This window comes from Arachis stenosperma, chromosome 8, assembly GCF_014773155.1.
Source record: "Arachis stenosperma cultivar V10309 chromosome 8, arast.V10309.gnm1.PFL2, whole genome shotgun sequence".
NCBI classification, from domain to species: domain Eukaryota; kingdom Viridiplantae; phylum Streptophyta; class Magnoliopsida; order Fabales; family Fabaceae; genus Arachis; species Arachis stenosperma.
The window spans coordinates 5,142,561-5,214,649 of record NC_080384.1 but is presented as its reverse complement, the minus strand read 5'-3'; the positions used below and the strand labels follow the sequence as shown (position 1 = coordinate 5,214,649).

The window sequence follows — 72,089 nt, the reverse complement described above, 5'->3', positions numbered from 1 at the left end:
ATTAAGGACATTTATTGTTTTTCACTTTAAGCTTGTAATGTGCTAAATTAAGAACAAAGTGGGTTAAGCGTAGGCTCAAATTGGCTAACAATGGAAGATAAAAGGTAAGGCTATTTCGGTAAGTGAGCTAATGAAATGATGGCCTCAATCATATAAATGCATGAATACACAAAATAATGGACATAAAGAATCAAACAAATCAAAGATCACATCATAGAAAGAGAATAATACACACAAGAATGGAAAATAAGTGGTTATAAGATGTAACCATACAATTAGGCTCAACTCTCACAAGCTTGTGTTCTTAGCTCAAATTCCATGTTCCAAAATAAATTCTTTCAAGCAAGTTCAACAAAAATTTTTCAAATTGGTAGGTTGCCCTAAAACAGTTTCTTGGAAAAGAAATTATCACCATAACCAAGTGGTCCTAATAAGAAAGAGTTGTAAAATATGTACAAATTCTAACTAACATGCAACCTATCATGCAATGCAACAACTAACTAACATTGGTGTTGAAAAGGAAATTGTTACCCATGGAGATCGGTCGAACGACCTCCCCACACTTGAAGATTGCATCGTCCTCGGTGCATGCAAAGAAGAGTAGGGTGGACGGGTTGTTATAATTGATGAGCTCCTCAAATGGTTGTGCAGATGACTTGTTTGTTGCACCATTTAACAGCTTTTCCTTTCTCCCTTCTTGGTGGCCAACCTAAAAGGAAAGAAAAAGAAAGAAAGTTAAGCATATAACAAAGATATCAAAGCAAATAGAACATAGGCAGGGGCTAATGCCAAATAAAGGTATGGTTCTCTACTACATGGTAGCTACAACATGTAGAGGAGAAAACAATAAGAGAAAATGGCATAGCAATGATACTTGATGCAAGAGTAAGGTCAAAGCATGAAGAGCATGATGAGCATCAAGTTCGAACAAGAGAGAGTGGGCCATGAAAGACAATATAAGGTCATATCAATGCACAAAGAACACAAGTGCATAAAAGATTGAGCATTGATTTAAAGAGAAACATCACCCAACAATATAAAACAAGTCAAGAGGCACCAAAGTAATGCAAGGAATCCTCAACAATTGAATAGGAAGATGTAACACCATTATTAAAATGACTTAAAAAAATGAAAACATGCTACAAAAACTAAATGAAAATGGGAAGAGTAGAAGTATGCGAATGTGATAAGCAAAAGAAAATGGAAGGGGAGAAAAAAAAACTCTCTCTTTTTTTTTACCGACGCGTACGCGTCATGCACGTTTACGCGTCAATGGGCAAATTGGTTGAAGGACGCGTACGCGCTAGATGCGCGCACGCGTGCGTCGAGTTAGGCGAGAGGCATAATGTTGGCCCAAAAGTGGCACAACTCTCGGGTAAAAGTACCGGGGGCAAAGATTGTGCAATCGACGCGCGCGCGCACAGTGTGCGTGTGCGTGCATTGCGAATTTAAGATCATGTGCGCGTACGTGCCAGGTGTGTGCACGCGTGCATAGACTTGTGCCTTAGGCCCAATGTTCGCACAGTGTAGGCCTAACTCTCGGGTTTTTGGCTGGGGTCAAATTTTTGCATCCACGCGTACGCGTACAGTGCACATACGCGTACAGTGCGCGTCCGCGTGGATGGTCGAAAAATGCTCAGGTGCGCGTACGCGTTATGTGCGTGTGATGAGCGGATAATTTGTACCCTTTTTGGCATTGTTTTTAGTATGTTTTTAGTAGTTTTAGTTGAGTTCTTAGTATATTTTTATTAGTTTTTAGTTAAAATTCACTTTTCTGGACTTTACTATGAGTTTGTGTGTTTTTCTATGATTTCAGGTATTTTCTGGCTGAAATTGAGGGTCCTGAGCAAAAATCTGATTCAGAGACTGAAAAGGACTGCAGATGCTGTTGGATTCTGACCTCCCTGCACTCAAAGTGGATTTTCTGGAGCTACAGAAGCCCAATTGGCACGCTCTCAACGGCGTTGGAAAGTAGACATCCTGGGCTTTCCAGAAATATATGATAGTTCATACTTTGCCCAAGATTTGATGGCCCAAACCGGCGTGGCAAATCAGCCTCAGAATTTCCAGCGTTTAACGCTGGAACTGGCATAAAACTTGGAGTTAAACGCCAAAACTGGCATAAAAGCTGGCGTTTAACTCCAGAAAAGGTCTCTACACTTGAAAGCTTCAATGCTCAGCCCAAGCACACACCAAGTGGGCCCAGAAGTGGATTTTTCTGTCATTTACTCATTTCTGTAAACCTTAGGATACTAGTTTACTATTAATAGGATCTTTTGACATTGTATCTGGACCTCATGACACTCTACACGTTTCTTTGTGTACTTTCCACAGTATGAGTCTCTAAACCCCATGGTTGGGGGTGAGGAGCTCTGCTGTGTCTTGATGGATTAATGCAATTACTACTGTTTCTTATTCAATCATGCTTGCTTCCATTCTAAGATATCACTTGTTCTTAACCCGGATGAATGTGATGATCCGTGACACTCATCATATTCTCAACTATGAACGTGTGCCTGACAACCACCTCCGTTCTACCTTAGATTGAGTAGATATCTCTTGGATTCCTTAACCAGAATCTTCGTGGTATAAGCTAGAACTGATGGCGGCATTCAAGAGAATCCGGAAGGTCTAAACCTTGTCTGTGGTATTCTGAGTAGGATTCAATGATTGAATGACTGTGACGTGCTTCAAACTCCTAGCAGGCGGGGCGTTAGTGACAGACGCAAAAGAATCACTGGATTCTATTCCGGCCTGACCGAGAACCGACAGCTGATTAGCCTATGCTGTGACAGAGCATAGGAACGTTTTCACTGAGAGGATGGGAGGTAGCCACTGACAACGGTGAAACCCTATATACAGCTTGCCATGGAAGGAGCCTTGCGTGTTTGATGAAGAAGACAGTAGGAAAGCAGAGATTCAGAAGATGGAGCATCTCCAAAACCCCAACCTATTCTCCATTACTGCATAACAAGTACTTATTTCATGTTCTGTTGCTTTTCACAATCAATCCTGATAATCTCTGATATCCTGACTAAGATTTACAAGATAACCATAGCTTGCTTCAAGCCGACAATCTCCGTGGGATCGACCCTTGCTCACGCAAGGTATTACTTGGATGACCCAGTGCACTTGCTGGTTAGTTGTGCGGAGTTACAAAAGTGTGATTGCAATTTCGTGCACCAAGTTTTTGGCGCCGTTGCCGGGGATTATTCGAGTTTGGACAACTGACGGCTTATCTTGTTGCTTAGATTAGGACTGTTTTATTTTTATTGGTTTAGAGTCTTTTAGTTGAGTCTAGTTTCATATTTTAAGTTTGGTGTCAATTGCATGCTTTTGTTTTTCTTTTAATTTTCAATTTTGCATGTCCTTAATCCCTTTTTGATCCGTAAAAGTTCTAAGTTTGGTGTCCTCTTTGTGTTTTTCCCTTAAAATTTTCGAAAAATCAGTGTTTGATTTTCTAAAAATTTTAAGTTTGGTGTCTTTTTGTGTTTTTCTCTTTCCTCTTTTCAAAAATCAAATCTTTTTCATAAAAATTTTTTTCAATCATATCTTTTTAATTGCTATTTTCAAAATCTTTTTAATTACTTAATTGATTCAGTTCTCAATTTGCTTTGATCTTATTTTCTTTTTTATTTTCGAATTTTTATTTTAATTCTCTTTTGTTTTATTTTATTTTTTTTCGTTTAACTCAAAAAAAAAAAAACAAAATTTATCTGTTTGCAATCATTATCATTTTCCTTTTGTCCATTATGGACATAAGTGGGATTGATCAGTCCAAAAGGACTCTGGGGTCATATGCTAACCCCATTACAGCTACATATGGGAGTAGCATCTGTACACCTCCCATCAAAGCAAGCAGCTTTGAGCTAAATCCTCAACTCATTATCATAGTGCAGCAAAATTGCCAGTATTCCGGTCTTCCACAGGAAGAACCTACTGAGTTTCTGGCACAGTTCTTACAAATTGCTGACACAGTACATGATAAAGAGGTGGATCAGGATGTCTACAGACTATTACTATTTCCATTTGCTGTAAAAGATCAAGCTAAAAGGTGGTTAAATAACCAACCTACAGCAACCATAAAGACATGGAAACAGTTGTCAGACAAATTCCTGAATCATTTTTACCCTCCAAAGAGGATGACACAGCTAAGGCTGGACATTCAAGGCTTTAAACAAGAGGATAATGAATCCCTTTACAATGCCTGGGAGAGGTATAGAGGTATACTAAGGAAATGTCCCTCTGAAATGTTTTCAGAGTGGGTACAGTTAGACATTTTCTACTATGGGCTTACAGAAAAAGCTCAGATGTCTTTAGACCACTCAGCTGGTGGATCTATACACATGAGGAAGACAATTGAAGAAGCTCAAGAGCTTATAGACACTGTTGCTAGAAACCAGTATTTGTACTCTAGCAATGAGTGCTCTCCAAAAGAGGAAGTCATGGCAGTAGTCACTGACCCTAATCCTCAAGAACAGATAATTGAGCTTAATCAACAATTACTCTTGATGACAGAACAGTTAGCAGAATTTAAAGAGATGCTCCATGAAACTAAAGTTGCTAACAAGAGCATAGAACTACAGTTCAACACTGAATACCTCTGCTCAAAAGAGCAGAAAGCCAAACAAGGAACAATTGACAGAGGATAACCAAACCACTGTTCAAAATCCCTCTGAGGACGATAAGAGCCCAGAGAGGAACGTTATTGGCGTTCAAACGCCAGAAAGGGAAGGAAAGCTGGCGTTAAATGCCCATTCCTTGCCCAGTTCTGGCGTTCAAACGCCAGAAAAGGGGGAAAAGTTGGCGTTTAACGCCCATTTTCCACCCAATCCTGGCGTTCAGACACCAAGGGAGGATCAGACACTGAGAGTGCTGACAGTAATCCCTCTAAAAAGGCTTCTTCAACCACTTCTGTAAGGAATAAACCTGCAGCATCTAAGGTTGAAGAATATCAAGCCAAGATGCCTTATCCTCAGAAACTCCGCAAAGCGGAACAGGATAAGCAATTTGCCCACTTTGCAGACTATCTAAGGACTCTTGAAATAAAGATTCCGTTTGCAGAGGCACTTGAGCAAATACCTTCTTATGCTAAGTTCATGAAGGAAATCTTAAGTCATAAGAAGGATTGGAGAGAAACTGAAAAAGTGTTTCTCACTGAAGAATGCAGTGCAGTCATTCTGAAAAGCTTACCAGAAAAGCTTCAAGATCCTGGAAGCTTTCTGATACCATGCACATTAGAAGGCGCTTGCACCAAGACATCCCTATATGATCTTGGAGCAAGCATCAATCTAATACCTGCATCCACTATCAGAAAGCTTGGGTTGACTGGAGAAGTCAAACCAACCAGGATATGCCTCCAACTTGCTGATGGCTCCATTAAACATCCATCAGGCATAATAGAGGATATGATTGTCAAGGTTGGGCCATTTGTCTTTCCAACTGACTTTGTGGTGCTGGAAATGGAGGAGCACAAGAGTGCAACTCTCATTCTAGGAAGACCATTCCTAGCAACTGGACGGACTCTCATTGATGTACAAAAAGGGGAAGTGACCCTAAGAGTCAATGAAGATGAGTTCAAGTTGAATGCTGTAAAAGCTATGCAGCACCCAGACACACCAAATGACTGCATGGGCGCTGACATTATTGACTCTCTGGTAGAAGAGATCAATATGGCTGAAAGCCTAGAATCAGAGCTTGAAGACATCTTCAAGGATGCTCAGCCTGATCAAGAAGAACCAGAGGAAGCAAAGGAATTTTCGAAAATTCCTCAGGATGAGGATAAACCTCCCAAACCTGAACTCAAACCACTACCACCATCCCTGAAATATGCATTTCTGGGAGGGGGTGAAACTTTTCCAGTGATTATAAGCTCTGCTTTAAATCCACAGGAAGAGGAAGCACTGATTCAAGTGCTGAGGACACACAAGACAGCTCTTGGGTGGTCCATAAGTGATCTTAAGGGCATTAGCCCAGCTAGATGCATGCACAAGATCCTGTTGGAGGATAATGCCAAACCAGTGGTCCAACCACAGAGGAGGCTAAATCCAGCCATGAAGGAGGTGGTGCAGAAAGAGGTCACTAAATTACTGGAGGCTGGGATTATTTATCCTATTTCTGATAGCTCCTGGGTGAGCCCTGTCCAAGTTGTCCCCAAAAAAGGAGGCATGACAGTGGTTCATAATGAAAAAAATGAACTGGTTCCTACAAGAACAGTCACAGGGTGGCGTATGTGTATTGACTACAGAAGGCTCAATACAGCCACCAGAAAGGATCATTTTCCTTTACCATTCATAGACCAAATGCTAGAAAGACTAGCTGGTCATGATTATTACTGCTTTTTGGATGGCTATTCAGGTTACAACCAAATTGCAGTAGATCCTCAGGACCAAGAGAAAAGAGCATTTACTTTCCCTTCTGGCGTGTTTGCCTACAGAAGGATGCCTTTTGGTCTGTGTAATGCACCTGCAACCTTTCAGAGGTGCATGCTCTCTATCTTCTCAGATATGGTAGAGAAATTTCTGGAAGTCTTCATGGATGACTTCTCAGTATATGGAGACTCATTCAGCTCCTGTCTTAATCACCTAGCATTTGTCCTGAAAAGGTGCCAAGAGACTAACCTGGTTTTAAACTGGGAGAAATGTCACTTTATGGTGACTGAAGGAATTGTCCTTGGGCACAAAATTTCAAGCAGGGGAATAGAGGTGGATAAGGCAAAGGTAGAGGTCATTGAAAAATTACCACCACCTGCCAATGTTAAGGCAATCAGAAGCTTTCTGGGGCATGCAGGATTCTACAGAAGGTTTATAAAGGATTTTTCAAAAATTGCAAAACCTTTAAGTAACCTGCTAGCTGCTGACACACCATTTGTGTTTGACACACAGTGTCTGCAGGCATTTGAGACCCTGAAAGCTAAGCTGGTCACAGCACCAGTCATCTCTGCACCAGATTGGACATTGCCATTTGAATTAATGTGTGATGCCAGTGATCATGCCATTGGTGCAGTGTTGGGACAGAGGCATAACAAACTTCTGCATGTCATTTATTATGCTAGCCGTGTTCTAAATGATGCACAGAAGAATTACACAACCACAGAAAAAGAATTACTTGCAGTGGTCTATGCCATTGACAAGTTTAGATCTTATCTAGTAGGATCCAAAGTGATTGTGTACACTGACCATGCTGCTCTTAAATACTTACTCACAAAGCAAGATTCAAAACCCAGGCTAATAAGATGGGTGTTGCTTCTGCAAGAGTTTGATATAGAAATAAGAGACAGAAAAGGGACAGAGAACCAAGTAGCTGATCATCTGTCTCGAATAGAACTAGTAGCTGGGGCGTCCCTCCCTTCTACTGAGATCTCTGAGACTTTCCCAGATGAGCAACTCTTTGCCATTCAGGAAGCTCCTTGGTTTGCAGATATTGCAAATTATAAAGCTGTGAGGTTCATACCCCAGGAGTACAGCAAAGTGCAAAGAAAGAAATTAATTTCGGATGCCAAGTACTACCTCTGGGATGAACCATATCTCTTTAAGAGATGTGCAGACGGAGTAATCCGCAGATGTGTACCCAGAGAAGAAGCACAAAAGATCCTACGGCATTGCCATGGATCACAGTATGGAGGGCATTTTGGAAGTGAGCGAACAGCCGCTAAAGTCCTCCAATGTGGCTTCTACTGGCCTACTCTCTATAAAGATTCCCGAGAGTTTGTGCGTAACTGTGACAGTTGCCAAAGAGCTGGTAACCTGCCTCACGGATATGCCATGCCTCAACAAGGGATATTAGAGATAGAATTGTTTGATGTATGGGGAATTGACTTCATGGGTCCATTCCCACCATCATACTCAAACACTTACATTCTGGTGGCAGTGGACTACGTATCTAAGTGGGTAGAAGCAATTGCTACACCCACTAATGATACCAAGACCGTGCTAAAATTCCTCCAGAAACACATCTTCAGCAGGTTTGGTGTTCCCAGAGTACTAATCAATGATGGGGGCACTCATTTCTGCAATAGACAGCTATACTCTGCTATGGTTAGATATGGAATCAGCCATAAAGTGGCAACTCCGTATCATCCACAGACAAATGGGCAAGCTGAAGTCTCTAACAGAGAGCTAAAAAGAATCCTAGAACGGACTGTGATAGCCCGGAGAAAGGATTGGGCAAAGAGCTTGGATGATGCTCTGTGGGCATACAGAACAGCATTCAAGACTCCTATAGGAACCTCTCCATACCAACTGGTGTATGGGAAGGCTTGTTATCTGCCCGTGGAACTGGAACATAAAGCCTACTGGGCAACCAGATTCCTAAACATGGATGCACAGTTAGCTGGTGAAAAGAGACTGCTGCAGCTAAATGAGCTAGAGGAGTTCAGACTCAATGCCTTTGAAAATGCAAAAATTTATAAGGAAAAGGCAAAGAAATGGCATGACAAGAAGTTGTCAACCAGAGTCTTTGAGCCAGGACAAAAAGTTCTGCTCTTCAACTCTAGGCTCAAATTGTTTCCGGGAAAACTCAAATCCCGGTGGAGGGGTCCGTATGTGATTACAGGAGTTTCACCATATGGATATGTTGAGCTTCAGGATATTGATTCTGACAAAAAGTTCATTGTTAATGGACAGAGAATCAAGCATTATCTTGAAGGCAATTTTGAGCAGGAATGCTCAAAACTGAGACTTGAATGATTCTCAGTGAAGGTCCAGCTAAAGACAGTAAAGAAGCACTTGCTGGGAGGCAACCCAGTCATTAGTAGGTTATATGATTTGTTCTTACAGTGGCAAGTATCAAAAATGAAGGAATTCACAGAGTTACAGAAGGATTCAGCTCAAAAAGCAGAGAAAATGAGCTTACTGGCGAAAAAACGCCAGTAAGGGGCATTTTGGGCGTTAAACGCCAGGAATGGTGCCATTTTGGGCGTTAAACACCAGAATGGGCACCATTCTGGGCGTTTAACGCCAGGTGTGCAGCATCCTGGGCGTTTTGGAAAAACGCCCAGTGATAAAGGAATTCTGGCGTTTAACGCCAGCCAGGGCACCTGGTTGGGCGTTAAACGCCCAAAAGGGGCATCAAATGGGCGTTAAACGCCAGAATGGGTGCCATTCTGGGCGTTTAACGCCAGAAAGGTGGGGGAACCACAATTTTGTTTTCAAATCAAATTTTTTCAAACTTTCCTTTTCTTACCCATACTTTTCTACAAAATCACACTTCAACCATTCATCATTCACTTTCAAATCTTCAAAAATCAAAACCATTCTTCAAATCTATTTCAAATCAATTCCAAATATTGTTCAAAAACTCACCTTTCTCTCAAATTCTTTCCATATCTTCTCAAATCTCCTTTCAAATTTTTCTTTTCTTTTCGAAATCTCCCCTCCCCACCTTATAAATACTCGTTTGTCCCCCCTCATTCCACCACACCATTCGAATTTCCTCTTCCTCTCTCTCTCTCTTCTCTTCTTTCTTTTGCTTGAGGACAAGCAAACCTCTAAGTTTGGTGTGCTTTTCCGTGATCACTAAGCCAAGATTCATCAAAATCATGGCTCCTAAAGGAAAACAAACCAATTTAAGAGGAAAGAAAGAGAATACTCCAAAGAATCTTTGGAATCAAGAGAAGTTCTTAACCAAAGAACATGAAGACCATTATCACAAGATAATGGGTCTGAGGTCAGTGATCCCGGAAGTTAAATTTGATTTGAAAGAAGATGAATACCCGGGGATCCAAGAGCAAATTCGAAACAGAGGATGGAAAGTTCTAACCAATCCTGAGATAAAGGTTGGAAGGAACATGGTTCAGGAATTCTACTCAAATCTGTGGCTAACAGATAAGCAGAGAATGACTGGAACTGCTTACCATACCTACAGAACCATGGTCAGAGGGAAAGTTATGTACTTTCATCTGGACAAAATAAGAGAAATCTTCAAATTACCTCAACTGCAAGATGATCCTGACTCCTTTAATAGGAGGATGGTGAGAGCAGATAAAGGGTTGGATCAAGTTCTAGAGGACATATGCCTCCCTGGAACTAAGTGGATAACCAATTCTAAGGGTGTCCCAAACCAACTCAAGAGGGGAGACCTCAAACCAATTGCAAGAGGTTGGCTAGACTTTATTGGGCGCTCCATACTACCCACTAGCAACCGTTCTGAGGTCACCATCAAGAGAGCAGTGATGATTCATTGCATTATGCTTGGAAGAGAAGTGGAGGTTCATCATGTGATTGCTTGTGAAATCTACACAATTGCAAATAAGAATTCTACTAAAGCCAAATTGGCTTACCCAAGCTTGATCTCCTTGCTCTGTAAAGAGGCTGGGGTGAAGATGGGAGTAGATGAATTCATACCCATTGAACATCCAATCACCAAGAAGTCAATGGAAGGACAAATGCAAGACAACTCTATCAAAAGGAGGGCGCAGGAGTTCCTCCCTGAATTCCCTGAAATTGGCTACTGGGCCAGCCTAGAAGCATCTATCACCAAGTTGCAAGAAACTATGGAGCAACTGAAGGAAGAACAGCAGAATCAGAACTGCATGCTCTGCAAATTGCTGAAGGAACAAGAGAAGCAGGGGCGTGAACTCCAAGAGATGAAACGCCAAAAGCTCTCCTCTCAAGTTGAGGGAGCATCCACTTCTCAAAATCAAGGTTGTTGAGTCCTAACTCTGTGAAAACCTCTATCATTAGGAGCCTATTTTCTGCGTTTTTTCTATTTTTCTATTTTTATTTTCTAGTCTCATCTTATATCTATCTTTGAGTCTTGTTCTTAGTTCATAATTAAAAAAATTAAAATTTTATGCCTTAAAGCTATGAATGTCCTATGAATCCATCACCTCTCTTAAATGAAAAATGCTTTAATCACAAAAGAACAAGAAGTACAGGATTTCGAAATTTATCCTTGAAACTAGTTGAATTAGTTTGATGTGGTGACAATACTTTTTGCTTTCTGAATGCATGCTTGAACAGTGCATATGTCTTTTGAATTTGTTGTTTTAAGAATGTTAAAATTGTTGGCTCTTGAAAGAATGATGGAAAAGGAGAACTGTTATTGAGGATCTGAAAAATCATCAAAGTGATTCTTGAAGCAAGAAAAAGCAGTGAAAAAAAAAAGAAAAATAAAAAAAAAAGAAAAAAATAAAGTTGTGAACCAAGGCAAAAAGAGTGTGCTTAAGAACCCTGGACACCTCTAATTGGGGACTCTAGCAAAGCTGAGTCACAATCAAAAAAGGTTCACCCAATTATGTGTCTGTGGCATGTATGTATCCGGTGGTAATACTGGAAGACAGAGTGCTTTGGGCCACAGCCAAGACTCATACACTAGCTATGTTCAAGAATCACTATACTTAACTAGGAGAATCAATAACACTATCTGAGTTCTGAGTTCTTATAGATGCCAATCATTCTGAACTTCAAAGGATAAAGTGAGATGCCAAAACTGTTCGGAGGCAAAAAGCTACTAGTCCCACTCATCTAATTGGAACTATGTTTCTTTGATATTTTGGAGTCTATAGTATATTCTCTTCTTTTTATCCTAATTTTGATTTTCAATTGCTTGGGGACAAGCAACAATTTAAGTTTGGTGTTGTGATGAGCGGATAATTTGTACCCTTTTTGGCATTGTTTTTAGTATGTTTTTAGTAGTTTTAGTTGAGTTCTTAGTATATTTTTATTAGTTTTTAGTTAAAATTCACTTTTCTGGACTTTACTATGAGTTTGTGTGTTTTTCTGTGATTTCAGGTATTTTCTGGCTGAAATTGAGGGTCCTGAGCAAAAATCTGATTCAGAGACTGAAAAGAACTGCAGATGCTGTTGGATTCTGACCTCCCTGCACTCGAAGTAGATTTTCTTGAGCTACAGAAGCCCAATTGGCGCGCTCTTAACGGCGTTGGAAAGTAGACATCCTGGGCTTTCCAGCAATATATGATAGTCCATACTTTGCCCAAGATTTGATGGCCCAAACCGGCGTGGCAAATCAGCCTCAGAATTTCCAGCGTTTAACGCTGGAACTGGCATAAAACTTGGAGTTAAACGCCCAAACTGGCATAAAAGCTGGCGTTTAACTCCAGAAAAGGTCTCTACACTTGAAAGCTTCAATGCTCAGCCCAAGCACACACCAAGTGGGCCCAGAAGTGGATTTTTCTGTCATTTACTCATTTCTGTAAACCTTAGGATACTAGTTTACTATTAATAGGATCTTTTGACATTGTATCTGGACCTCATGACACTCTACACGTTTCTTTGTGTACTTTCCACAGTATGAGTCTCTAAACCCCATGGTTGGGGGTGAGGAGCTCTGCTGTGTCTTGATGGATTAATGCAATTACTACTGTTTCTTATTCAATCATGCTTGCTTCCATTCTAAGATATCACTTGTTCTTAAGCCGGATGAATGTGATGATCCGTGACACTCATCATATTCTCAACTATGAACGTGTGCCTGACAACCACCTCCGTTCTACCTTAGAATGAGTAGATATCTCTTGGATTCCTTAACCAGAATCTTCGTGGTATAAGCTAGAACTGATGGCGGCATTCAAGAGAATCCGGAAGGTCTAAACCTTGTCTGTGGTATTCTGAGTAGGATTCAATGATTGAATGACTGTGACGTGCTTCAAACTCCTAACAGGCGGGGCGTTAGTGACAGACGCAAAAGAATCACTGGATTCTATTCCGGCCTGACCGAGAACCGACAGCTGATTAGCCTATGCTGTGACAGAGCATAGGAACGTTTTCACTGAGAGGATGGGAGGTAGCCACTGACAACGGTGAAACCCTACATACAGCTTGCCATGGAAGGAGCCTTGCGTGTTTGATGAAGAAGACAGTAGGAAAGCAGAGATTCAGAAGATGGAGCATCTCCAAAACCCCAACCTATTCTCCATTACTGCATAACAAGTACTTATTTCATGTTCTGTTGCTTTTCACAATCAATCCTGATAATCTCTGATATCCTGACTAAGATTTACAAGATAACCATAGCTTGCTTCAAGCCGACAATCTCCGTGGGATCGACCCTTGCTCACGCAAGGTATTACTTGGACGACCCAGTGCACTTGCTGGTTAGTTGTGCGGAGTTGCAAAAGTGTGATTGCAATTTCGTGCACCAGCGTGCACGCGTGGATGGTGTTCTATTTTTTTCAAAAAAAATTTTTCTAAGTTCTTGCACCAATCCAAGCCTTTCAATCCTCCAAACAGCTACCAAAACACCCTAAAACCTTATTTATCATGCTATACTACTAACTAAACTCAATAAAACAATAAAAACATGAAATTAAACTAATTCTACCAATATTTACAAAGAAAGAAAATGAAAAGATGTTACCATGGTGCGGTGTCTCCCACCTAGCACTTTTGTTTATTGTCCTTAAGTTGGACTTATGGGGAGCTCCTCTCAAGGTGGCTTGTGCTTGTACTCATCTTGGAACTTCCACCAATGCTTGAATCTCCAATAAGCTCCATTCTTCAATTTCAATATCTTCAAGCTATGATGGAGTTCTCCACAAACCATGAGCTCCCAAATTTGATTTTCATTGTGCGATCCGGGATCCCACACTTTGTTTTGACACCCGTCCTTAGATTGATCATCATTATTCCATCCGGGTGGTATGGCCTTGGAATTCTCAAAGAAGCTTCCAAACAACTTCCTAGACCCATGCCATTTGGTTTCACACCAACCATTTCTCTTGAATTTTGAGCTTACAACCGTCATGAGCTTAAAATGACGTTTCCAATCACTACACAACTCTCTTATACTTTTGACTCCACAAAGAGCTCTAAGTTGACCATCATTTTCAATTAAACCATATTCAAGTGAGAAAGTAAGGCTTAGGGATAGGAGTTTTACCCACTCGAATGTTGTGTTGGATGGTGACTTGGGGAGGGAGACCTCCCCACACTTAGACAATGCAAGGTCTACTTCTTTAGGCTCTTCTTTAGTTATTTCCACCTCTTCACAAGCTTCTTCAATTTCAACCTTTTCCCCTTTTTCACTTGGCTTGGTGTTGTCTTCAAGAACTTCATCTTGCCCAATGGGGGTGATTCAATTTTGGATAGGAATTCATTGATGAATGAATCCATCTCTTGATCAACCTCTTCATATTCTTCAATTACAATATACACCATGCCAACTTTTTCCTCTTGGTAGCTCTCTTTTGATTCACTCTCTTCTTTATTGTTCACCAAGGGTATGGGAGGTTGTGCACACTCTTCTATAATTTTAACTCCATGTCCAATGGGAGAGGATTCCATTGTAGAGAGAAATTCATCCATGATTGAATCCATCTCTTGATAAGCCTCTTCCAAGTCTCCAACGATGATATGCCTTGGAGGTTGCGCACCCTCTTCAACATCAATATCAAGCTTCTTGGAAGAGTTCTCCATGATGCTACATTCCCATGGACTTTCAACATCTCCTAAATCTTCAACCACTTCTTCCTTTTCTTCAATGATCATACGCTCCTCCAAATGTTCTAACACAAAATTTGACTCCTCCTTTTTCACCGAATTTTCCAATTTCTCCTTCATGCTTTGCTCTTCTTTTGACCTTTCACATGTGGTCACGTAATTACCTTGAGTCTTCAAACATTGGTGGGCTAAAGTATGCACCACCTTGGTCAATTTGGTCACAAACTCAAATGTATCCCGCTTCATGGCTTCTTGTCCTTGAAGTAACAAAGTGAGAGGATCGTCTATTGGGGTTTGGGGTGAGTAAAAAGGTTCATTATTTTGGAGAGAGGGTTCATGGTGGGAAGGTGGTTCTTCTTGGTAAAATTGTGGAGGTGGTGTGCATTGAGGTAGTTCTTGGTAGTAATCTTGATAGGGTTGTGGTGGTTCTAAAGGTTCTTGCTCATAATGGTCATAAGAGTATGGTATGGGGGTTTGGTCATATGATGGATATGGATCATAGGGTGGTGTTTGGTAATGAAAGGCTTGTGAGAATGGTTGAGGTTCATGTTGAGGATGAGATTCATAGGCATATGATGGTGGTTGTTGAGTGTCACAAAAAGAATCATCATAGCCGTTAAATTGGCATGCATTAGGATGGGAATTATACCTATAAGTATCCGGAGGTTGTTGCCAATAGGAGTGATCAATTCCTTGAGGCTCCTCCCATCTTTGTTGGTTCCATCCATAATGAGTGTCATCATTGAGGTGCACATTCCCTACAACAAAATTAGAACCAAACTCATAGCCAAAATGAGAATTCATAGTGGAAAAACAAATTAAAACTAACAAAATCTAGTAAACAAGTAAAAGACAGGCTATTTACAATATTCACATATGTAAAATAACCAATAACATAACACCATTGCAAATCCCCGGCAACGGCGCCATTTTGATGATTGGATTTTTGACGGTTTAGAATTCACAAATGAATTCTCGTTGCAAGTATAGTTTTTAAACCAACAATAATCCTTTCATACAAAAGATTGTTTGTCACAAGTAACAAACCCCTAAATTTATAAACCGAAGTATTCAAACCTCGGGTCGTTCTCCCTAGGATTTACAATAAAGTGCCTTGTAATTGGTTATGAGTTATTTTTGGGGTTTTGACAAGAGACATGAAAGATAAATGGCAAGAAAGTAAACTAATGGCTAAAAAGGTCTTGGCAAGGGTTGGTGGTTAAGGATCTCTATCCTAATCACTAACCACAATATGAGAATTGGCAAAGATTAATCTCATTAAATCATCCTCTAACTAGTAGTAAAGGAAAGTCAAATGAGCTATATCAATCCTAGTCCATAAGTCCTAACTCTCCACTAATTCAATTAGTGAGAACTAGAGTTAATGGATCCCAATCATCAATTACTTGGATATTAGTAACTCAAGAGGTCCTAAGTTACCTTTCCAAGCCAAGAGTATAAAATTCTACTCTAAAATCCAACCAAGCATTTCATCAAACACTTGGAAGGCACAAAAGAAAGGCATAGTAAATTGACAACAAGAATAAAATCTAACAACAATCAAATGTAAAGAATTAACAACAATAATTAAAGGAAACAAGATCTACATGAATTACCTCTTATTGAATTGAAAAAAAGTAGAAGAAACAAAAGTAGATCTACAACAAAACACAAGAACAACATAAAGGAAATTACAACAAAGGAGTAGAAGAATGATGAATGTAACAACAAAGAATTGAGAAGTAGAAGTAGAAGAGAACATGAATTAAAACCTAGATCTAAGAACTAAACCTAATCCTAATCCTAATCCTAGAGAGAAGTGAGAGCTTCTCTCTCTAGAAACTACTTCTAAAACTAAACTATGACTAATGGTAACTAACTTCTTCATCCCTCTTCAATACTTGGCTTAAATAGCATCAGAAATGAGTTGGATTGGGCCCACAAAGCTTCTAAAATCGCTGGCCATGTATTGCATTAAGTGGGTCATGTGCCACCATCGGCGCGTCCGCGTACCGTGCGCGTGCGCGCCCATATGCGTGATGCAACTATGGTAAATCTTATATCGTTTCGAAGCCCCGGATGTTAGCTTTCCAACCCAACTAGAACCACATCATTTGGACCTCTGTAGCTCAAGTTATGGTCATTTAAGTGTGAAGAGGTCGACTTGACAGCTTTCCGGTTCTTTCATTTCTTCATGAGTTCTCCAACTTTTCATGCTTTCTTTCTTCATTCCCTTGATCCAATCTTTGCCTCCTAAACCTTAAATCACTTAACAAACATATCAAGGCATCTAATGGAATCAAGGTAAATTAAATTTATTTATTTTAAGACCTAAAAAGCATGTTTTTCCTCTTAAGGACAATTAAAGGAGAATATACAAAATCATGCTATTTCATTGAATAAATGTGGGTAAAAGGTATTAAAATCCTCTAAAATCAATACAAGATAAACCCTAAATATGGGGTTTATCAAGCTCCTCAATGTCTCTTCCTTGCCTTTGTTGCTCCTCTCTCATGATTCTTTGGTCTTCTCTAATTTCATGGAGGAGGATGGAATGTTCTTGGTGCTCCACCCTTAGTTGTCCCATGTTGGAACTCAATTCTCCTAGGGAGGTGTTGATTTGCTCCCAATAGTTTTGTGGAGAAAAGTGCATCCCTTGAGGTATCTCAGGGATTTCATGATGAGTGGGATCTCTTGTTTGCTCCATCCTTTTCTTAGTGATGGGCTTGTCCTCATCAATGAGGATGTCTCCCTCTATGTCAATTCCAACTGAATAACAGATGTGACAAATGAGATGAGGAAAGGCTAACCTTGCCAAGGTAGAGGACTTGTCCGCCACCTTATAAAGTTCTTGGGCTATAACCTCAAGAACTTCTACCTCCTCTCCAATCATGATGCTATGAATCATGATAGCCCGGTCTATAGTAACTTCAGACCGGTTGCTAGTGGGAATGATTGAGCGTTGGATAAACTCCAACCATCCCCTAGCCACGGGCTTGAGGTCATGCCTTCTCAGTTGAACCGGCTTCCCTCTTGAATCTCTCTTCCATTGAGCGCCCTCTTCACAAATGTCTATGAGGACTTGGTCCAATATTTGATCAAAGTTGACCCTTCTAGTGTAAGAGTGTTCATCTCCTTGCATCATGGGCAAGTTGAATGCCAACCTTACATTTTCTAGACTAAAATCTAAGCATTTCCCCCGAACCATTGTAAGCCAATTCTTTGGGTCCGGGTTCACACTTTGATCATGGTTCTTGGTGATCCATGCATTGGCATAGAACTCTTGAACCATTAAGATTCTGACTTGTTGAATGGGGTTGGTAAGAACTTTCCAACCTCTTCTTCGGATCTCATGTCGGATCTCTAGATATTCACTCTTTTTGAGTTTGAAAAGGATCTCGGGGATCACCTTCTTCATGGCCATAACTTTATAGAAGTGGTCTTGATGCACCCTTGAGATGAATCTCTCCATCTCCCATGACTCGGAGGTGGAAGCTTTTGCCTTTCCTTTCCTCTTTCTAGAGGTTTCTCCGGCCTTAGGTGCCATAAATGGTTATGGAAAAACAAAAAGCAATGCTTTTACCACACCAAACATAGAAGGTTTGCTCGTCCTCGAGCAAAAGAAGAAAGAAGATAGTAGAAGAAGAAGAAATGGAGGAGATGGGGGATGCTTTGTGGTTCGGCCAAGGGGGAGAAGTAGTGTTTAGGTTTTGTGAAAATGAAGGAGTGAAGATGGGTTTATATAGGGGTGGAGAGGGGGGTAGGGTTCGGCCATTATGGGTGGGTTTGGGAGGGAAATTGGTTTGAATTTGAATGGTGAGGTAGGTGGGGTTTTATGAAGGATGGATGTGAGTGGTGAAGAGAATAGTTGGATTTGATAGGTGAGGGGTTTTTGGGGAAGAGGTGTTGAGGTGATTGGTGAATGGATGAAGAAGAGAGAGAGTGGTGGGGTAGGTGGGGATCCTGTGGGGTCCACAGATCCTGAGGTGTCAAGAAAAATTCATCCCTACACCAAGTGGCGAGCAAAAATGCTCTTTATGCCAATTCTGGCGTTAAACGCCGGGCTGGTGCCCATTTCTGACGTTTAATGCCTGATAAACGAAATTTTAGCATGTCGATTTAGAATTCAATGATGAATATGATCGTGAGTATAGTCTAACCGACACTTAAACTTCGCATCAAACAATCCTACAATCTATAACCGAGAGTACTAGTCTCCCGAGTCGTTCTTCCTTGGAATTGCTAGAGAATGCATCTTATTGATTAGGAAGCCTTGTTATGATTCTTTGAAGGTTTAGCAAAATAGATGACAAACAATCAATCTTTAGAAAGCTTGGCCTAAGGTTGGCATTAGGAATTCTATCCTTATAGTTCCTTCAATGATGACAACAATTAGGTCTTGCTTCATTTAGTTAACCCCTAGGTATAGAGGAAAGTCAAATGAGAGTAACTAACTTGAGTCACAAGTCCTAGTCTTACCTTAGGGAAATCTAGCTTTAGTGCACTCCAAGTCAATTAGCAATTTCTAATTCCAAATCAACAATTGACATAAACTATTCAACTCTTTCTAATGGTCCAAACCCTATGCCAAGTAAGAAACTTTTACTCCATAACTAGTGTTGGCATTTTATCAAACAATTGATGAGCAAGGATGAAAGGCATAGTAAAAATGAGAAGAAAGTAGAATTGAAAGTGCTTCAACACAAGGAATTAACAACAATTAACCAAGAACAACAATGGAAATGAACTTCTCAAGAAATTGATAGAAGCCAAAACTACAAAGTTGAATCTAGGATCTATGAGAATTGAGCAATTACAAGCACTAATTGAGATTAGAGAAGGAGATCTATAACATGAACAAAGTAAATTGAGAATTGCAATAGATCTCACCAAAGAGTGATTGAGAATTCAGAAATGGAAGAAGATGAACCCTAATGAGAGCTTGGAATCTCTCTCTACCTCTCCAAGAGTGTAACTAACAATAGCAAAAATATCTAGAACAATCTAAAAATGAGCCAAAAGTCCCTTAACCCTTCAATCCCTAGTCTTCTTAAGCTCTTCCCGCCAAGGCACTTCCCCAAAATGAGATCTCCAACTGTCTCCACGCCCAGGTCACGTGACTTCTTAAAAAAATCATATTCGAGCATCGGCGCGCACGCGCAAAGCACGCGTGCGCGCCACTGGGGCATCTTGTAATGTGAGCGGAGGCGCAACGTACGCGTGCGCGCCCATGGGGATTATGGCTTAGCCGCTACACATGCCGGCTCGTGGCTTGGCTTCTGGCTTTGACTTCTAGCTGTGCAATCCACGCGGGCGCGCCAGGTACGCGCACGCGCCCTTGCTGAAGTTTCCAAAGCTCAATTTCTCATGCTCTTTTCCTTTGTGCCCATTCTCCTTCTCTCTTCCGGTTCATCCCTGCCCTATATTCTGAAACCACTTAACACACAGGTCATGGCATCGAATGGCACCAAGAGAAGATTAGAAATGTATCTAATTTAGTGCAAAATAAGCATGTTTTCATCCATGAGGCAAAAATTAGGAAAGGAACACAAAGTCTTGTATTTTCATATGAAAAGCGTGTGGAATCATTGATAAAACCCCTGAAATTAATACAAGATAAACCCTCAAAATGGGGTTTATCAACCATTAGTCATAGTTTAGTTTTAGAAGTAGTTTCTAGAGAGAGAAGCTCTCACTTCTCTCTAGGATTAGGATTAGGATTAGGTTTAGTTCTTAGATCTAGGTTTTAATTCATGTTCTCTTCTACTTCTACTTCTCAATTCTTTGTTGTTACATTCATCATTCTTCTACTCCTTTGTTGTAATTTCCTTTATGTTGTTCTTGTGTTTTGTTGTAGATCTACTTTTGTTTCTTCTACTTTCTTTCAATTCAATAAGAGGTAATTCATGTAGATCTTGTTTCCTTTAATTGTTATTGTTAATTCTTTACATTTGATTGTTGTTAGATTTCATTCTTGTTGTCAATTTACTATGCCTTTCTTTTGTGCCTTCCAAGTGTTTGATGAAATGCTTGGTTGGATTTTAGAGTAGAATTTTATACTCTTGGCTTGGAAAGGTAACTTAGGACCTCTTGAGTTACTAATGTCCAAGTAATTGATGATTGGGATCCATTAACTCTAGTTCTCACTAATTGAATTAGTGGAGAGTTAGGACTTATGGAGTAGGATTGATATAGCTCATTTGATTTTCCTTTACTACTAGTTAGAGGATGATTTAATGAGATTAATCCTTGCCAATTCTCATATTGTGGTTAGTGATTAGGATAGAGATCCTTAACCACCAACCCTTGCCAAGACCTTTTTAGCCATTAGTTTACTTTCTTGCCATTTATCTTTCATGCCTCTTGTCAAAACCCCAAAAATAACTCATAACCAATAACAAGACACTTTATTGTAAATCCTAGGGAGAACGACCCGAGGTTTGAATACTTTGGTTTATAAATTTAGGGGTTTGTTACTTGTGACAAACAATCTTTTGTATGAAAGGATTATTGTTGGTTTAGAAACTATACTTGCAACGAGAATTCATTTGTGAATTCTAAACCGTCAAAAATCCAATCATCAGAGCTCAAGCACTCCATAAGATCTTCAAAAGGAAGAACAAGCCGTCATCACTAAGGTGGACCCGTTCTTTAATTTTCTTGTTCTTTATTTTCCTGTTTTTTGAATTTTATGCTTATGTTTATCTATATTTGTGCCTTATTACATGATCATTAGTGTCTTAGTGTCTATGCCTTAAAGTTATGAATGTCCTATGAATCCATCACCTTTCTTAAATGAAAAATGTTCTTAACTGAAAAAGAGAAGAATTGCATGAATTTTAAATTTTATAACAAATTAATTATTTTGATGTGGTGGCAATACTTTTGGTTTCTGAATGTATGATTGAACAGTGCATATGTATTTTGAATTTGTTGTTCATGAATGATTGGTTCTTGAAAGAATGATGAAAAAGAAGACATGTTACTGAGGATCTGAAAAATCAAAAAATGATTCTTGAAGCAAGAAAAAGCAGTGAATATTCAAAAAAAAAACGAAAAGAAATAAAGTTATGATCCAAGGCAAAAAGAGTGTGCTTAAGAACTCTGGACACCTCTAATTGGGGACTTTAGCAAAGCTGAGTCACAATCTGAAAAGGTTCACCCAATTATGTGTCTGTGGCATGTATGTATCCGGTGGTAATACTGGAAGACAGAGTGCTTTGGGCCACGGCCAAGACTCATAAAGTAGCTGTGTTCAAGAATCATCATACGTAACTAGGAGAATCAATAACATTATCTGGATTCTGAGTTCCTATAGAAGCCAATCATTCTGAATTTCAAAGGATAGAGTGAGATGCCAAAACTGTTCAGACGCAAAAAGCTAAAAGCCCCGCTCATCTAATTAATACTGATCTTCATAGATGTTTTTGGAATTCATTGCATATTCTCTTCTTTTTTTTCTTATTTGATTTTCAGTTGCTTGGGGACAAGCAACAATTTAAGTTTGGTGTTGTGATGAGCGGATAATTTATACGCTTTTTGGCATTGTTTTTAGTATGTTTTAGTTAGTTTTTATTATGTTTTTATTAGTTTTTAATTAAAATTAACTTTTCTGGACTTTACTATGAGTTTGTGTGTTTTTCTATGATTTCAGGTATTTTCTGGCTGAAATTGAGGGACCTGAGCAAAAATCTGATTCAGAGGCTGAAAAGGACTGCAGATGCTGTTGGATTCTGACCTCCCTGCACTCAAAGTGTATTTTCTGGAGCTACAGAAGCTCAATTGGCGCGCTCTTAACTGCGTTGGAAATTAGACATCATGGGCTTTCCAGTAATTTATAATAGTCCATACTTTGCCCGAGATTTGATGGCCCAAACCGGCGTTCCAAATCAGCTCAAGATTGTCCGGCGTTAAACGTCGGAACTGGCACAAGAATGGGAGTTAAACGCCCAAACTGGCACAAAAGCTGGCGTTTAACTCCAAGAAAAGTCTCTACACAAAAATGCTTCAATGCTCAGCCCAAGCACACACCAAGTGGGCCCGGAAGTGGATTTTTATGTCATTTACTCATCTTTGTAAACCCTAAGCTACTAGTTCTCTACAAATAGGACCTTTTACTATTGTATTCTCATCGGGGTAGCTATCTTTGAGTAGTCTTATGCTATCTTAGATCATTGGGAGGCTGGCCATTCGGCCATGCCTAGACCTTGTTCTTATGTATTTTCAACGGTGGAGTTTCTACACACCATAGATTAAGTTGTGGAGCTCTGCTGTACCTCGAGTATTAATGCAATTATTATTGTTCTTCTATTCAATTCAGCTTATTCTTGTTCTAAGATATCACTTGTTCTTCAACTTGATGAATGTGATGATCCGTGACACTCATCATCATTCTCACCTATGAACGTGTGCCTGACAACCACCTCCGTTCTACCTTAGATTGAGTGGATATCTCTTGGATCCCTTAATCGGAATCTTCGTGGTATAAGCTAGAATTGATGGCGGCATTCAAGAGAATCCGGAAGGTCTAAACCTTGTCTGTGGTATTCTGAGTAGGATTCAAGGATTGAATGGCTGTGACGAGCTTCAAACTCCTGAAGGCTGGGCGTTAGTGACAGACGCAAAAGAATCAATGGATTCTATTCCAACCTGATTGAGAACCGACAGATGATTGGCCGTGCTGTGACAGAGTGCGTTGAACATTTTCACTGAGAGGACGGGACTGGAGCCACTGACAACGGTGATGCCCAACATACAGATTGCCATGGAAAGGAGTAAGAAGGATTGGATGAAGACAGTAGGAAAGCAGAGAGACGGAAGGGACAAAGCATCTCCATACGCTTATCTGAAATTCTCACCAATGAATTACATAAGTATCTCTATCCTTATTTTATGTTTTATTCATCTTTTAATTATTAATCCTCCATAACCATTTGAATCCGCCTGACTGAGATTTATAAGATGACCATAGCTTGCTTCATACCAACAATCTCCGTGGGATCGACCCTTACTCGCGTAAGGTTTATTACTTGGACGACCCAGTGCACTTGCTGGTTAGTTGTGCGAAGTTGTGATAAAGAGTTGAGATTGCAATTGAGCGTACCATGTTGATGGCGCCATTGATGATCACAATTCCGCGCACCACACAACCACTAGGCTAACTTGGTTGTTACTAATATATATGCAAATTAAAATACATATTAATATCTTTGAGCAAATAATTTACTTCTATTTAATTTATTTTAATTTTAATTATAAGCTCACTCATTCTTAAATTAATTATATTTTTATTTAACAGTAATTATAAACTCACTTATTATTTTCTTTTCATAATTATATAATATCTATTAATATTATTTTTCAATAAATACTTGTAGTATATGATAGTATAATAGATATAAACTAATTAATAAATTATCAAAATTCAAAAATAATAGTTATTTTAATATAAAAACAAAATAAAAATATTTATGATAGAGTAAAATTAACAAAATACTTATTGTTTCTCGTCCATATTGTTTAGAATAGCTAGATATTTTTAAAATATTAGTAAAAATATATATTTTAAATTTGTAATTCTAAATTTTTTACTATATTTTGTTTTTTATTTATATAGGACCGGATCAATCGGTTCAATTAGTGACCCACCGGTCAAACCAATGACCCAATAACCTGACCGATTCGATCACCGGTTCAGTTCTGATAACTATGCTTTAAACTCTTCTTCCAAAAGAACTTATTTAAGTTATTTATCCAAACTGGGCCTAAGTAATTAAGCACATTATAAATAAGGCTATACATCCAAGTCTTTTTCTTAACCAAATCCATCCAAGTTGGTCTAACATAACAAAAACAAGTTATGACTAACATTATTCTAAATCTTATTATTTAACTTAATTGAACTTGATTCATAAAAAGACTTAGATGTGTAGCATTACTCTAAAGTTATTATCTCCACAAAGTTACACATATTGTACATCAAACAAATTCAGGATATACAGAAAGAACTTTAATCATGAATTACATAAGGTGACTTACCAAAGAATATGCTAGAAACATAAACCAACCTAAACAAAAAATATTCCAAAACAATATGTCATTGCTTTCGGGGATATGAAGGATTGTTGGTCAAGGATGTTATGCACATAAACCATTATATATCTTTGCCACATCAACCCACCAATGATGACATGATGTAATGAATATTTGGATCTTCTAGTCATCTGTTTATCTCAATACCAAAGGAACAGGAAATTACTCACACAGAACAAGAAGGCAAATGGAAACAACGGTGTAATTCATATTTTAATTTCATTCTCTAAAGATGAAAGATTTAACCGATTATATAACAACTTGTTTTAAAAGAAGAAATGCCAAATTAATATGATGGCTATTTATAATGTCATCATCTAACTTACATGATAAATGCATAGAATTATGAAAGAAAATCACTGATTAGATTGTTATACTTGGTTCCAAACCATAGGTGATATTTTTGTTTATGACTTAGAAGTGTTAAATCAAGGAGTCTGATCTTATGAATGAGTATATGCCATTGGCACCAGCTAAGTTCATCACCCAGATACATAATCAGAAACATTATTTGAAGGGTAGGATGAAAACAACGCTAACTGATCTGAGCCCTTACCATCAAGAAACTCAGGTGACACACTCAAACCTAGGTCCAATGTGTTGATGTGGTGGTTACAATATACAATATATTGGTTCATCAGGAGCAGCAAATCTAATTGTTTTACAGTCAAAGCTTACTGCTAATTGGATAAAACAGCTAAGGCCATCCACATAATGCATAGTATAAGAAAAAATCAAGTTGGTGCAGAGAATAATTGAAGAGTTTTTTCTTTAACATTTTCTGATTTTCATTAGAAGAACTTATCAATTTAAGACTTAAGATTAGCCAAAAGCTTTTCTCGTGTCTTATCCTGCCAACATAGGATAATGATGCAAAGATCCATGGTTCACGAGAACTCCAGGTGAGGCCTGTCACATGAACCAATAGTTGGAAATAAAAATCAATAAAGATCAAGAATTTAAGTAAAAGAGGAAGAAATCTCTTACCACAAATGTTATCTTCATAATCACAATAAGGATTGAGTAAAGGATCAACCCAACAAGTGACTCAGCTTGGTTGCAGAAATGTAAACATAGGCAAATCAGAAAAATAATATTAGTCATAAAAATGTTTAATAATGTCTAAAATCATAAAATGACCTCTCAGTTGATACATCATCGTTGCCTAGAGAGGCAAGCCATAGATTCACTGTTGAATCTGTACCAGTACTGTGTAATATCTACATCATGAAAAATAATTAAATAACATCATACACAAATGAACAAATAGAAGAAGTTTGTAAGTAATTCATTATGCTTGTGTTTGTGTGTGTTGTGTGTATGAAAGGGAGAGAAAGAGAGATAACCAAGATCATTCTGTCATTCTCAGGGTTACATTTGACAATCCATGTACTGGCAATACAAGTAATACAATTTGCCAATCAGATGTCTGCAAAAACAATATCAAATTGCTTATTTTCATAAAAGGAAAAGCTTTTAATGGCATAAAGACATAAGTTATTTGGAAATCAAAATCATGATTATAACTCGAGGGAAGAATGGAATAGAGAGTATTTGTTTTTCTACATATTATTTCTCATTATCCTTTGTTATATAACTAAGAAATGAAACAACTCTTCAACTACAGATGATAGTTACCAATGCGTATGTCCCAGAAACTCTTGGATGGGAACTTTTGGTTTTCTTAGATCCCAGATATGTATCCCAGACTCATGTTTTGAAGTAACCTGAATAGACTATAGTAATTCAACTGAGTTAATAAGAATGGAATATGGTAGAATATTACCATCTCAAAAGTCAGCTGCTATGTAACTGTGAAGAGGCATAATTTAAATTAATAGGAAAGTATTGTTTTTCTCCCTAACGTTTAAATCGTCCTATTTAACTCCCAAACATTTTAAAATCATTTCAATGTTGTGTTGCCTTTAATGATTTGTTAAAAAAATTGACGGTATAACAACATTGAGACGATTTTAAAACATTAGTGACTTAAATAGGACAAAATGTTGGAAAAAAACGATATATTACACTTAGAAAAATTACCAAATTAAGTAAAATGAAAGTGAATTTTCACGGAATGAATTGCATTTCGAATTCAAGAATTTCATTCATTCTTGTAACATGGCTAGTAGATAAAATTTTAGGAAAGAAAAAAAGAGTAAATTTTAATTTTATCCTTTAATAATATTAACTTTTTTACGATATATAATTATTCAATTTATTTTTTAATTTTACTTATAATAAAAAATAAACTTACTTAAAATGAAAGTAATGTGATTAAGAGTAATTTACTTAGATGTGATTAAAAAAAATAATTAAATATAATAAAATTAAAATTTATTTCAAAGTTGAAAATAAAGTTTAATTAAATTAAACATTTAAAAAGTACGGTACATTAGCGACAAAAACATTTAATTTTTACTTTATCGTATATGTATCATGCTCTTTTTTTTCTTTTTCGGAAGTTTATCTATTAGTCATTTTACAAGCATTCCATGATAAGTAAAAGTCTTGAATTTGTAATGCAATTCATTCGGTTAAAATTCACTTTCATGATAGAGTAATGTATCGTTTTTGTCGTCAACGTTTTTCGTCCTATTTAAGTTCCTAACATATCAAAATTGTCTCAAAATTGTCCTACCATCAACTCTGTTAACAAATCACTAACGGCATGACAACATCAAGACGATTTTAAAATGTTAAGTACTTAAATAGGATGATTTAAATGTTAGGGGCAATTTTGGGACTTACCCCAAACATTAAGGACAAAACCGATACTTTACTCTTAAAGTATCTTTCAACATTTGGGAGGAAGAAAAATAAAGCAAACATAATCTATGTGTATATTTGAATCTACAGCTGAATGTCAGGGATAACAATGCTGATAATTCATCTATAATCATTGGTGAATTTCAGGGGAAAAAATGCTTACAACACATTATATTAGACAGATTTTTTAACCATTTTTGAGAAAATGTATAAACACACCTAACACTTCAACAATGACCACAAAGTTCAAGTCATACAAGTACGTGCTTCCTTTTAGGGTGATAATCAACACTGCGCACACGGGAGCATACAACTGAAATAGTCTCCCTAAAATTCAAAGAACCCTATTAATCGACAATAATTCCAAGTGATACTAATTCATACTAAAACTAGTTGCTTGCAGGGGAATATATAACCCTCTCCCTCAACCCACAATAGTGAACTTCACGTGAAAATAGTAATTTACTTAAAGAAAAGGGAAAAAACTGGAAATATATTTACTTTCAAAACTAAACAAAATCGTGTAATGATGTTTCAAGATGGTTAAAATCAAGTTACCACGTAATTCAAAGTTCCAATAAAACTAAACTAACTTTCCTCATTTTTTAAAAATAAAAAACATGTTTGTGCTCACCATTGTAGAATATTATCATCATCTATTTAAATAAATCAGTACAAGAATGAATTATGTTATTTGAACATTACATACCCCATTGCTCTAACATCCCAGAATTGGAGAGATGATTCATAAGTTGCAGCAACAGAATTCACATCATGTGGATCTCATGTTCCACCAGATATCTTATGGGACATGCCAGATTGTATCTACATTTTATGTTGGGGTTCATGTTAGTCCAACAGTCATTGCACCGCCATTCGCAAATATGGTATATTGTAATCACACGTTACTATGTAAAGCGGATTCTTCAAGGTATTAAAACTATGATTATCAAAGTCCAAACACATTTACATTCAAATACAATGCTCTCTAACACCAATATCCCTAGTAACTTTGCGTTGTCCAACTTTTATGCAGATGGGGTTAATATTGAGTTTTCTTCTCCAACCCAAATAATCAAACCATAAAATCATAGAGTCAGAGTCATCCAAACTACAGCTAGGCATTTAGCAATCACACTACCATGAATTATACACTCTAGACTCTATTATCTAAGACAAAATAAGACACATTATGGACAACATATAAAATCTATTTCTTAGTCATTTTAGGGAGATCCATTTACAAATTCTTCAATCATTTTCAAAATCTCAAAAGAATAGCTTCCAACAAAACAATTATCTTCAGAGTTGATGAAGGAAGAAATGAAATAACTAATCCATTGATGACATATATTAATATTTCACTTTCAAGGAGAATGGAATAATTTCCTTTGGTTTTTTAACTTTTAAGGCCTGAGGGAGCGAGAAATCATTTGTTTCACATTCGCATGTGATTAAATGATCTTTTATCATTTTACTCTCCATATTTGTCATGTGTGCAACATTCAACATTTCAAATCATTAACTTATTATAACAAGTGATGGTTACTTGGATAACAATATTATGTGTTTCAGTGTCAATACAAGTTTTTCTTATGCATGCATGGGTCACAAACTTCATATACTTGTGCAGTTTTTTTGGAAACAACTAGACTCCATAAGTACAGGTTTTCTTCATTGATGCTGATCAATTTATTACGCTTTCCAGATGGGCACCAGAGAATACTGTTTGAGAGTATTTTCAGTAAGGATTAAGAAGACAAAATAAAATAGCGTATGAAATTCAGAGAGAGTAATGTGGATACATTAAACAATAACAATAACTCTTCTAGGACATAGCCAAAAGGGTAGTATAATACTGTAAGCTTAGAGTTATAATATCTTTCTTAAGAAGAATCGTTAACTAATTTGTCCTAAAACATTTCTTCAACATCTTTAGATAATTACCAAAGCCTCTAACAATGACTTAGCATATAACATAAACACTGAAAGTTCAAAAGATTAAATTACAATATCATTACCTAGCAGATAAATCAAAATCAGCATATAGGAAATATATAAATTCACCATTTAATCTTACCAGCAAGAGCGTCTAGCAATGTAATTTTTCTAACAAAGCCGACTTATTGGTTCACCGACGCAGCGGTCGTAGGCGGATTAGCTGCAAGAAAGACTACGACAAACGACGCGGTGGTCAAGACGACCCGAGTTGACGAAGCGGCGAAGGTGAGAGGAGGCGTTCTGTTCCGTTGTGTTTTCTCAATCGTGGCCAAGCCACCACTATTCCTGGCGGCGGTATTTCCCTGGGATCGTGAAGTTGAGACCCAAATAGAGACTAAACCTCACACACTGGTATCAGCGACTTCGGGAGAAGACAGAGAAAACGCAACAGAGAACAACAGTGAGGGAAGAAAGAGAAGGAGGAACTGGAGACGAACGGTGGTGCTTGGTGCGCCGATGATTCTTCCGGCAGCTGTGAAGCCCAGGGCAGAGAGGTAAGGAGCCGCTGGAGATGCTGGGTAAGCCCAGAATAGAAAGAAGATGGGTAATAACTACTTTAGGCCCAATTTTAATGCATCAAATATATTTTGTTGCTTTGGATTGGAGATTGATTTTTTATTAACGGGATCTAGGAAGAATTTTAAAATCTCTTTTAGCAGTAGAATAGAAATAAGACACGAATGGATTGAATATAGTTAAAATATCGATCTAATCTGCACTAAATTCATTGGATCGAATTTAATATCTATATTTTTATATTATGTGATGCGAAATTATAGATGAATCGAATTTAATATCACGATCCGATTCTATTAGAATGCAAATTAAATCGAATCCAATCCGATCCGATAACTATGCGAATCAAACAAAGATAAAAATAAATTTAATAGCCTAATTAGAATAATTTTATTAGTAGTTGATCTATTATAAATAAATATAATAAAAATATAATTATAATTATTATTTTTAGTGATAAATTCTTTTCTTCTTTGATCTAATTGAAATTCTCTTTACTCTCTCTTTCTCTTTCTTTCTATTAGTCTTTAATTAAAAATTTTCATATTTTCTCTATTTCTTAAATTCTTGCTCTTTACACCTATAAAAAAAAGAAAGTAAAAATAACCACAGGAGCCGCATGTTATTGACCGACCCAAAAATTTTTAATAGTAAAGATAAAAATAATACAAAAAATATAAAAATTAACATTAATATATTTAAATATTTAAAATTCAAAGTCTATTTATCAAAATTTTTTCATTTTAATTAACAAATTTAAAATATATTAATTAAAGGTATTTTCTTTTCATTTAATATTTTAGTTACATTGTTTAATATACTTATTACTAATACAAGATATAATATAATATAAAAAAATATTACTCATTAATTGAAGAATTTATAAAAAATATAACTTAAATTGAACAAATTTGATTCTTTTCTATAATCGTGTAGGAGAGACAAAAAAAATTATAAGAAAAACAAAATTTCAAATCAAATAATTATATATATATATATATAATTTTTTTTCATTTAAGTGAAGAATTTATCATACTTATAGTAGAAGTTGTTAGACAAAAATAATTATTAATTATATATAACACTGCCAAAACTATATATATATATATATATATAAATACTAATAGTCTATTTAAATTTACAAAGCTGGATTTAGATTTGAATAATTAAGTAATTGGATTATTATTATTTGCACCTTTTAGTTGAGTAAATATGATTTTATTCAATCTTAATAGATCAAATTCAAATATAGGGACATGTATATTATCACAATAGATTCTTTATATATATTTCTTTATTTTTAAGATTCAATGGGGGGCAAATACCCCCACAATGTTGTGAGTAGGTCCGTTCCTGGTTATTGAAAAAGGAAATCAGAAAAATTAAGCATATTATTATCTTATTTTCTTTTTTGAGATTGAAAGTGATCGTCAGAATAGTAGTGTGATTCGGGTCTGTTTTTATATTCGAAACGTATCGAGTCTATGTATGTCACCAAAAATAGATAATAATTTAGATAAATAGAGATTGAGAATCATGATTATTTTAGGATTGTTTGGTGAAGTTAATCTGATCTTTTAGATTATATCAAATTTCTGATAATGCACTTTGCATTGTTCTCTTTGCTTTTTGCTCTTGGAGATGCTGAATCTTCCACCTTGCTAGCTCGTTGTGCACAACTGCACATAATTAACAAATCGAAAATAGCAATTACGTTACGACGTTGATGGTATCCATTTTTTTCTTTTTTGTAATTAGCTCCTTTAGACTTCTATGGAACATTTTTAGCTTACCAGACAGACCTTGATTAGAGCATTTATTATCTTATTCGACCCATCTAGATAGATTAAGTCTTTTTTAGACCACCTGCACTAAGTTTACTTTATTTTGAGAACATTATAAAATGTCAAAAAAAAAAAAAAAAGCAAGGGTTTGATATTGGTCTATACATAATATTTACATTTAGGATTCTAGTTATATGATTGGTGAATTCTATCAAATCCTTCCAATTTTAAAGAATAATGTATCCTCTTATTACATTTTACAATATTAATAATTGTACGGTTAGTCGGTTATCGGACGGTTCGGGAGGGGAATTTGAGATGGTGAAAACGCCTTGATCGGTGTGACTGTGCGGGAGGTGATCAGCCGGGAAGACGAGGTCTCGATGTGGAGAGAAAAATGGGGGGGGGGGGTGTCACCTGCAAAGACACTCCGACGCCCTAGTCAGTTAGTGTGCAGGCAAAAGGTGGGTAGGTGGTATGTGACGTACTTTGGGGAAAGGGCAGGTCCTTCCCCATTTATACCGTATCAGAGGTGGGCCAGGGCCCACCTTCCTCGAAGCTTCCTCACAGCTGTAGTGGAGAGCTGTCAAGGACGCGTGTCCGGGTTGCGTGGCGAGTATTGCGTGTCCGACCGTTCGGGTCGGGTCCTCAGTGGGTCGGGTTGACCCGCAAATGGCTTGGGCCAGGCCGTAACAGTGCCCCCAACGCGCCGACAATTAGCCGCACGGGCTATTGGCAGCGTGTTATCTCTTCGTTCGCGGTCGCCAGGTCGGTTATCCGTGGAGGGAACGCGCCTCTCGTGTGCGTGCCCGTTCGTTGTTGGGACGATCATTCGTCGCCTCGTTCCTCGCGCAGAGCATTGAATGCTCATAATGGATTGAAAAATCATATATGCAAAGACCATTTTGCCCCCAGGCCTTTCGCACTCTCTCTACGGCAGTTTTAAACAGTTTCACATTAGTTTTCTTTTCCCATTCTTGCTTCTCCTAATCACTTTTGCTTCTCCTTTTTCTGCATTCTCCATTATCCAGAAGCTCATTTCAACATTCCTGCGCGTCCCACTCTTTTTCAAGTTTTTTCCATTAATCCAGGTAATCATCGTTCCCTTCCCTCTTCTGCCTCAATGGTTTCATGCATGTTCATTGTATGTGCTTGCTGCTTGTTATTTGATTTTTGTAGGATAGACACCTTTTTTTCTATCAAGTAGGGTGTGTTAGGGGGGTTACCATTCTGGAATAAGCCTTATTTGGTTTTACCTTTAGGTACGCTTAGTTTGAGTTGTAGGATAGGTGAACTGTGATTTTTTGGGTTTTTCCGGGCTTCCGACCTCATGGACTAACCGAGCGGTGCCCCCACTGTAGGTATGCCTCGTGTCGTCGCCCGAACTTCCACCTCCGATGCGGATTACGACCCGTACGCTTGGGTGGTTTCCAATCTCAGGGACTCCCCCAACCAGATAGGTGAGGAGGAGCTCACGGAATTTCGTCAGGCCGAGTACCTGTGTGGGGGTACCGATGAAGAGGCCAATTATGACGTCTATGTTCCTGCTCCTCATGTGCGGTTGTATGAACTCAACTTCAATGCCCCCCGGGTTACCGACTGGATCTGGTTTTATAAGGCTATGTTAACCCAATTAGGGGTTCGCATCCATTTCTCTTCCTTTCAGATGGGTCTTCTTAATCGGATCTCGGTGGCGCCATCTCAGCTGCATCCCAACAGTTGGGCTTCAATCCGCTGCTTCGAGATGGTGTGCGAGTACTTGAAGCTGCCGGTGTCTGTTGATGTCTTTCTTTATTTCTTTAATCTTACGAACCCTTCCAAGGAGGGGAAAGCGAGGAAGGGGTTTATGTCTTTTCGATCTGCCCAGGGTCGGAGGATATTTGGCTTGTTCGAGGACTCTTATCATGGGTTCAAGGACAAATATTTTAAAGTTCGGACGGTTAAGGGTCGTCACCCCTTTTGGTTGTCGTTGGAGGGGGAGCGCCTCATCCCGACGTACTGGAGCTTCGGGGCGGGGTCCAACCCTTTTATCAAAGTCACTTACAAAGGGATATCGGCTGTGGACCGAAAGGTAGCCGACGTACTGTGGGCTATTTTTGGGAGAAATCAAGTGAATCCCCACCTTCTTATGCGTAGTCGGGATGTCGCCCGGGATTATATTCGTGAGTCGTCTTCGTCGTGTTGTCATTTGCATGATTGTTTGTTTTGCCTTGCTGTGTTGATTACTAACTTGTTCGTTTCTTGCTTATAGTGGGGATGTCTGCGGAAGTGACCGGTCTCGAGAACTTGTTCAAGACTTTCTTGGAAGAAGATGCTGGGGAAAAGGCCGGGAAGCAGCCAGTGGTGCCTCCCAGGAACGAGGGGGAGCAAGTAATACCCACACCTCCCGATGTCGTCATGTCGGATAAGGATGCTGGTGTGACGCATGATTCCCCTATTCCCGAGGAGCTGGCTGGCACCGGGCACTCATCTTCCGTTCAACAGGCCGAGGATGAGGAGTTGAGGGTTATCCCAACGCCAAAGAGGCAAAGGTCGCATTCTAGCCCGAAAAGGGTCCTCACCGTTATGGAGAGGAACTTTGATGCCGGTGCGTTTATAGACTCCCAACTGCTTCCCGGCATGGAGGAGCATTTCCATGGTACCGACCTCTCGGGGCAAGCGCGGTGAATGTATCACACTCTCCTTCGTGGCGCGGCCATAGCCCGAAAGGCTGAGTTTGAGTTGTCGGGCATGGCGTCGCTGCGCCAGAAGCTCGAGTCTGCCACCACGGCCAATAATAAATTCAAGGCTCAAGTGGAAACACTCCAAGGGCAGCTGTCCAAGGCGAAGGAGGAGCTTAAAACTGCCGAAGAGAAGGCCACATCTGCTGAGGAAAAGCTGAAGACTGCTGATGCTTCTGTGTCTCGCTTGACCGAGCGGGAGATGACCCTGGAAAGCCAGTTGAACGCCGCACAAAGTCGAGTGGTCGCCTTAGAGAAGGAGCGGGATACGGCTATTGCGGCTGCTAAGTCTGCTCGGGAAGAGGCGAAGGAGTTCAAGAAGAAACACAAGGAGGTGAGAGAGAAAGGAAAAAATGTGATCTTCATGACGGAAGATGCTCTCAAGGCTCAGGTGAAGATTATTGATCTCGATTTCGACACGTCGGCAATCGGCGCTTTCAAGACCATCAAGGACGGCAAGATCGTCGATATGCCGAGGAAGTGATTTCCTGTACCTTATATTTTTGTGGGTTTGTTGTAGAACCTTTTTTGAAACTTTGAAGCCTTTTGTCGTACTTGACTTTGTTAACCGTTTGGTCGGTTTATGGATACCATTTTCTGCTTATGTTGCTTTCATTTCTGCTTATTATGTTGCTTTCGTTTATCCGTTTGCTCGTTTATTCGTTTTACCGTTACGCTGGTATTTCGTCGGAGTCGAGTTCTCTCTTTGTTGCAGCCGTTTGTTATGGCCTTAACCTGAGGGGCTCCCGGGGTGATCAGTCCTGGGGCCGCGTATTGTTTATCTGGTGCTCCTTGTGAGGAATTTGCTTACACGAGGAGTGGGTTAAGAAAGGTAGATAAAACGCAACATAAAGTTTTGACAAGGACTATTCAACCGATAATTAAACAAAGTCTATTTTCACAGTAAAGGTGCCATTACAAAATGAACCACTTAGCTTGTTTGGTCACCATGTTTGGGCTAGGAGTAGAATCTTCTCAAGTTGCCCGCATTTCATGTTTCCTTGCCGTTGAGCTTTTCTAACTTGCAGGCCCCTTTGCCAATCACCTCTCTGACTCTGTAGGGGCATTCCCAATTTACCGCAAGTTTGCCTTCTCCTGGGGTCGGTAGACCGATGTCGTTGCGTCTTAGGACGAGGTCGCCTTGTTCAAATTCTTTTTTGAGCACTTTGGTATTGTAACGCAGGGCCATTCTTTTCTTTAATGCCGTTTCTGACAAGTGGGCCATTTCTCTGGCCTCATCCACTAAGTCCTTTTTCACAGCTTCCTCTACTCCCTTTAAGAGTAGTCGTGGGCTTGGTTCACCGATTTCCACAGGTATTACCGCGTCTAGCCCGTATGTTAGTCGGAAGGGGGTTTCCCTCGTGGATGACTGCTCGGTTGTTCGGTAGGACCATAGGACCGAGGCGAGTTCGTCGGCCCAAGCACCTTTTTTATTATCCAGCCGCTTCTTGAGTCCTAGTAAGATGATCTTGTTTGCGAACTTGACCTGGACGTTTGTCTGGGGATGTTCTACTGAGGAGAATTTCTGCCTTATGCCCAGGCCAGTGAGGAACTCTGTGAACTTCTTGTCGGTGAACTGGGTCCCATTGTCTGAGATGACAACCTCCGGGATGCCGAACCGGGTTATCACCTATCTCTACATGAACTTTCTGCAATTGGATGAGGATATGCTAGCCAGTGGTTCGGCTTCTATCCACTTAGTGTAGTAGTCGATGGCGACGTTGAGGTACTTAACTTGTCCTTGACCAACCGGGAAGGGTCCCAAGAGGTCAACTCCCTATTGTGAGAAGGGTCAGGAGGACGTTAAAAGGCTCAGTTCGGAAGCTGGTGCTTTGTGGAAGTTGGTGTTCTCTTGACACTTGACGCATTTTCTCACAAATTATTTAGAATCTGTCATCATTGACGGCCAATAGTATCCAGCTTGTATTAGCTTTCTTGCTAGGGCTTTGCCCCCTATGTCATGGCCGCAACACCCTTCATGGACTTCCCTGAGTACGTAGTCCGTCTAGTCGGGATGCAGGCATTTCAATAGGGGTTGGCTGAGCCCCTTTCTAAACAGCTGACCCTGGATGATCGCGTACTTGGCTGCCTCCCTTCTCCGGGTTTTAGCATTCTTTTCATCGCCGGGGAGTTTGCTGCTTTCTAGGAAGTTAGTGATGGGGTCTAACCAGGAGGGGCTTAGTCTTGACAGGTGTAGGATAACTGCTGGTTCCTTCATCATGTTCTGAATGAGAGACCGGTTGCCTGCTCCCGGTTTTGTGCTGGCCAACTTGGATAGGAGGTCTGCCCGTGTGTTCCTTTCCCTTGGAACGTGTTGGATCGTGACCTCCTCGAATGCCTTGCTCAATTCCTTGACTTTTTCTAAATACTTTTGTAATAGCGAGTCTCTGGCTTGGTAGCTTCCGTTTACTTGCGAGGTGACGACCTGTGAATCGCTGCAAATCTTCAGCCTTGTCACTCCGACTTCCTTTGCCAGGACTAAGCCTCCCAGGAGGGCTTCGTATTCTGCTTGGTTGTTCGAAACGGGGAACTCAAACTTGATCGACTGCTCGTATACGACTCCAGTCGGGCTCTCGAGGATGATCTCGGCACCCCCGGACGTTTGGTTGGAGGCCCCGTCAACATGGAGCCTCCACCGTGTGCCCGTCTGCCATTACTTGCGCCTTAATCGCATGCCGAGGTTCGTATCGTATGTCATATTGGGAGAGCTCAATGGACCAAGTCATCATCCTTCCCGCTAAATCGGGTTTTTGGAGCACATGTCAGATTCCTTGGTCCGTTCTAACGACAATCTGGTGGCCTTGGAAGTATTGTTTTAATCTTCGAGAAGAGGTCAGGAGCGCCAGAGCTAGCTTCTCCAGTTTGCTGTATCTCAGTTCCGCCCCTTGTAGGGCTTTACTCACAAAGTAGACTGGTTGTTGAGTCTTTCCTTCCTCTCGTATCAAAACCGTTGCCAGGGCTTCCCCCGTTATGGCTAGGTATAGGTATAGCGGCTCTCCAGCCTTGGGCTTTCTGAGCGCAGGAGTCCACTCAAATGCTATTCCTTTTCTCATCAGACTAAAGAAGGGCAGGGCCTTTGCTGCCGAGGCTCCGAGGAATCGGGATAACGAGGTGAGGCGACCTGCCAGTCTCTGAACATCCTTGACACAGCCCGGGCTCTTCATTTGGAGTATTACTTGGCATTTCTCGGGATTGGCTTCCACTCCCCTCTGGGTTATCATGAATCCTAGGAACTTTCCAGCTTCCATGGAGAAAGCGCATTTGAGGGGGTTGAGCCTCATGCCGTGTTGTCGGAGAAATGCAAATACGCTTCCCAGGTCACTCAGGAGGTCGTCAGGCTGCGTAGTCTTTGCGAGGATGTCGTCCACGTAGACTTCCACTGTCTTGCCTATGAGGCTACCAAATATTTTGTTCATCAGCCTTTGATATGTTGTCCCTGCATTTTTCAGGCCAAATGGCATCACCTTGTAGCAATAGGTTCCCCCGGGTGTTATGAATGCTGTCTTGTCCTCGTCAGGTCGGTGCATCGGTATTTGATTGTAGCCAAAATAGGCGTCCATGAAGCTCAGATACCGGTATCCCGCCGCCGCGTCGACGAGTGAATCTATGTTGGGAAGGGGGAAACAGTCCTTGGGGCATGCCTTGTTGAGGTCAGAATAGTCCACGCACATTCTCCATTTGCTACTGTGCTTCTTTACCAGAACTACATTTGACAGCCAGGTCGAGTAGTCTAGTTCTCATATGAAGCCTGCTTCTAGGAGGCTGGCCGTCTGCCTGGCCACCTCCTCTGCTCTCTCTTGGGACATCATCCTTCTCCTTTGGGCCACTGGACGGGTGTCCGGCTTGACGGCCAGGTGATGTGACATGACTTGGGGGTCTATGCCCGGCATATCGGTCGGTGTCCAGGCGAATAGATCTCCATTGGCCCTGATCATCTCCACTAGAGGCTCTTTCAACTCATGTGGGAGGTTTCTATTAACAAACGTGAACTTTTCCTCTATGTCGCCGACCCTGAACTTCTCCAGGTCCCCCTCTGGTTCTGGTCTCGGCTTATTGTCGACTCTGGCGTCTAGGTCGGCAAGAAACACCCCGGACGCTTCTTTAGACTTCTTCCTCAAGGAGAGGCTGGCGTTGTCGCAAGCGACAGCCGTTTCTAAATCACCTCTTATGGATCCTACAGATCTGTCATCAGCAACGAACTTCATAACCAGCAGCTTCGTGTTGATTACCGCCTCAACATCGTTAATCATTTTCCTCCCCAGGATGATGTTGTAGGCAGTGGAGTCCCGTAGAACCACGAACTCGGCCATTATTGACCTCCATCCTTGTCCCTGTCCCACGGAGATCGGTAGAGATATTACCCCGTCTGGCTTGATGAAGTGGTCGCCTAACCCTATGACACCGTGCTGGTGGGTCGTTAGGTCGGTGTCCCGTAATCCCAGCGCATGAAACACGTTGCGGAACATAATGTTCGAGTATGCCTCCGTGTCTACAATGATTCGTTTGACGAGACCGGTTCCCACCCTGGCCGTAATGACCATGGGTGGACTTTCGGGGGCTTCGTCGAACCACTGATCTTCTGGGCCGAAAGAGATGGTTGGAGACCTCTTGGAACTTCGTGTCGACGAGGAGGAGACTGCCAGGACTCTGGAGTCTTTCTTGTGCGCTGATCTCGACTTTGGCGCTGTATTTTTGGCGGTCACCACGTTTATTACGGTAAGGCCGTGATCATTGTCCTCTGGCTCTTGTCGCCATTTCGCCGATCGGGTCTTGCCCTCGTCGTCATGGTCACGATGTCGCCTCCTCGGCTCTCTTATAAGATGTGAAAATTCAGTCAGCTTTCCGTCCCTTATCGCCTGTTCTAGTGCATCCTTCAGGTCAAAGCAGTCCTGTGTTTGGTGTCCATAGCCCTTGTGGTAGTCGCAGTAGAGGCTCTTGTTTCTCCCGGTGCGGTCCTTGAGTGGTCGGGGTTTCGACAAGATTCCTTTCTCGGCTATTTGCTGATAAACTTCCATGATGGGGAGGGTGAGTGGGGTGTAGTTGGTGAATTTTCCTACCCGGGAGAATGATCTGGATGCCTTGCTCGGGCCTCCGTCTCTGACTTGCTCCTTCTGCCTTTCTTCGTTACCGTGTTGCTTGAGTTGATTATAGGAGGGCTGTCGTTTGTTGGCAGCCACAACTCGACTTGAATTAGATTTGTTTATTGTCGTTAAATTTAATTTTTTATTTAATCTAAGATTTGATAACCCAACTAACTAAGATATAATTGTTTTTGCAATTTATAAAAATTATTATAAAATAATTTATTTTTACTCAAACCACATATCTATTAATTATTTCTAAGAAAAAAATCTCAAAAAATAAAAAAATATAAAAAAGCTTTAAAGACATTAAAAATTCCCAAAACATTATATCTGGATAATTTTCTCTTACTTGCTTCATATTTTTTAAAAAACCCTCTTCATATATAGTATATTTTGTACTTACTACAAAATCTTCCATCATAATATAGTTTATTTTTAACTACAGTTCAATTAGAGTCGTACATGTTGAATAAATTTATTGAATAAATAAACTGAAATATATACAAACACATATAATTATAGAAATTGTTTAAATAATAACATATTTTTTAAAACTAAACCCTCTTAATAATTTCTTTCAATTAAATTTAAATTTTAAATTTGATATAAATTACATAGTTCTTTTTTTTCTTTCTTTTTTTTTCTCGTGTTCTAATAACTCCGAGTTTAACCGTTTTTTTCCTTCCTAAATTGTCTTCATACAAAGAATGAATTTTTTTTCGAATAATACGAAGGAAGTAAGACAAAATTATTAAGTGATGGTGTTACGAGAATTTTAAAATTACAAAATGATTAATAAATGATTTTTTATATTTGTTTTATTTTATTTTTTGAAATTTTTTTGGTTGAAAATAATTAATAAATATGTGGTTTGAAAAAAATAAATTATAAAATGAGACTTTTTTTAATGATTTTTATAAATTATAAAAAGAATTATACCATAATTAGTTAGTTGGGTTATTAAAACTTAAATTAAATAAAATATTAAATAAAACCATGACAAATCAATCTAATTCAATCATTAATATTGTGACATATAACAAAAGGTCAGTTATTTTTTAAAATTAGAAGAGTCTCGTAGAATTTACTTATATTATAATATATTTATAATAAAAAAGTGTTATATTATAGAAATTATATTAAATTTAAAATTAGGTTAAATTTAAACATTCTAAAAGTACGATGTGATAAAATGATAAGAATAAAGACAAACACAAATGAGATTGAAAAGGCAAAAGGATGTTAGAAGCTGGTGTATTATTAAAAAAAAAAAAAAAAAACTGGCTAAGAAGAAAAGTACTAAAGAGCCAAATTAAAGTGTGATATTAAAAGGGAAGGAAACACTATATCAATTAGAGAATGAAAACACTAAGTACTTTCATGTGAAAGAAACCATAAGACAAAAAAAAAGTTGAATTATTCAAGACGAACGAAAAAAATGTTAAGAACTCGAGCAAAATCGACCAGGTTACAAAAATATACTTCAAAAAACTATACTCTCAGAAACATATGCCAGATATACGATTCCAAGAAGGTTTAGTGAAGAGGATATCGAAATAACAAGCAAAAAGAATTAAGGATATTGGTACACGAAATCGTGATACACAACTTCGTGCAGCTGACCAGCAAGTGCATTGGGTCATCCAAGTAATACCTTACGTGAGTAAGGATTGATCCCACAGAAATTGTCGGCTTGAAGCAAGCTATGGTCATCTTGTAAATCTCAGTCAAGCGGATTCAAATGGTTATGAAGTTTTGATAATTAAAAGAGAAATAAAACATAAAACAGGATAGAGATACTTATACAATTCATTGGTGGAAATTTCAGATAAGCGTATGAAGATGCTTTGTTTCCTCTGAGCTTCTGCTTTCATATTGCCTTCATCCAATCATTCATACTCCTTTCCATGGCAAGTTGTATGTAGGTGGATCACCGTTGTCAATGGCTACCATTCATCCTCTCAGTGAAAATGATCCTTTACGGTTTCCCGCATGGCTAATCAGCTGTCGGTTCTCGATCATGTCGGAGTAAGATCCATTGATCCTTTTGTGCACTGTCACTGCACCCCACAGTTGCGAGTTTGAAGCTCATCACAGTTATCCCATCCCAGATCCTACTCGAAATACCACAGACAAGGTTTAGACTTTCCGGATCTCAAGAATGCTGACAATTGATTCTAGCTTATACCACGAAAACTTTGATCGCACGGAATGGAAGCTCTGTTGTCAGGAGAGGCAACTATGCGTCGTGAACTAATAGGCCAAGAGATACACACTCAAGCTCTCGCAGATAGAACGGAAGTGATTGTCAGGCACGCGTTCATAAGGGAGGATGATGATGAGTGTCACGGATCATCACATCCATCAGGTTGAAGTACGAATGAATATCTTAGAACAAGAATAAGCGTGAATTGAATGGAAAACAGTAGTACTTGCATTAATTCATGAGGAACAGCAGAGCTCCACACCTTAATCTATGATGTGTAGAAACTCCACCGTTGAAAATACATAAGAACAAGGTCTATGGCCATGCCTCCCAAATAGCATGAAATAAACAAAAAAGGGTTCAAAGACCTGATCCCAAGATCAAAAATGATCAAAAGATGATCAAAGGATCATCAAAGGATGAAAATACAATAGTAAAAGGTCCTATTTATAGTGAATTAGTAGCCTAGAGTTTACAGAAATAAGTAAATGATGCAAAAATCCACTTTCGGAGCCCACTTGGTGTGTGTTTGGGCTGAGCATTGAAACTTTCACGTGTATAGGCTTTTCTTGGAGTTAAACGCCATCTTTGATGCCAGTTTGGGCGTTTAACTCCAATTCTGGTGCCAGTTTGGGCGTTTTACGCCAGAATTTTTATGCTGACTTGGAATGCCAGTTTGGGCCATCAAATCTCAAGTAAAGTATAAATTATTATACATTTTTAGAAAGCCCAAGATGTCTACTTTCCAAAGCAATTGAGAGCGCCCCAATTGGACTTCTGTAGCTCCAGAAAATTCATTTCGAGTGCAGGGAGGTCAGAATCCAACAACATCTGCAGTCCTTTTTCAGCCTTTGAATCAGATTTTTGCTCAGGTCCCTCAATTTCAGCCAGAAAATACCTGAAATCACAGAAAAACACACAAACTCATAGTAAAGTCCAGAAATGTGATTTTTGCATAAAAACTAATAATTATATACTAAAAACTAACTAATTCATACTAAAAACTACCTAAAAACAATGCCAAAAAGCGTATAAATTATCCACTCATCAGATATACCTACTAATACAGAAGTAAAAGATGCAGTGTGGGCTTGTGAGTCAACTAGGGCACTAGGACTGTACGGGTATAAGTTCGGTTTCATAAAAAGAATGTGGGACATAAATGCTGGGTACCATTAGATTTATCATTGAAAAATGAATAAATCGTTAGATTTACTGTCGGAAACAATCAGACGGTATAAACCTCGCGGTAAATATTTACCATCAAAATTTTTTCGTCCGACGATAATGACCTCAAATTTTGCGACGGATTATCAGCTCAAAAAACCAATTGGTTACCGGCGGACTTTCCGACAATATTTTTGGCGCAAAAGAATGTTGTTCTGCATAATATTGTCGTCAGATTATTCCTACGGTAATTCCGACGGTAATGTCAATTTTTTTTTAAATTTGAAATATTTTTATTCTAATTTTAATCGATTCATAAATAATGAAAAAAGTTTATTTAAAATAAATAATACAATGTTCAAATAAATTAAAAATCAAGTACATCAAATAAATACAATGAAACAAAAAAATGAGAAACTAATAACTACAGATCCAGGTAGTCGTTGTCGTCGTCGTCGATGGTCCCATGGCTCTGAGTCGGCAACCCAAAAGGCAGTGAAGTCCGTATGCCACTAGCAGCACCGCTGCCACCTGCAGCAGGATCACTGCCACTAGCAGGAGCACTGCCACCAGCAAGGTGGATGCCGGCGAGCATTTGGACCTGATACACTTCCATCTGAGCCTCTAAACGCTGAATCCACTCTAGCGACTCCCTCCATTCCAGCCCAAACTCATCCATAGACGTCACACGGGTGAAGATCTCTTGATATGTCTCCCGATAATTGTTAAGCTTCTGAGCCTGCTGCTGAAGACTGCGTTGGAGTTCCTGCACCTGTAGCCTCAAATCCATACCTTCCTCTAACTTGATGGCTCAACTGGTGGTAAAGCCTGACGATAGCCTCAACGTGGAGGTGCGAAGGCTGCTGGCGACGAACGACCCCATCCTATATACGTGGTTCTTGTACGGTACTGAGGCGGTCTCGTGCCAAACCGCATCAGGATTGACGACTGAAGCTGCAGAGCCATCGATGGCGTCCTATCTACCTTGCTGAGACTGCTAAGTCGCAGCCACTAGTCTGTGTGTGTAAGATTCCTATGTAATTAACACAAGTTATTGTGATTAGTACGACAAATATACAGTGAATCTCTAATAACGTTATATCAGAAGATAATCGGATATATGTTCACTCACATAATAGTCCTAAGACTACTAATCATCAAATGTCTCTTTATTTTCCTTCAATATATGGGTGTACTTAAATGTCTCCGCTAACGTCGCCTTGTGATCCAACGACTTCGACTACACATGTTGCATTGAAACAATATGATTAGGATGCCTAGTAATGATATGCAGAAGAATATAACTAAGTTATTAATAAAATTAAAGTCACTTTACATACCAGCCTGGCCTTAGTCTTCATGAAGGTCGCTGAGCTGCCAATATACTTGGATGACCTGACCGAGGCCTTGTTAGCTCTATTGGTGAGACGCTAATGTCAAAACCCCTCATCAGTCTCCCAATGAACAAATAGAGCCTTCTTTATGTCTGGTTGGAGCTAGGATATCTGGTGGTCCCATCCCTAATGAACATCATCTAGCATCTATTGGAGCTACTGACTCATTCAATGGTCAAATATCTTCCTGATAGTAAGGTCGTGCTCAGTGTCCCACCTAAAGTGAAGCTGTGACAAAGAAACTTTAAAATTAGTTAAGCAGGATAGAAGATACAAACTAGCTAAAAAGGCTTGGAACTAAAAAAAAGTGATTACCGGCCATTCTGAAACCATCGCTCCCTGATCTCAGCGGGGATCTTCGCGTAATTGGGCCAGGAATAGTCGTACATCAGTTTGATGGCATTGGTTATCTCTTGAGTACACACGTTGTTGTTCGGCGCAAACCTAACAACCCACAAACAAGAATAAGCCTAAATCTACTAAACTGGAATCATAATCATTGAACTTAGAATAATAACCAGGAAACCAAATCAACCTTAATCCACTAAACATGAATCAATTTTCAAGAACTTTCAATAATAAAGTTAATCATAATCCTTGAAACTTAAAAACACTAACCAGGCAACCAAATCAACCTAAATCCACTAAACAGGAATCAACTTTCTAGAAGTTTCAGCAATAAAGTTAATCATAATCATTGAAACTTAAAAACACTAACTAGGCAATCAAATTAACCTAAATTCACTAAACAAGAATTAATTTTCAGGAATTTTCAGTAATAAAGCTAATCATAATCATTGAAACAGGAAACACTAACCAGCCAACCAAATGAACCTAAATCTACTAAATAGGAATCAATTTTCTGGAACTTTCAGCAACAACCATAATCATTGAAATAGGAAACACTAACCAAGCAACCAAATCAATCTAAATCCACTAGACAGGAATTAATTTTCAGAAACTTTCATCAATAAAGTTAATCATAATCGTTGAAACTTAAAAACACTAACCAGCCAACTAAATCAACCTAAATCCACTAAACAACAAAAAAGTTAATCATAATCGTTTAAACTTAAAAACACTAACCAGCATTCAAACCTAAATCCGCTAAACTAGAATCAATTTCCAGGCACTTTCAGCGATAACCGTAAACAGGAAATACATGAGACTCAACGTGATACTTATCATGTGCCACCATCAGGCCGAATCTTCAACCGTACGATGGGAGGTGGTGGAAGGGCATCAGCTGCTGCCTTACTTCCGTGGCTAGACTCTGAGGCTACGACATCTGTCACTAGAGGCGGCATCAACGTGGATGCGGGCTACTGAGCGGTAGGAGGCAGCGGTGTCACCGTAGACAGAGGTATGTAGTTGGGGTTAGGGACCATGATGAACGGTTGGTCCGCTAAACTCGCAACCTGTGACATCACCGGGGTGGTCGGAGTAGAGGGAGAGGATCTAAAAGCAAGGTTGCGAGAACCGGATCGGTCAATAAATTGATAAAGTCTCTGGTTCAATGGTTCGAACGGGATTCAACCGGAATTCAACCGGTTTAATTAAATATTAAATAAAGTTATTTAAAAACTTATATATAATTTTAAATATATAAATTCAATCATTTCTAACTTAATAAAATTCAAAATTTCACAATTTCACATCATAAATTATCCATAATTTAATAGTAGAAGTCTACGAACAACTTCAAACATCATAATTCGTAACTAAAAACAACCAAAACACGTATAGTGACAAACACAAAATGTTTTACTATTAAAAGAAACATTAACAAACAAATTTTCAACTAATCAAAGACACAACTCATCACAAATCATAATCATCATGATGAACAAAATTTGACAGAATTATGAACAAAATTAACTCAAGCAAACAAAATTAACTCAATAAACCAAATTTAGCTAATCAGCTAACAAAATTAACTCATCAAACAAAATCCAGCTAAGAAAAATTATGAACAAAATTAACTCAGGAAACAAAATCCAACTAATCAGCAACTCAATTTCAAACAATAATAAAACACTAAAACCAGTAAAAATGATTCCAAAATGTAACTTGTTTTTGGCGTTTGACTCTAGCTTGCAACTTGTTTCTGGCGTTTAACGCCAGAATAGGGCAGAAAGCTGGCGTTGAACGCCAGTTTGCGTCGTCTAAACTCGGGCAAAATATGGACTATTATATATTTTTGAAAAGCCCTGGATGTCTACTTTCCAACGCAATTCAGAGAGCGCCATTTGGATTTCTGTAGCTCCAAAAATTCCATTTCGAGTACAGGGAGGACAGAATCCAACAGCATCAACAGTCCTTTTTCAGCCTCTGAATCAGATTTTTGCTCAAGTTCCTCAATTTCAGCCAGAAAATACCTGAAATCACAAAAAAATACACAAACTCATAGTAAAGTCCAGAAATATGAATTTTGCTTAAAAACTAATGATTATTTACTAAAAACTAACTAAATCATACTAAAAACTATATAAAAACAATACCAAAAAGCGTATAAATTATCCGCTCATCATGCTGCAAAGATGCGTACGCACAACAGTGACTTTGTGGAAGAATGCGTACACACCAAATGTCGTACGTATGCACGATAGAAATTTTGCGCAAGGATGCGTACGCACCGTAAGTCGTGCGTACGCACAACAGTGACTTCATGCAAGAATGCGTACACACCAAATGTCGTACGTATGCACGATAGAAATTTTGCGCAAGGATGCGTACGCACCGTAAGTCGTGCATACGCATGATTGCATATGCGTGAGGTCATTAATGCAAATCGCTGGGGGCGAATTATGAGCCTCCAAAATCCAGTCCAACTCATTTTCTGAAGCTATTTAAGGCTAAAGTGAAGAGGAATGAATGGGGGGCGGGGGCAATTAGGTTTAGCTTTTATGATGTTTTCTCTTAGTTTCTAGAGAGAGAAGCTCCCCCTCTCTCTAGAATTAGGGTTCTTTAGTTTAATTTCTTGTAATTTCTACTTTTAATACTTGTTTTCATTTACTTTTCCTTGTCATTTTTTGTTATTGCATCTTTGTTCTTCTTCATTTCCTTTGTTATTTCCTTTATCTTGTCATTTTTATGTTTATGGATACTTTTGTTGAATTTAACTTTAATTAATACAATTTATGTTTTATGTTCATGTATTGCTTCCTTTAATTGTTATTGTCATTTTCTTACTTTTGGTATTTTATATTTTATTTTTAATCCAATTTAATGTTATTTTATTTTCATGCACGCCAAGTGTTTGATAAAATGCTTGGCTTAGCTTTTACTTAGTTTTTTTCCACTCTTGACTTGAAATTGATGACTTTGGTGATCCTTGAGTCATTGATGTCCATTCTTGTTTGATATATTAGATTAGTTAGTTGATTTGGTCTCCCTTGACTCTATGTGACCCCTTAGTGTTGACATAGGACTTAGGGATTGAGATTAACTATGCCTATTTGACTTATCTTCGATGTAAGGTTGACTAAGTAGGATTAACTCTTAATAATCATCATATGTTTGTGGTCAATGGCTAGGATAGGTAACCTTAACTCTCAATTATATGCCAAGATGTTTTCTTGCATTTTAAGTTTCCTTCCCTTGCATTTACTTGCTTTGACTTTTATTGCTTTGATGTTTAATTCCTTGCATGTTTACTTTTCACACTCTTAGTTGAGAAATTAGATGTTTGTGTGGAATTGAGTTGTGGATGTCCATTCTTCATTGTGTAAGAATAGTTAATTGGTTTGGTTTTGGTGTGCGAAATTGTGATCACTACTTTTCACAACTCAAATAATCCCTAGTAATGGCCCCAAAAACTTGGTGCTCAATACCATGGCATAAACACAACTTTGCACAACTAACTAGCAAGTGCACTGGGTCGTCCAAGTAATAAACCTTACGCGAGTAAGGGTCGATCCCACGTAGATTGTTGGTATGAAGCAAGCTATGGTCACCTTGTAAATCTTAGTCAGGCAGACTCAAATGGGTATAGTGATATACGAATGAAACATAAAGATAAAGATAGAGGTACTTATGTAATTCATTGGTAGGAACTTCAGATAAGCGTATGAAGATGCCTTCCCTTCCATCTCTCTGCTTTCCTACTGTCTTCATCCAATCCTTCTTACTCCTTTCCATGGCAAGCATATGCAAGGGTTTCACCGTTGTCAGTGGCTACCTCCCATCCTCTCAGTGGAAATGTTCAACGCACCCTGTCACGGCACGGCTATCCATCTGTCGGTTCTCGATCAGGCCGGAATAGAATCCATTGATTCTTTTGCGTCTGTCACTAACGCCCCGCCCTCAGGAGTTTGAAGCACGTCACAGTCATTCAATCATTGAATCCTACTCAGAATACCACAGACAAGGTTAGACCTTCCGGATTCTCTTGAATGCCGCCATCAGTTCTTGCCTATACCACGAAGACTCTGATCTCACGGAATGGCTGGCTCGTTTGTCAGGCGAGCACTCGGTTGTCAGGCGATCAACCATGCATCGTGTATCAGGAATCCAAGAGATATTCACCCAATCTAAGGTAGAACGGAGGTGGTTGTCAGTCACACGTTCATAGGTGAGAATGATGATGAGTGTCACGGATCATCACATTCATCAAGTTGAAGAACAAGTGATATCTTGGACAAAGAACAAGCGGAATTGAATAGAAGAACAATAGTAATTGCATTAATACTCGAGGTACAGCAGAGCTCCACACCTTAATCTATGGTGTGTAGAAACTCCACCGTTGAAAATACATAAGAACAAGGTCTAGGCATGGCCGAATGGCCAGCCTCCCAATGATCTAAGATAGCATAAAATGAAGATAGCTACCCCGATATCTCAATACAATAGTAAAAGGTCCTACTTATAGAAAACTAGTAGCCTAGGGTGTACAGAGATGAGTAAATGACATAAAAATCCACTTCCGGGCCCACTTGGTGTGTGCTTGGGCTGAGCATTGAAGCAATTTCGTGTAGAGACTCTTCTTGGAGTTAAACGCCAGCTTTTATGCCAGTTTGGGCGTTTAACTCCCATTTAGGTGCCAGTTCCGGCGTTTAACGCTGGAATTTCTGAGGGTGACTTTGAACGCCGGTTTGGGCCATCAAATCTTGGGCAAAGTATGGACTATCATATATTGCTGGAAAGCCCAGGATGTCTAATTTTCAACGCCGTTGAGAGCGCACCAATTGGGCTTCTGTAGCTCCAGAAAATCTTCTTCGAGTGCAGGGAGGTCAGAATCCAACAGCATCTGCAGTCCTTTTCAGTCTCTGAATCAGATTTTTGCTCAGGTCCCTCAATTTCAGCCAGAAAATACCTGAAATCACAGAAAAACACACAAACTCATAGTAAAGTCCAGAAAAGTGAATTTTAACTAAAAACTAATAAAAATATACTAAAAACTAACTAGATCATACTAAAAACATACTAAAAACATGCCAAAAAGCGTACAAATTATCCGCTCATCACAACACCAAACTTAAATTGTTGCTTGTCCTCAAGCAACTGAAAATCAAGTAAGATAAAAAGAAGAGAATATGCAATGAATTCCAAAAACATCTATGAAGATCAATATTAATTAGATGAGCGGGGCTTTTAGCTTTTTGCCTCTGAACAGTTTTGGCATCTCACTTTATCCTTTGAAACTCAGAATGATTGGCTTCTTTAGGAACTCTGAATCCAGATAGTGTTATTGATTCTCCTAGTTAAGTATGATGATTCTTGAACACAGCTACTGATTGAGTCTTGGCCGTGGCCCAAAGCACTCTGTCTTCCAGTATTACCACCGGATACATACATGCCACAGACACATAATTGGGTGAACCTTTTCAGATTGTGACTCAGCTTTGCTAAAGTCCCCAATTAGAGGTGTCCAGGGTTCTTAAGCACACTCTTTTTGCCTTGGATCACAACTTCATTTCTTTCTTTTTCTTTTTCTTTTTCGATATTTTTTTTTTCGCTTTTTTTTTGTATTCACTGCTTTTTCTTGCTTCAAGAATCATTTTTATGATTTTTCAGATCCTCAGTAACATGTCTCCTTTTTCATCATTCTTTCAAGAGCCAACATTCATGAATCACAAATTCAAAAGACATATGCACTGTTTAAGCATACATTCAGAAAACAAAAATATTGCCACCACATCAAAATAATCAAACTGTTATAAAATTCAAAATTCATACAATTCTTTTCTTTTTTTCAATTTAAGAACATTTTTCATTTAAGAAAGGTGATGGATTCATAGGATATTCATAACTTTAGGGCATAGACACTAAGACACTAATGATCACAAGACACAAACATGGACAAACATAAGCATTAATTTTCGAAAAACAGGAAAATAAAGAACAAGGAAATTAAAGAACGGGTCCACCTTAGTGATGGCGGCTCTTTCTTCCTCTTGAAGATCATATGGAGTGCTTGAGCTCCTCAATATCTCTTCCTTGTCTTTGTTGCTCCTCTCTCATGATTCTTTGATCTTCTCTAATTTCATGAAGGAGGATGGAATGTTCTTGGTGCTCCACCCTTAGTTGTCCCATGTTGGAACTCAATTCTCCTAGGGAGGTGTTCAGTTGCCCCCAATAGTTTTGTGGAGGAAAGTGCATCCCTTGAGGTATCTCAGGGATCTCATGATGAGAGGGGTCTCTTGTTCGCTCCATTCTTTTCTTAGTGATGGGCTTATCCTCATCAATGGGGATGTCTCCCTCTATGTCAACTCCAACTGAATAACAGAGGTGACAAATGAGATGAGGAAAGGCTAACCTTGCTAAGGTAGAGGACTTGTCCGCCACCTTATAGAGTTCTTGGGCTATAACCTCATGAACTTCCACTTCTTCTCCAATCATGATGCTATGAATCATGATGGCCCGGTCTAGAGTAACTTCGGACCGGTTGCTAGTGGGAATGATTGAGCGTTGGATAAACTCCAACCATCCTCTAGCCACGGGTTTGAGGTCATGCCTTCTCAATTGAACCGGCTTCCCTCTTGAATCTCTCTTCCATTGGGCGCCCTCTTCACATATGACTGTGAGGACTTGGTCCAACCTTTGATCAAAGTTGACCCTTCTAGTGTAAGGATGTTCATCTCCTTGCATCATGGGCAAATTGAATGCCAACCTTACACTTTCCGGACTAAAATCCAAGTATTTTCCCCGAACCATAGTAAGATAATTCTTTGGATCCGGGTTCACACTTTGATCATGGTTCTTGGTGATCCATGCATTGGCATAGAACTCTTGAACCATTAAGATTCCGACTTGTTGAATGGGGTTGGTAAGAATTTCCCAACCTCTTCTTCGGATCTCATGTCGGATCTCCGGATATTCACCTTTTTTGAGTGAAAAAGGGACCTCGGGGATCACCTTCTTCAAGGCCACAACTTCATAGAAGTGGTCTTGATGCACCTTTGAGATGAATCTTTCCATCTCCCATGACTCGGAGGTGGAAGCTTTTGCCTTCCCTTTCCTCTTTCTAGAGGTTTCTCCGGCCTTGGATGCCATAAATGGTTATGGAAAAATGAAAAAGCAACGCTTTTACCACACCAAACTTAAAAGGTTTGCTCGTCCTCGAGCAAAAGAAGAAAGAAGAGAGTAGAAGAAGAAGAAATGAGGAAGAAGGCAATGGCTTTTGTGTTCGGCCAAAGAGGGGGAGAAGTGGTGTTTAGGTTGTGTGAAAATGAAGGGGTGAAGAAGGGTATATATAGGGGAGGGGGGGTTCATGGTTCGGTCATGTATGGGTGGGTTTGGGAGGGAAAGTGGTTTGAATTTGAAGGGTGAGGTAAGTGGGGTTTTATGAAGGATGGATGTGAGTGGTAAAGAGAAGATGGGATTTGATAGGTGAAGGGTTTTTGGGGAAGAGGTGTTGAGGTGATTGGTGAATGAGTGAAGAAGAGAGAGGGTGGTGGGGTTGGTGGGGATCCTGTGGGGTCCACAGATCCTGAGGTGTCAAGGAAAAGTCATCCCTGCACCAAATGGCAAGCAAAATCACGTTTTGAGCCAATTCTGGCGTTAAACGCCGGGCTGGTGCCCATTTCTGGCGTTTAACGCCAGGTTCTTGCCCTTTTCTGGCGTTTAACGCCAGTCTGGTGCCCCTTTCTGGCGTTAAACGCCCAGAATGGTGCCAGACTGGGCGTTAAACGCCCAACTGCTACTCTTACTGGCGTTTAAACGCCAGTAAGTTCTTCCTCTAGGGTGTGCTATTTTTCTTCCTATTTTTCATTCTGTTTTTGCTTTTTCAATTGATTTTGTGACTTCTCATGATCATCAACCTACAAAATAAAATAGAATAACAAAAGAAAATAGATAAAATATAACATTGGGTTGCCTCCCAATAAGCGCTTCTTTAATGTCAGTAGCTTGACATATGGCTCTCATGGAGCCTCACATTTTCTCAGAGCAATGTTGGAACCTCCCAACACCAAACTTAGAGTTTGAATGTGGGGGTTCAACACCAAACTTAGAGTTTGGTTGTGGCCTCTCAACACCAAACTTAAAGTTTGACTGTGTGGGCTCTGTTTGACTCTGATTTGAGAGAAGCTCTTCATGCTTCCTCTCCATGGTGATAGAGGGATATCCTTGAGCCTTAAACACAAAGGATTCTTCATTCACTTGAATGATCAGTTCGCCTCTATCAACATCAATCACAGCCTTTGCTGTGGCTAGGAAGGGTCTGCCAAGGATGATGGTTTCATCCATGCACTTCCCAGTTTCTAGGACTATGAAATCAGCCGGGATGTAATGGTCTTCAATCTTCACCAAAACATCCTCTACAAGTCCATGAGCTTGTTTTCTTGAGTTGTCTGCCATCTCTAATGAGATTCTTGCAGCTTGCACCTCAAAGATCCCTAGCTTCTCCATTACAGAGAGAGGCATGAGGTTTACACTTGACCCTAAGTCACACAGAGCCTTCTTGAAGGTCATGGTGCCTATGGTACAAGGTATTGAAAACTTCCCAGGATCTTGTCTCTTTTGAGGTAATTTCTGCCTAGACAAGTCATCCAGTTCTTTGGTGAGCAAAGGAGGTTCATTCTCCCAAGTCTCATTTCCAAATAACTTGTCATTTAGCTTCATGATTGCTCCAAGGTATTTAGCAACTTGCTCTTCAGTGACATACTCATCCTCTTCAGAGGAAGAATACTCATCAGAGCTCATGAAAGGCAGAAGTAAGTCCAATGGAATCTCTATGGTCTCATTTTGAGCTTCAGATTCCCATGGTTCCTCATTGGGGAACTCAATGAAGGTCAGTGCACGCCCACTGAGGTCTTCCTCAGTGGCGTTCACTTCCTCTCCTTCCTCTCCAAATTCGGCCATGTTGATGGCCTTGCACTCTCCTTTTGGATTTTCTTCTGTATTGCTTGGGAGAGTACTAGGAGGGAGTTCAGTAACTTTCTTGCTCAGCTGTCCTACTTGTGCCTCCAAATTCCTAATGGAGGACCTTGTTTCAGTCATAAAACTTTGAGTGGTTTTGATTAGATCAGAGACCATAGTTGCTAAGTCAGAGGGGTTCTGCTTAGAATTCTCTGTCTATTGCTGAGAAGATGATGGAAAAGGCTTGCCATTGCTAAACCTATTTCTTCCACCATTATTGTTGTTAAAACCTTGTTGAGGTCTTTCTTGATTCTTCCATGAGAAATTTGGGTGATTTCTCCATGAAGAATTATAGGTGTTTCCATAGGGTTCTCCTAGGTAATTCACCTCTTCCATTGAAGGGTTCTCAGGATCATAGGCTTCTTCTTCAGATGAAGCATCCTTAGTACTGCTTGGTGCATTTTGCATTCCAGACAGACTTTGAGAGATCAAATTGGCTTGTTGAGTCAATATCTTGTTCTGAGCCAGAATGGCATTCAGAGCATCAATCTCAAGAACTCCTTTCTTCTGATTTGTCCCATTGTTCACAGGATTCCTTTCAGAAGTGTACATGAATTGGTTATTTGCAACCCTTTTAATCAGCTCTTGAGCTTCTGTAGGCGTCTTCTTCAAATGAAGAGATCCTCCAGCAGAGCTATCCAAAGACATCTTGGATAGTTCAGAGAGACCATCATAGAAAATACCTATGATGCTCCATTCAGAAAGCATGTCAGAAGGACATTTTCTGATCAATTATTTGTATCTTTCCCAAGCTTCATAGAGGGATTCTCCATCCTTCTGTCTGAAGGTTTGGACTTCCACTCTAAGCTTACTCAATTTTTGAGGTGGAAAGAACTTTGCCAAGAAGGCATTGACTAGCTTTTCCCATGAGTCCAGGCTTTCTTTAGGTTGTGAGTCCAACCATGTCCTAGCTCTGTCTCTTACAGCAAAAGGGAATAGCATAAGTCTGTAGACCTCAGGGTCAACCCCATTAGTCTTGACAGTGTCACAGATTTGCAAGAATTCAGCTAAAAACTGATGAGGATCTTCCAATAGAAGTCCATGAAACTTGCAATTCTGTTGCATTAGAGAAACTAATTGAGGCTTAAGCTCAAAGTTGTTTGCTCCAATGGCAGGGATAGAGATCTTCTCCCATAGAAGTCGGGAGTAGGTGCAGTAAAGTCACCCAGCACCTTCCTTGCATTGTTGGCATTGTTGTTGTTTTTGGCTGCCATGTGTTCTTCTTATTTGAAGGTTTCTGTTAGGTCCTCCACAGAGAGTTGTGCCTTAGCTTTTCTTAGCTTTCGCTTCAAGGTCCATTCAGGTTCAGGGTCAGCTTCAACAAGAATGCCTTTGTCTCTGCTCCTGCTCATATGAAAGAGAAGAGAACAAGAAAATATGGAATCCTCTATGTCACAGTATAGAGATTCCTTGAGGTGTCAGAAGAACAGAAAAATAGAAGAAAGAGGTAGAAGAATTCGGACTTAATCAGATAGAGTTCGAATTGTGCATTGAGAAGGAGTGGTACTCCATAAATAGATGGATGTGAGAAGAGGGGAGGAGCTTTTTCGAAAATTAAGTTAAAAAGTTTTTAAAATCATTTTGAAAAGTTGATTGATAATTTTTGAAAACTCAAAGTGGAAAAAGAATCAAGTGAGTTTTGAAAAAGATTTTGAAATTAGAAGTAAAAAAGATTTGATTTGAAAAACTATTTTAAAAAAGATGAGGTTAAGAAGATATGATTGGTTTTAAAAAATGTGTGATTGAGAAGATATGATTTGAAAACAATTTTTTAAAAAGATTTGATTTTAAAAATTAATAACTTGCCTAACAAGAAAAGATATGATTCAAACATTAAACCTTTCTCAACAGAAAAGGCAACATACTTGAGATGTTGAATCAAATCATTAATTGATAGCAAGTATCTTTGAAAAAGGAAAGAAATTGATTTTGAAAACATTTGATTGAAAGGATATGATTTGAAAAAGATTTGATTTAGAAAAACTTTGAAAACTTGAAAAAAATTGATTTGAAAACAAAATCTTCCCCCTTGTGCCATCCTGGCGTTAAACGCCCAGAATGGTGCACATTCTGGCGTTTAACGCCCAATGCACTACCTTTTTGGGCGTTAAACGCCCAACCAGGCACCGTGGCTGGCGTTTAAACGCCAGTCTGTCCTTCTTCACTGGGCGTTTTGAACGCCCAGCTTTTTCTGTGCAATTCCTCTGCTGCATGTTCTGAATCTTCAGTTCCCTGTACTATTGACTTGAAAATAGAACCAAGATCAAATAAACAATGCATGCAAGACACCAAACTTAAAATTAGACACTAGACTCAAACAAGAAACATAAAATATTTTTGGTTTTTATGATTTTGAATTTTTTTTTGTGTTTTTTTTTCGAAAATTAAGTGGAAATAGAAAATGAAGGTTTCAGAATTCTTAGTTTGGATTCCAGGAATCATTGCAATGCTAGTCTAAGACTCCGGTCCAGGAATTAGACATGGCTTCACAGCCAGCCAAGCTTTCAAAGAAAGCTTCGGTCCAAAACACTAGACATGGCCAATGGCCAGCCAAGCCTTAGCAGATCATTGCTCCAATAGCAAGATTGATAGAGATCAACAAGCTCTTGTGATGATCAGTTGAAACCTCGGTCCAATAAGATTAGACATGGCTTCTCAGCCAGCCAGACTTCAACAGATCATCATGAAACACTAGAATTCATTCTTAAGAACTCTGAAAAAAATACCTAATCTAAGCAACAAGATGAACCGTCAGTTGTCCATACACAAAACAATCCCCGGCAACGGCGCCAAAAACTTGGTGTGCGAAATTGTGATCACTACTTTTTACAACTCAAATAATCCCTAGTAATGGCCCCAAAAACTTGGTGCTCAATACCATGGCATAAACACAACTTTGCACAACTAACCAGCAAGTGCACTGGGTCGTCCAAGTAATAAACCTTACGCGAGTAAGGGGTCGATCCCACGGAGATTGTTGGTATGAAGCAAGCTATGGTCACCTTGTAAATCTTAGTCAGGCAGACTCAAATGGGTATAGTGATATACGAATGAAACATAAAGATAAAGATAGAGGTACTTATGTAATTCATTGGTAGGAACTTCAGATAAGCGTATGAAGATGCCTTCCCTTCCGTCTCTCTGCTTTCCTACTGTCTTCATCCAATCCTTCTTACTCCTTTCCATGGCAAGCTTATGCAAGGGTTTCACCGTTGTCAGTGGCTACCTCCCATCCTCTCAGTGGAAATGTTCAACGCACCCTGTCACGGCACGGCTATCCATCTGTCGGTTCTCGATCAGGCCGGAATAGAATCCATTGATTCTTTTGCGTCTGTCACTAATGCCCCGCCCTCAGGAGTTTGAAGCACGTCACAGTCATTCAATCATTGAATCCTACTCAGAATACCACAGACAAGGTTAGACCTTCCGGATTCTCTTGAATGCCGCCATCAGTTCTTGCCTATACCACGAAGACTCTGATCTCACGGAATGGCTGGCTCGTTTGTCAGGCGAGCACTCGGTTGTCAGGCAATCAACCATGCATCGTGTATCAGGAATCCAAGAGATATTCACCCAATCTAAGGTAGAACGGAGGTGGTTGTCAGTCACACGTTCATAGGTGAGAATGATGATGAGTGTCACGGATCATCACATTCATCAAGTTGAAGAACAAGTGATATCTTGGACAAAGAACAAGCGGAATTGAATAGAAGAACAATAGTAATTGCATTAATACTCGAGGTACAGCAGAGCTCCACACCTTAATCTATGGTGTGTAGAAACTCCACCGTTGAAAATACATAAGAACAAGGTCTAGGCATGGCCGAATGGCCAGCCTCCCAATGATCTAAGATAGCATAAAATGAAGATAGCTACCCCGATATCTCAATACAATAGTAAAAGGTCCTACTTATAGAAAACTAGTAGCCTATGGTGTACAGAGATGAGTAAATGACATAAAAATCCACTTCCGGGCCCACTTGGTGTGTGCTTGGGCTGAGCATTGAAGCAATTTCGTGTAGAGACTCTTCTTGGAGTTAAACGCCAGCTTTTATGCCAGTTTGGGCGCTTAACTCCCATTTAGGTGCCAGTTCTGGCGTTTAACGCTGGAATTTCTGAGGGTGACTTTGAACGCCGGTTTGGGCCATCAAATCTTGGGCAAAGTATGGACTATCATATATTGCTGGAAAGCCCAGAATGTCTACTTTCCAACGCCGTTGAGAGCGCGCCAATTGGGCTTCTGTAGCTCCAGAAAATCCTCTTCGAGTGCAGGGAGGTCAGAATCCAACAGCATCTGCAGTCCTTTTCAGTCTCTGAATCATATTTTTGCTCAGGTCCCTCAATTTCAGCCAGAAAATACCTGAAATCACAGAAAAACACACAAACTCATAGTAAAGTCCAGAAAAGTGAATTTTAACTAAAAACTAATAAAAATATACTAAAAACTAACTAGATCATACTAAAAACATACTAAAAACAATGCCAAAAAGTGTACAAATTATCCGCTCATCAGGTTTCCATTGACGCTAGTCTTTCACTAAGTAATTAGTGAGTTGACTAAGACTTATGGATTGAGATCAATTACACACTTTTGACTAATTCTCAAGGAGTATTGACTAATTTGGATTGATTCCATACAATTGCCATGTTTGTGGTCCATAACTAGGATAGGAATCCTAAATTTCCCACTTTTTGCCAAGAGTTGCCATTTACATTCCTTGCATGTTGATTTGATTTCTTGCTATTTACATTTCTTGCTTCCTTGCTTTTCCAATTCCCTATGTTCTCTCATAGCCAATGATAAACACTTTATTGCAACTCCTAGGGAAGACGATCTGGAATTTAAAACTCCTGGTTTATATTTATTTTGGATTGTGACTATTCATTTGATTGATGGTCAAATTGTCGGGTTAGGACTATACTTACAACGCCAATTCTATTTTGAGATAAAATTCCTAACCTATGCAATTTGGCCATTGTCAAGGAACTTCTTTAGGGAACTCTTCACAGAACACAACTCACCAAACTCTGGTTTTCTCTCCTTGGCTTCTGAATGAACAACAAACCTCTTTTATCTCCTTACATGTTGCTTGGCTGCTTTCCCTAGGTCAACTTCTTGAGCTCTGTGCTTCACCAACCCAACAGTTCACTTTCTTCCATTATTCGTCAAATTAGGAATTTTGGTTCTGACCATCTTTTTCACTGAAAGCCTCAATATAGCAATCACAACAAGTTTTTCAATGGTAAACCACCAGATCTGAGCCATTGAAAAATAACTTGGTCCCCAAGATTTATTTTTAACAGTAGATACACAGCAGAGTTGACCAGAAATCAACTTTTCCATGAATACCATTTTCGGACTAGCAGAGAGTTGGAAAGAGGAGAAGAAAATGAGATACATGTAGAAGGAAATAAAATCACCTTTAACTTCTGACCTCTTCTTGACCCAGATTGATGTGGGTGATTAGACTTAACCCTTTCTTGTTTAATCTTTCTCTTTCTTGCTTCTTTGGTGATTAGCTAGGGAAGAAGCTCTCTCTCTCTCTCTCTCTCTCTCTCTCTCTCTCTCTCTCACTTTTCTGATTTTCTGACCAAAACACAAAAGTAATCGTTGCTTGTGATGTGAGATCAAATTGGAGGAATTTTTTGCTAACAGGCTTGGATCGGATTTGATTTGCTTGGCCCGTCTAATCCCTTGCTTTATTTTTCTTTGGGCTTTTATTTGCTTTGTAGCCCTTCAGCGTTGTCTTTGATTTCTTTCAGTTTGGGCTGCCTTGGTGTATTGATTTTGGCCTGCATCAATAAATAATTAGCCATATATAATCATAAAACAATCAACACTAATTATTTACTTTACCCAATAAAATAATGTTTGTCATCATTAATTATATTAGTTAATTTCTTAACTCAACATTATGCCTTTTCACTCAAAAAATTACAGAAAGATAAACATTAAAAAGAAAAATACAATCTGTAAAACATGATGGAGATTGATGCTTCAACAGCCTCTTTGCTCTGTGATAAACCAGATTTGCTAGCCTCTGATTCAGTTCTTCATTCTGGCAAAATTCTCCTTTGACTAGGAAACACTGTCCAGTTAGATGAACTTCTTCAAAGACCTCTTATCAGAACATACACCTCAAGAACACTGGTTATCTCTCATTGTCCTTTAAATGGTGAACCAACTTCTTTTTGTATCTCATTGCATGTTGCTGAGTTACTCTTTCTTAGGTCAACTCTCGAGCTTTGTGCTTCACCAAACCACCATCTCACTTTTTCCCATTAATGCTCAAAATAGGAACTTTGGTTCTGACATTCTCTTGTTAACCAAAAATCACATATAAGCAGAAACAGATATCTTCAATAGTAAATCCAAATCTTGGCCATTGAAAAACTACTTGGTCCCCAAGATATCATTTTAACCGTAGATGCACAGCAGTGAAGAACAGAAATAATCTTTTCCATGTATCCCAAAATGGAGTGGCAGAGAGTTGAAGATAAAGAGAAGAAAATGAGATCCATATAAAAGGAAATAAAATCACCTTTAACTTCTGACCTCTTTTTGATACAAATTGATGTGGGTGATTAAACTTCACCCTTTCTTGCTTAACCTTCTCTATCTTGCTAGTGACAACATGTGGAATGAGTGGAATGATTCGCAAGCTTTGTTTCTTAGAGATTCTCCACAAGTATATTATGTTACAATTGACACTGCTGACAGCTTCAAGAAGGGTACTTTAGATTCATGAATTTTTTACTTAATTAAATTCTATTGTCACTATTATTAGTGCTTATTCAAAAGGACATGATTAATTACAAGAAACTCAAGCAATTAAAAATACAAATTTAGTTGTTTGGAATGAATTAGAAACAAGTAAAGGTGCAAATTAAGTAAATACTTACAAAGAGTTGGGATACCCGATGCAGCTCTTACTTTAATTCTATTTGCAATTTGATAAAAATGTTCACTATTACTAATATTATTCCTAATAATATCATTGAAAAAAGAACAACTTATGCACAAAGAGGTGAAACTTATGGTGTTAGTAAAATATTATTGTCATTTGAATTTATTTTCACTTTGCACTTGATGAAAGAGATTATGGGAATTACTAATGTTCTTTGCCAAGCACTGCAACAATAATCTCAAGATATTCTTAATGCAACGGATATTATTTTTACATCGAAATTACTTCTTCAACAATTAAGAGATGGTGGATGGTGCAATTTTTTTTTTGCAAATTAAATGTTAAAGATTTTCGTGAAAAGCATGAAATTGAAGTCCCTAATATGAGTTCACAATATGCTTTTGGAAGAGGTCGATCTCGTCAACCAAGTGTGATAGTTGAGCATCATTATCGAATAGATGTATTCTTGGCAACAATTGACTCTCAGATATAAGAATTGAATAATAGATTTAATAAGCAAACAATATAACTTTTGACTTTGAGTTGTGATATAGATCCTAAATACAATTTCAAATAATTAAATATTAAAAAGATTAGCAAATTAACAGAGAAGTTTCATCTCTTTGACTTTTCTTCTAATAAACTAAATTTTTAAGATCTAAGTTGCAACATTATCAACATGATATACCAAATCATTTGAAAGGCGTTGGTACACTTTTTGAATTGTGCAACAAGATGCAAGAAACGAAAAAATCAAGAACTTATCACATGATTAATAGATTAATACATCCTGTTTTGATTCTATCAGTGTCTACAGTAATAACAGAAAGAACTTTTAATTTTCAGCACTAAAAATTGTTAAGACAAGACTTCAAAATAAAATAGTTGATACATTACTTACAGATAATTTGGTCATTTACGTAGAAAAAGAATAGAAACTATTTTTTATACAAATTAAATAATAGATGATTTTAAAAATAAAAAATATTAAATAACATTTTTATGATACAAAATGATAAGTAGTAATTTTTATATATTATTGTTTTACTTTATTTATGATATGTATACTTATTTATTTATAAAATTATTTTATTATTTTACAAAAAAATTGTGTACATATCAACAAAAATAAAGTTAATAGTATGTTTTTTATTTAATTGGATATTATATATATATTTTGTATGAATATTTGATTGAGATTATATATTTTTTTTAATTTTAACATTAAAAATAATATTAATATAAAATAGTTTTAATAAATTAAACATGATCCTTCCTGAATAATTAGTCTAGCTCCGCCGTGGCTTCAAACACATTACCCAAAATTATATCAAAGGGCAAATACTACCAAACGAGAAATGACCAGCCACTATGCGTGAACTTCAAACATGGTTGTTAGCTGGTTGTTGTTTGATAAGAATGTTTGGTTGGAAAAGTACAATCTTACCTGTTACATGCTTATTTTATCTTTTAGTCCACGCTTTTAAGTTTTAACGAGCAACTCCTTTTCTTTTTTCTTTTTTGGTGAGGAGCAACTTCTTTGATTCAAAGTTACTATCTAATTACTGTTAAATAGCAAATATTCCAACCTATAATTTATATATTTCACGGTATTATTCGTGAAAAACAAAATTTATATGTAATTCTCTAAATTATAACAATATTTTTTATTTTTTATACCAAACAATATCTAGCTAAAATACATTTACATTCATGTTATTATTATAGTCTTCATTTATTTTATCCGTGAAGCACAAATATCTTATTAATTTAATTTTAAATTTAAAAATTATGTAGAATAACGTTTAGTAGTGTATGTATGTTAACCTATTTAAATACTAATTTTGACAACAAATAGTTTCGCACTTAGCAGCAGCACTTCTATTATATAATGATATAATGAAATTTATAAATAATAATTATGTCTAAGTTAACACCTATTTGAAATTTTGGATATAAGAATAATGTTCACAAATCATAATGAAAGGTTTAATTTCTTAACCACCAACTTATAAAATTAAAGTCAATTAATTTGGTGTGAACTAAGCTAATAGATATTATTATAAAAAAATAATAAAAGAGGACTACCAAAATTTACCTTTTTAGTCATTATTTTTAGTTATTAACTTAATTTTTATAATTTAATAATTTAATAAAATATTTTAATTTATATTTTTAAATATTAATAACTAACTACTAATAAAACACAATAAATTCTAATAACTTCTAACTCTTTTTTTTAATTATAATGTATCGGAATCGGATAATATAATGCATGGTCTATCTATTTCTTTTCCTCCACTATTTGTCGTGACTATACGTGTAGATTGACAATGATACTTTAAAATTAATCAAGTAGGAACAGATAGAGAATTATAATTGTCATTAATTTTAAATATTTTTTTATGTCTAAAATAGTGTTACCTCAAAAAACAAATCCAGACTCCACGTCTCCAACAATGACAAAAGCAATCAACAGTTAATCGACGTGCTAAAGAAATCCGTGGATGGTTTCAACTTTCAAGTTTCAACAAAACTAATCTATTATTAATAGGTTACAAAAAACTGAAATATAATTGAGGTAACCGCGTTATCAAAAGGGTATTGTTTTTAGGGTGAATGTTATGGTGTCTATAATGTGGTGTCTATTTATTAAAAAAAGTTAAAAGTTATTATTTTATTTAAAAGATATAAAAATAAATAATTTTTAAAAAATCAAAATTTACTACAGAAAATAAGTTAAGCAATATTTTAGCAAAAATTTATAGGCACCATAGAATTGACTTTTTTTTAGATCAAATTCATTTCAATCAAGGGAATCGGTAAAATAAAAAGGTAAAAGTCTAATTATCTTTGACCCAATATAATCAAACATATATGAGATAAAAAATAAATTTAATAATAATTCAGCTCCTATATATTTTATTACCTTACCAATTTACTCAAAAAAAATTTACCGTTTGTCTTAACCTCGGAGTTTCACACCGTACCATGTTAGAATATAACAGGCAAAATAACACATAATCAATTTATTATGAAGCATATCATTTAAGTAAAGTTCTACTAGCATCTTCCGGTGGGAAAAGCTGTCCAAATTAGGAGAGAAAAGTGGGGAAAAGAAAAAGAAAAATAGAAATTAAGGAAGTATAGTCCTTTTCATTTACAACTTTTTGCATCTATTTACCTCTTCCCTCTTAGTACACTAAGGTTACGTTTAAAATAGAGATAGAAATTGAGAAAAAAAAATTATGTCTTAATATTATATTTTATTTAAGATAAATATAAAAATTATAAAGTAAATTTAAAAATTAAATGATAATAATTTTAAAAAAATATTAAAATTTTAATTTATATATTTACAAATTTTAATTTTTTAAAAATATTTAAAAAATTAAAATTTTATATTTTATAATTAAAATTTTTAATTTTAATCTTTAATTACTAAATTCAATATTAATATTCAGTCCCAATTCTCGGGTTTTCCCCCAATCTCAAAAAACAAATGCAGCCAAATATCCTACCCCACAATCAAGAGAGCATTGATTCTGTTTAAATGATCAAGTAGTTCTTCGTAATCTGACTTTGATCATTATTGCACGTGGTTTTCTACCAACCGCTCCACATTTATAGATCCGATTGAAAAAATAAAACAAAATAAAAATAATGCTACATATAGCTGAACCAATGCTACATATAGTTATTTTAGACCAGTATTTAGGTCTAATTTAGATAAATAATTTAATTAATTTTTTTAAAAAATAATTTAAATAATAAATTATTATATTAAAAGTAATTTATAAATAAATTATTTTGTATTTAAATTTTTAATTTTAAAAGTATTTATTTTAAAAAAATATAATAAAAAATTGTTTATTATAAAAAAAGTTATTTTTTTAATTTTTTTATAAATTTTTAAATAATTTTTTAAAAAATTATAATTTGATTTTAAAAATTACATTAAATATTAATATTATTATTTTTTATAAATAAAAAATTCAAAAAAATTACTTTTAAAATTTTTTAAACGAATTCTTAGTTTATAATAATTTACATTTATAATTAGAAATTTATACATATAAAATATATAATTTATATTTATTAAAATTTATATATATAAATTAATAAAATCTATTTATTAAAAATAATTTGATATTTATATTCATTAATATTAATTAAAATTATTAAAAATGACTGATCTTCAAGATTTTTTAATAGTTGTAATTATAAATGAACATTAATTCAATCGTAACGGGTTGAGATTTATGCCGAATCCGATGTTAAAAAAGAGCATGCAAAATTTATATAGTGTTTTTTTTTTTTTTTTTGAGTCATTGCTTGATTAAGAAAATCCTAAAAATTGGATCGATTATTGAACTATGGACCCTTTAGTAAGTTTTAAAAGTAATTTTTTTAAGTTTTTGATTTATGAAAAGTAATAATATTAATATTTGGTATAATTTTTAAAATTAAATTACAGCTTTTTAAGAAATTATTTAAAAATTTATAGAAAAATAAAAAAATAATTTCTTTTATAATACTACTGTTTTTTATCATATTTTTATAAAATAAACATTTTTAAAATTAAAAATTTAACCACAAAAAAATTTATTTATAAACTATTTTTAAAATAATTATTTAAATTATTTTTTTAAAAATAATTTAATTAAATTATTTATCTAAACTATTTTAGTTATTAATCTAATTGATTCAATTGTAATTCAATGAGAAAAACTGTTTTATAATAAAATAATAAATAAAATATAAATAACTATCCTATTTGATTAAAGTGTTGATTATTGAATAGTTCATTGATGTGTTATTGTTGAGATGGATACATCTAAGTGGTGCCCACATGCACCTCATTGCAGTATATGTGTGGCATAATGACAAAAGCTTATCTCTCTCTTCCATTTCGTAAATCTATTGGTGTTAAACACATGCCTAATCTCATAACTCCACTTTTGCTTTGATTTCTAATTACTATTTGGGAGGGAGACGACCTTAGCTTATAGGAGGCCAGAAAGTGTTAAACTATTCCCAAATAAAGAGGGTATGATGATCTCAGTTATTATTACTTCAAGAAAATTATTGAAATAATTCCGTAAACAAAAAGAAATTATCAAACAAAATCAGTCATTAAGCATTTAATTGGATACGAATATAATAATTGGCACAATTTGAGAATAGACAATTTTTACAAATAACATTTTAGACTAATTTAATTTTTACGCGTTATTTGTGTATTATTATATTAATAAAAATAATAAAATTTTAATTTATTATGTAGATAATCATTTAAACACATAGATATGATAGAATAACGGTATAATATAAAACTAAAAACTCTTTACACACATTAAAATTGAACCCTATTTATAATATAGCTAATAATCTTTGTTAATATTGGGGTTTAATATAGAGATTTTTTCCCTTCTAAAAATTTTGAAGGTCAACAATTTTAATAATTTTTATTAATATTTAGTCAGTATAAATATTAATAAATATAAATATAAATTATTACTGGTTAAATATTAATTTAAAATAATATTATTGCTATTTCTACATATATGAAGCGAAAAACAATAAAAATGTCTGCGCAACTGGGAACCAGGTGCTGAAGGACGATGACGAAATCAAAATTGAAAATTCAATTCCATTTTTCTTTCATTCTTCATTTCTGATTCTAAGTCTGAGATGGTAGGTCATCAAAGCCAGGCAGCCAAATATGCGTGTGGTAACAGCCATGTTGATAAGTGTAAACATGCTCCTTCCATTTTCTCTCTAGCTAGCTTCCTTCTTTTCATATCATCGCATCCATCGCACACCACGTGAGCAATTAACAAGGGAAGAAGAAGGAGAAGCGCGTCATCATCACCAACCTCTCTCAGGGGTTTCCGTTTTCCCCTCACAAAAAACCAAACTACCAGTAGTAGTAACCGTGATAACCGTACCTAAAACCAAATCAGTTAGTTAGAGAGAACCGATAACCGAAAAAGAAAGAGAAAAAGATGCTACGGAGCCCGAGGAAAATTTCCATGCCCTTTACGAAACTGGGTTGGAATCTTGATTGGCGTTTCCTTGTGTTAATAATGGCACTACCCCTTTCTTTATTTTTCATGTTCCTTTCTTTTCCCAACCCAACCACTTTAACAAACTTTTCCGCCTTTTACCCGGTCCGCCACTTTATCAGTATCAGGTTCCCTTTGGGAACCACCACCACCGCCATAATGGATGACGATTCTCCTCCTTCGCCTTCGAAGGAGGAGTTGTTGCGATCAAGAATGGCGGTGTGTTTGGTTGGAGGTGCTAGAAGGTTCGAACTCACAGGACCGTCCATAATAGAGATGATTCTGAAGGAGTACCCGAATTCCGATCTGTTCTTGCATAGTCCGTTGGATTCAGACACGTACAAGTTCTCGCTGTTGAATTCCGCGCCTAAAATCGCCGCCGTTAGAATCTTCCAGCCTCAGCCATTGCCCGAGAACGATTCCTACGTCAGAGTCCTCTCCTCCATGAACTCGCCTAACGGTGTCCAGGTTTCATGCCTATTCTTTTTCTCTCATTTTTTTCGTTTCAATAATAATAATAATAATAATAATAATAATAATAATAATAATAATAATTCAACAGCTTCGTAATTTTGGAGTATTAGTATTATATTTCTGAATTAATATACTACAATAATACGTACACTTCTTCCATGTATGTTTTTTTTTATTATCGTTTCTTTTGATTTAGCACTTTTCTTTAGGGAGAGTTTTTTTGGTTTTCCACCTCAGTGGATTTTCTTTTTTGCAGTGTCGATCGAATTCTTTTCTTTCCAGATACCCTTTCTCATCATCACCTAACCAAATAGAAAAATGCAAATTTCTTATTTTTATTATTAAAATTTGTTTTGTTTGAAAAATTAATTCATTCTTTTCTTCTTCCTATCATCTTCCAAAGTCTATTACTACGGATGCTAAAAAGCAGCTTTCGACTTCAATCGTCATTCTCGAGGGGGACATAATATTTTTCAATAATAGAGAGAAGAGAAAAATATTACGGAAAGTGGTGGTAGGAAAGTTTGGAATCACTATTATTATTTTGATAAACCACTTTTAATAGGAATTTAATTTCTATCCATTGTTAGCCAATAATAGTCAATGCAAATCTCTCATAAGCTAATATCTAATTAAGTACATGAAAATTAAACTTTTCATTAAACTCTCTATTTATCCAATTAAGTACGTGAAAGGCGGCTAACAATATTTTATAAATGGAATGGTACTTTTTTTTGTGTGTGTCTAAATGGGATGGCATATGGCAAACCGTCCCGGGTGTTAACAAATTTCTTTTTCGTTAGGAAAAAAATGCACTCCTTATTTAACATTACTTCACTTTTATTTTATTTTTGTTTTCTTTAATCGCTGTAGTCAATATTTTTATTAATATTGACCATGATATAAAATTGGTAATATATCTATACAAACCTTTTCCCTTTGACTAATAAATACAAATTAATTCTTTCAAATGATCTCTTACCTAAATAATATACTATTTAAGTATTTATTTTTCTCTCTCATATTGGTTACAACTTTTTTAGATATATATTTTCTTTAATTTCTCTTCCATTTTTGTTTTCTAATTCTGTCTAGATTAGATTATTCACATTTTCTGTTGAATAATTTGTTCCAGCATTATTTTGTTGAGTTTGCTCGGCAGTGAAATTTGCCTCTCATTTAATTTACTTGGTCTCTTGAAGTTACAATAAGCCATAAAATGAACGTTCATCTATTCCCAAAAAAAAAGGGAAAAAAAAATAAAAAGAACGTTCCTTGTAGTGCTTCTTAGGTCATCACCAAATAACCGTAGCTTGTTTCCACTTGCAATTCAACAATTCTACGTTTAAAATCCCAACGAATTCAAAGATTTTTATTTCATAACGTCATCAATAATGCCTCTTAGTGTCTTAGCCTGCGTTAACCTCCTCCGTGATCGAATAGCAGATATTCTTTTTATTCTTTCTTATTTAGTGGGAAGCGGTCCATTTCAAAAGTTGCAGTACTATTTTATTTTATTCGTCACACAAACATAACTCTAGCTGTTACAAAAGCTTCATATTGCTTATTTTATTTTAAGTTATAACTATTAAAACATTCATTTTTTTTTATTATTTCGAACTGTCCAATAAGGCAATAAGAGCCTTCTATTTATTTCTAATGACCTGTATACCTGGACTTACTATTTATTATCTCGTCCTATGATGTTGATATAATTTTGAGAAAAATTCTCTACATCTCATTCAGCAGCTTGGGGTTCCATATTGAGCTTCCCCTGTATTTTCCTTCTCATCCGAATATCACCTGTTACTACTCTAATTTTATATAATATAATATCATAAGTTTAAAATAAATATCTAATCAGGAATATATTTTTTTAATCATTATTAGGTGAATTTCTTAATGCTGGATCAGTAAATAAAGTTAGAATGCTACACCATACTTCGCTTACTAAGAACAGAAACGGATCATGGCTTAAAATATGTTCTCTTGGGCTTTAATCTAGTATAGATGTTAGAATTAATCATATGACATGATTAAATTACTTTTGAAAAGGCCGTTTGTGGATCTAATGGTACTGGCGTCTTTTCTTAGTTAATTAGTCGACACAAAAAATAAAATAATGTGAATTTTTGTTCCACTACTTGTCAATACTTTAGGGCTAACGTGCAAATAATTGGTGTTTTCAATATGTTCTGGCAGGGGCTTCTTCAATATTTCAACTTGGTGGAAGGATGCTTAAAGATGATAAAATCATATCAAGAGAAGAACAATTTCACCTACGATTGGGTAGTTCGAACAAGAGTTGATGGGTACTGGAACAAACCCCTTGGCCCAGAAAACTTTGTAAGAGGCAAGTACCTCGTTCCAGTTGGATCCTCGTACGGAGGCCTCAACGACCGTTTCGGCGCCGGCGATATTAAAACCTCAACCGTCGCATTGTCTAGGCTTTCCCTCATTCCAAAACTCGACTCTGCCGGATTCAACAACCTCAACTCAGAGTCAGCCTTCAAAGCCCAACTAACTACCCAAAAGGTGGCCCATCTCACCAAGCTTCTCCCCTTTTGCATTGTTTCGGACCGTAGGTACGATTTTCCTCCGGCCCGATACGGCGTGCCAGTGGCTGCTCTTGTCAGCCCGGGCCCGTTGAGTGGGGCGAAATGCAGGCCGTGTAATCCCGTGTGCCAGGGGAAGTGCGTGGAGAGTGTGATGGAGTCACTGGACAAGGAGTGGAGTTGGACCCATTGGGCCCATGGGGCCCTTGAGCTGTGCGATGCCCATGATAGATGGGAGGCTGGTTGGGAGAAGATATTTGATCGTGTTGTTGGAAAGAAACTTGCTGGTGAACGAAAGAGAGTTCGATCTATGGATTTGGAAGAGTGCGTCGAAAGTTTCTTAAAATTTAAAAAACGAACTGCCATTTGGGATGCCCCTTCGGTTATACAGATTTGTAAACTGGGTTTGGATTAGAACTTAAAACAGCTGTTTTTCCTTTTTTTTTTTCTACTTTCATAGTTATAGCTCCATTCACAATTTAGTAGAATTAATACTTTATCAATTTTTTAGAATCGGATACACTATCAAGGAATAGAGAATGTGGTATATACAGTGAATTTCTATACTGTTATTGTAGATGCATATTTTAATGATCCATTGTAAATACTAAATAACGGTAAGCATTCTGTTACTTCTTCTTCCATTTTATTTTGTCGAGTATTAAATACAATTGTACAAAGGTGCGTACTCATATTAGTATCATCGGATAAAAGGAAAAATAGGATAAAAAGAAGAGATAATTTATATCATACATGAAACTTCTTATAAATATCTATATGTACTTACATGTATTACGCTGATATTATTGGCTATTGCACTAGGCAGAAAAGGGAAATAAGGGAGGGAGATGTATTAATTGTAATACTGGTACTAGTATGATAATTATGATTTTACATGAGTAAATTATTGGATATAAGATTGGCCAGTAATGTCTATATCTCGATCTCCAGTAGAAGGAGGATGGTGCTTGAATTCTATGACATTTTTATCAACGGGACCATCAGCACTTTGGCTCTCGCTTGCTGGTGCCTTTGTTTGTTGCTGATTATCTTTTTCTTCTTCTTGTTGGTCCTTTTCTGTTCCGTACATTCCACCACCATAGGCACCATGTGTAACCGGCTCCATCCTTGAAATTTGGGGTCCATCTCCGAGTTTTTTCTTTGACTCCTGTTTTTCCATTAATATTCAACGTTGTTATTCACCTGCCTTTTCTTCTTCTTCTTGTATTCTGGCTCTTTTATGTTGTATTTGTATATTTATACGTCTTTGTGTCACCTTGTGAATCAAACGAGTGTCTCTTCTTGTTTCCGTGGCAAAATAGGTTCATGCCACGCAAAACGTTATGTTAATTAGTTCTTCCATTATTGTATATATCCATTTCTATAGATATATTATGGGACTTCTAAATTTTATATGTGAATTAATATTTAACGCTGTTATATATTGACTTGTCTCTTTCTTTGAAATTTGTCACGATTTTTTTTCTGACTCCTCTTTTTCTATTAAGATTCAATGCTGTTATTGATTTATCTCCTTATGCTGCTGCTTTATTCACACAATCAGTTTTGCTATTGTTTCTTTTATGTTGTACACGTATGCATTCATCTCACCTTGTGATTTAGACAAGTATCTCTTCTTATTTAGGTGGCAAAATATATTCATACCACGCAGCAACTCGTTTCTTTCCAATCCTGTTATCCATATCCATTTCTATAATATTTAAAGAGGAGTGCTAGGGGGCCAGCAGAAATTGTGATATATAGCCATCAATTAGCCATCATAAGTGTGTTTAACGGTGGGAGATTACATTCAATGGTGCAGGATTACTTATTTTACTTTTGATGGTTAAGTGCTGGCCAAATTTTAACAAAATTACTGACCCTCTAGACTTTCTCATATTTAAATTGTACTACTAAATTTTATAGGTGAATTGAATTATTTTAAAATTTTAAAAAATAAGTTAATTATCAAATTTTTTTTTACATGTAATTGTATATCATGTTTAATTTATTTTTGGTAATGTTCACCGTAAACTTCAATAATTAAACAAGATAGGAGATTCGAAGAAAAATCAGTTCGGTCAAATTAATATGATGGATTTGTATATATACTTTCATTATATTCTAAAGTATTTATACATTAAATTTCTTTCAACTTGTGTTATATATATAATAGATAATAAATTTTATTTTTATTTTAGAAAAAATATTTTATTTTATTTTATTTTGAATAATTTTTTTAATATAAATAAATTAAATATTTTATTTAATAATATATATAAGACACAATTTTTAGGTTATATATATATATGCAGTTTAGAAATCAAAACATATTTAGTTTATATGAAAAATATATGCATTATTATCTCATTTACATTCGCAACGAAGTAAATATATATATTTTTAGATCAAATTAAAATTAGTATAATTTTTTATTATTTTTATATCATATCAATTTAATTTTTAATTAATATAATTTTATTTAAAAACATTAATTTAAAATTATTTTTAATTCAGTTCAATTTCAATAATTATGATTAGATTCATTTTAAATTTAAAATTAAAAGGAATTGCAGTTATTTTTTTAAAAAC

General features: G+C 37.3%; 2 protein-coding genes and 1 non-coding gene across 3 annotated transcripts; 2 read left to right on the top strand and 1 right to left on the bottom strand.

Moving 5' to 3' along the window:
- Positions 1-25,188: 25,188 nt before the first annotated feature.
- On the bottom strand, positions 25,189-32,393 carry LOC130945277 (WD repeat-containing protein DWA2). The gene is given in 10 exon segments (XM_057874008.1): positions 25,189-25,400; positions 25,479-25,543; positions 25,632-25,711; positions 25,838-25,883; positions 26,130-26,218; positions 27,518-27,587; positions 27,970-28,085; positions 28,877-28,985; positions 31,385-31,456; positions 32,194-32,393. Coding segments are annotated over 10 exon segments (1,059 nt in total).
- Positions 32,394-54,194: 21,801 nt separating this feature from the next.
- Positions 54,195-54,302, top strand: LOC130947178 (small nucleolar RNA R71). The gene has a single exon (XR_009072578.1). It is a non-coding gene; the product is annotated as a small nucleolar RNA R71 (small nucleolar RNA).
- An 11,692-nt stretch (positions 54,303-65,994) lies between these two features.
- On the top strand, positions 65,995-70,076 carry LOC130945083 (uncharacterized). Its single transcript, XM_057873750.1, has 2 exons — positions 65,995-66,936; positions 69,145-70,076. The coding sequence occupies exons 1-2, from the start codon at positions 66,409-66,411 to the stop codon at positions 69,910-69,912; spliced, it is 1,296 nt and encodes a 431-aa protein (XP_057729733.1). The 5' UTR covers positions 65,995-66,408; the 3' UTR covers positions 69,913-70,076.
- The last annotated feature ends 2,013 nt before the right edge of the window (positions 70,077-72,089 follow it).

Excerpts from the sequence above, each read along its gene's own strand:
- LOC130945083 (XM_057873750.1), top strand. The coding sequence starts at position 66,409 with ATGCTACGGAGCCCGAGGAAAATTTCCATGCCCTTTACGAAACTGGGT. Across the intron at positions 66,937-69,144 it reads ACTCGCCTAACGGTGTCCAG|GGGCTTCTTCAATATTTCAA; the intron begins GTTTCATGCCTA and ends ATGTTCTGGCAG.